The 72,089-nt window shown below is 36.5% G+C and overlaps 2 protein-coding genes across 4 annotated transcripts; both read right to left on the reverse strand.

Moving 5' to 3' along the window:
* Window positions 1-23,027: 23,027 nt before the first annotated feature.
* LOC113761337 (LRR receptor-like serine/threonine-protein kinase ERECTA) lies at window positions 23,028-29,616 on the reverse strand. 3 transcript variants are annotated; one of them, XR_003467126.1, is made up of 17 exons: window positions 29,471-29,603; window positions 28,866-29,179; window positions 28,712-28,786; window positions 28,496-28,543; window positions 28,328-28,399; window positions 28,072-28,142; window positions 27,689-27,760; window positions 27,497-27,568; window positions 27,331-27,402; window positions 27,175-27,243; window positions 26,805-26,999; window positions 26,248-26,490; window positions 25,748-25,848; window positions 25,577-25,648; window positions 25,312-25,408; window positions 23,547-23,637; window positions 23,028-23,443 (listed from the first exon to the last, which is right to left on the reverse strand). XR_003467126.1 is itself a non-coding variant. In XM_027304286.1 (12 exons), exons 6-12 carry the CDS (start codon window positions 28,117-28,119, stop codon window positions 26,463-26,465), a joined length of 468 nt encoding a protein of 155 aa, XP_027160087.1. In that variant the 5' UTR covers window positions 28,120-28,142; window positions 28,328-28,399; window positions 28,496-28,543; window positions 28,712-28,786; window positions 28,866-29,179; window positions 29,471-29,616; the 3' UTR covers window positions 26,397-26,462. The 3 variants fall into 3 exon arrangements, 1 of the variants encoding a protein (XP_027160087.1); XM_027304286.1 differs by lacking the exons at window positions 23,028-23,443; window positions 23,547-23,637; window positions 25,312-25,408; window positions 25,577-25,648; window positions 25,748-25,848 and having other exon boundaries at window positions 26,397-26,490; window positions 26,828-26,905; window positions 27,331-27,414; window positions 27,689-27,777; window positions 29,471-29,616; XR_003467127.1 differs by lacking the exons at window positions 23,028-23,443; window positions 23,547-23,637; window positions 25,312-25,408; window positions 25,577-25,648; window positions 25,748-25,848 and having other exon boundaries at window positions 26,473-26,490; window positions 26,828-26,999; window positions 29,471-29,612.
* A 5,266-nt stretch (window positions 29,617-34,882) lies between these two features.
* On the reverse strand, window positions 34,883-47,408 carry LOC113761903. Its single transcript, XM_027305079.1, has 7 exons — window positions 47,398-47,408; window positions 47,136-47,198; window positions 46,994-47,045; window positions 41,137-41,157; window positions 35,976-36,613; window positions 35,535-35,660; window positions 34,883-35,442 (listed from the first exon to the last, which is right to left on the reverse strand). The coding sequence occupies exons 5-7, from the start codon at window positions 36,600-36,602 to the stop codon at window positions 35,254-35,256; spliced, it is 942 nt and encodes a 313-aa protein (XP_027160880.1). The 5' UTR covers window positions 36,603-36,613; window positions 41,137-41,157; window positions 46,994-47,045; window positions 47,136-47,198; window positions 47,398-47,408; the 3' UTR covers window positions 34,883-35,253.
* Window positions 47,409-72,089: the final 24,681 nt, after the last annotated feature.

Below are 72,089 nucleotides of genomic sequence, written 5' to 3' on the forward strand. Positions count from 1 at the left end.
CCTCTCAGAGATGTTCCAGCGCCACACTCAGCTAGTCGAGAACCCGCAGCCCTCAGTTGAAGCCCAAAATAAAATCTCCTTGCTAGAGAAGAAATTAAAGCTAGCCGAAAAGGATCGTGACAAAGCCAGAGCCGAGTTGGAGCAATCCGAAACTACTGCCAACTCTTTAAGGACGGCTCTGGATGAGGAGAAAAATCGGCTATCCCAAGAAGAGCAATCATCTCGGGAGGCCATTGAAAGGGCGGGTACTTCAGCCCTAGAAGCCTTCCGCAAGTCCGAGGCCTTCATTCGCGACCTCGGCGAGCTGACTTTGCTGAGCTTTATGTCGGATATACCACGGTCGTCAACGAAGTTGCGTCTTTCCTGTTGCCCGAAGAGTTGGATTCCTTTAAGGACAAGGCCAATTATAACGAGGACGTCAAGGAGTTCTGCGACCGCATGGCCGAGGGCATCCAGGCCGGTAAGGACCTAGCCAAGATCCGAGAGGAATTCAACCGTTGGCTGTCGGAGTTCGAGCTCATAACTGATGGAGAAGAGTACGAGGGAACCGAAGTGGAGGGGAACGAGGCAGAAGGTGCCAGCGGTGTGGGAGATGGGAATACGGGAGGAGCCGAGGCGGGGAACGTTTAGAAGCGCCCCTGACTTCAGCTTTTTGTACTTGTAATTTTCATGATTTCCATCTTAATACAAATCAACTTATTCTTCTCTTGTTCTTCTTTTTTCTGTTATCCCGTACTTGTCCCCTTATTTTTTTCGAACAACAAGTATGAAGGAAAGAATAACTAATCAACTAGAACGGAAATCTGGGATAAAATACTTTTCATGGATGGTACAATCATTCTCAGCATGCCAAGTCCGTGGCACCAAGGTGCCATCTCGGTAAGCTAATTTACAATAACCGCTCTGACTAGACTCGATGACACGGTAAGATCCCTCCCATCTGGGAGTTAGTTTGCCTTAGGACTCAGTTCGACTAATCGAGTTTTTTCAGAGAACAAGGTCCCCCGGGCTGGACTGAAGATGTTTAACTCGTGCGTTATAGTAGCTAGTCAGGATATTTTTGTACAATGCAACACGAGCTGCGGCGGCGTCTCTCTTTTCCTCGGTGAGGTCGAGGTCTATTCTTCTTTCTTCTTCATTAACTTCGACTGCAAAGGCTACTATGCGCAGGTTCGATGTGATGAATTCGACTGGAACTACCGTCTCAGATCCATATGTTAAAGAAAATGGGATTTCCTATGTAGCGAATCTCGGTGTAGTTCGGTAAGACCACAATACGCTGGGGAGCTCGTCCACCCAAGACGACTCCGCTTGATGCAACCTGGTTTTCAGGCCATGGAGAAACGCACAGTTGAAATTTTTAACTTGTCCATTAGCTTGACAATGTCCCACCAAGGTGAAATGTTGTTTAATTCCAAGATTCTCGTACCATCCCTTGAAGAGGTTGTCCGCAAACTGCTTCCCATTATCCGAGATGACGACTCGGGGTAATCCGAAACAGCAAATCACATTTTTTCAGAAGAACTTCTGGACAGCCAAATCGGTTATGCTCCTTAGGGGTTCGGTTTCGACCTATTTTGTGAAATAATTTACTGCCACCATCAAATAGACATGACTGCCAGTGGCTCTAGGGAATGGGCCAATTATATCCGTTCTCCATTGTTCGAATGGCCATGGCGATGTGATGGGGACCATTAGGTTGGTCGGCTGATGGTGTTCAGGGGTGTGATGCTGACAGGAAGGACAACTAAGAACTAGGAATTGGGCATTTCGCCGAATGGTAGGCCAGAAGTACCCAAATAGCAGGGCCTTTTTGACCAGCATCCGATAGTCAACGTGGGCACCATAGAGCCCCTCGTGTATGTTTTGAAGAATTCTTTCCCCGTCTTCTGCTGTGATACACCGTAGCCAGTGGCCAAGATAAGACCTCTTGTACAAGAGGTTGTCTCGGAGAGCGTACCGTGCTGCCTTACGCTGAAGCTTCTGGCCTCGGCTCGGTCTTCAAGAAACTTCCCCTGGCCTAAGAACCGAACCAGCGGGCCTATCCAGGTGTCCCTAGAATGGACGGGACACGCAATCTCTTCTAGGTAGCCTGGCTCGGTTAAGATTTCGACGAGAACGATCTTGTTCAAGGCTGAGAAGGAAGTGAAAGCGAGTCGGGACAATGTGTCGACTCGCTTGTTTTGTGACTGAGGTATCCTTTGGATTTCGAAGGACTCGAAGTGTGCAGTTAGTTGGTGGACTTTGGAGATGTAACGTTGCATGACTTTCTTTCGAGTTTCGTATTCACCAAGTATTTGACACACGACGAGTTGGGAGTCACTGTTGACCAAAATATGCCGGGCTCCAAGCTTGCGAGCTAGTTGTAGGCCGGCGATGACTGGTTCATACTCGATTTCGTTATTAAATGCGGTGAAATCAAACCGAAAGGCGTATGAACACAGCTCTCTTTGCTGATTTTCGAGGAGCAAACCTGCTCCACTACCCTCACTATTAGACGAGCCGTCTACATGTAAGATCCATCGCTGAGGCTCGACGGTGTCCGAGGTGGGCTTTTTGCACTCACTAAAAGTGAGTTAGGCTAGGAAGTCAGCGAGAGCCTGAGTTTTGATGGCTGTCCGAGGCTCGTAGGACAAGTTGTATTCCCTCAATTCAATGGCCCATTTAGTGAGACGTCCGGAAAGCTCAGGGCGCGATAAAATCTGCCTGAGAGGCTGATCTGTTTTTAAGCAGACGTGGTGAGCTAAAAAATAAGGTTTCAACCTACGAGCCACATGAATTAGAGCGAGTACAAGTTTCTCCGTTTGGGTGTATCTGGTCTCGGGTCCTCGGAGGACTCGGCTAACATAATAAATGGGCATCTGGACATCGTTCTCCCGTGTTAATACGGTACTCACCACTTCATTAGCGGCGGACAAATATAGATATAACTTGTCCCCAAGCCGAGGTGAAGTGAGAGTGGAGAGATGGTGTAAAAACTCCTTCATTTGCTCAAAGGCTTGCTGGCATTTTTCTGTCTAGGAGAACTTGTCAGTTTTCTTCAACACTTTGAAAAATAGCAGTGCCTTAGAAACAGACTGTGATAATAATCGGTTTAGAGTCGCCAATCGTCCTATTAGTCTTTGCACATTTCGGGTACACCGTGGCAAAGATATTTCTTGAATTGCTTTTACCTTATCAGGATTTCCTTCTATACCCCGACACGACACGAGATATCCTAAGAATTTTTTTCGAAGTAACCCCAAATACGCATTTCTTGGGGTTCAACATCATCCGAGTGTCACGGAGGATTCCGAGAACCTCTCTCACATCGGATAAAAAGGCCGAGATCTTCTTGTTTTTCAGGAGAATGTCGTCCACGTATGCTTCGACGTTTCGACCTATCTGAGATTGGAAGACTCTGTTGACCAACGCTAGTATGTAGTCTCGGCGTTCTTCAATTCAAAGGGCATAGTGATATAACAATATACACCCTGATCTATGAAGAAGGTCGTCTTCTCCTGATCCTATTCGTTCATCCCGATCTGGTGATATCCTTTAAAGGCATCAAGAAAACGGAGGACTTCATAACCCATTGCCGAGTCCACTAAGGTGTCGACTCTTGGCAAAGGGTAGCAGTCTTTGGGACAGACCTTGTTCAAGTCAGTGAAATCCACACACATCCTTCACACCCCCATATCTTTCTTGACCATGAGAGGGTTGGACAACCAAATTGGATATTGCACCTCCCTGATCATTTTCGTCGGTAAGAGTTTATTCACCTCTTCGTCAACAGCTTTGCTACGCTCTGGACCGAAATGTTTTCTCTTTTGCTTAACTGGACGTGCCTGAGGGTCAACGTTCAGCTCGTGCAACATGAGATGGTGCGGCACTCCCTTAACCTCCTCAGCAGTCCAGGCGAAAACATTCCGGTACTCTCTGAGGAGATTGACCATCTGGCTTTTGAGGGGTTCGGGCAGGTAGATGTCGACACGGATAGTCTGATCAGGCTTAGCGGGGTCCAAAGAAATATCTTCCACCTCATCTCTGGTTCTAGCCTCTTCGATTTCCCGGTTTGCTGAGGATTGATACAGTCGATTGAAAGAATGTTTGACTTCCTCTCCTTGGCCCTTGGCTCAAATATCGAAGTGGATGCAGCCTGCAGAGTGGCGAGGTAACATTCTCATGCTGCACAGACATCACTGCTCGCTTCAGCGACACCCGTCGGGGTTAAAAATTTGAAACTCAAATGGTACGTAGAATATACCGCATGTAAAGCGTTGAGCGTAGATCGGCCGATGAGCAGATTGTAAGCAGAGTCAGGTTTAACCACGCCAAAGTTGACGGGGATGGTACGACAGCGGGGGTGACGTCCCACAGTCACCGTCAGCGTGACCATCCCTTCAGGGTGCACCACGTGTCCCCCGAACCCTACAAGGGGGGTTCTAACGGGGATCAGTTGCTCCTTGGTCAATTTCAGGCTCTCGAAAGTTCGAAAATACATGACGTTAACCGAACTCCCTAAGTCGACATATACCTTCTTGATAATATAGTTATTGGTAAGCACCTCTATTACTAGGGTCTCATAACGGCTAGAAGCGGCAGGGACGAGGTCACTGGGACCGTAAGTGATTATTTCGGATAAGCGAGAGCTCGGCCCGGCTTGATCCGGATTAGCCTGGCTGTAGGTCCTCTTTTAAAAATTTTGACTGTCTTCTCCCGTCAGACCTCCAGTTATGGTATTAATGATCTCGACAATGTTTGACCCGTAACCTGACCCATGATCAGGGGACCCGTCTCGAGGAAGCCTTCTCGTATTCCTAGAATCCTCAGGGAGTTGACAACTATTTCTTTGTCCCCATCGATCATCTCGTCATTAGTCACCCCAATTTTCGAGATGGGATTCACTCCTGTTATAACTCCCGTCTCCGCAGATAAACTGCTTTAGGTGCCCTACTTGATGAGGTGCTCTATATCCCTTTTAAGGTTATTGCCGATATCTCGATGGTAGAAGCAGTAAAGGTTAGAGTTCCTCTTTCCATATATCTTTGGAGAGGCACGTCCGAGGTTGTTCTTCTCCATCACGGAGAGTACCCGAAATCAGCTAGCATTCAAGGGGGTTAGCTCAGAATTCGGGATAGATGACTTTCCCTTGACTATCCTGTCGAAAATGTTTCGACGATCTCGGTTGAGACTCTGGAGACCGCCACTGGTGCCAGTCTCATTTCGGCCTGATTCCTTCTTCCTTCGGGAATCAGATCCTGAGCGACGCACTTGGGATTCTCTCTTCATGCGGTTCAGGTCTTCGGTCTGTATGCCTTTTTTGACCTCCTGCCAGAGCTCCCGAAGCGTGCGGGAATATTTTTTGTGTACTCCGGTGTTAAACACTCCGACAATAAGTTAATTGGTAAAGACGGTTATGGTTACCTGCTCGTTAGGGTCAAGTATCTGCACGCTCTCATCTTGAAATCTTTGTACATAAGAGCGGAGGGACTCCCCCGGATTCTGCTGTATATTTAGCAGATAAACTGAGGTCTTAATCGTTGGCCTGGAAGACACAAATCGGTGGATAAATTTGTCCACTAGCTCTCCCAAGGAGGATATGCTCCTAGGTTTGAGACCCCAAAACCATTTTCAAGCAGTCCCGTATAGGAATATCGAAAAGACCCGACAAATAACCGGGTCGGGAACACAGTACAATCGAAAAGTCGAGATAAAGACGTGAAGGTGATCCTCAGGGTCATCTCGGCCATCATAAGATGGTATGATGGGTAGTTTAAAGTTTGGGGGGAGCCTTTCCTCATTGATGTCATCCGTGAAAGGCAAAACTCTCATATAATCCACCTCTAACCTTCCGGGATACCGAGGTTCTTCGTCCGCTCGTTTTCCAAGTAAACCTCTTGAGAATGCCTTGAAGATGGAGGCGATCCTAGAGGTGGTCTTGGATGAGACTCGTTTCGGGGTGCTCCTGATAGAATGTCTCCCATCAGATTCTTCATCGAACGGGATCTCGGGAGATTCATCTGATTTTCTCTTAGAGGATTCGGCCTTTTGCTTGCCTTGCCCCTTAAAATACCTCCTTAACTCTTTGAAAATATTAGGGTTCTCAGCCACAAACTCGACCATTCGGATCATGACTTCTTCATTTGCGGGTTGAGTCCCTTGGGACCCTTGTCCTTCGAGGACATTCCCTTGTTGAGCTGCACCACTTGGTTCAGCTCCAATAGTGAGAACCTTCCTGCTCCCAAAACGTGTAGGCTTCATTCTTTGATATTTTCGAGTTCCCACAAATGGTGCCAATTGAAGAGGTGATTTCTGATCAGACCAGTTGCCTCGGATAGCTAAAGCGTACTCCTGAGTGGAGAGGTAGCTATTGGAAGATCACCTGCTTAGTTTATCAAAGTCGGGGCTAGGTCCCCCGGTCTTTCTCCGAAGATTAAGTCAGTTCAGAATAATATACTAGTATAAGGATAGTTTGAGGGTTTTAGACTTTAACCAGAGAAAAACGTCCCCTTCTCAGTAGGAGAATCCGATATTTATAGAGGATAATTTGGAGGGAAGGACTATGGGGTCCAGGTCCCTAGAAATTTGACTAAGACAGCATATCACCCTGACTTGACCACTCTGGGCAGTGAGCAATGTGTTAGAACAGTGAACAGTGTGTCAGAGATCACATCCACTACTTTTTAGTTGTCAGATCCTTAGGCACGACCTCGATTGTGATGTGCATCATAACTCCATTTCGAGGTGACAGCAGATGCCAAGTTCACTTCGGTCATCAAGGGACACGAGGTAGCCGAGGTGAACATTGCGGTTGGACCTAGTATTATGGATCGGAATACTGTCTCGGCTCAAACCGAGCCGGGATGACCATCCTCAGAGGGGGAATAGGAATATACTCTGAATCAAAAGATGAAATAGAGGAAGAAAGAATTTCTACGGAAATTAGTAGTCGAACTGTTCTACGTCTTGGTGCCGAATTGATTATGTCAGAATGCTCAGAAAAAGACATAAAAGTTGAGATAGATGAACTTACTAATGGTGGAAAAAGAGTGACTCAAACAAAAGGACTCTATCATTGCGGAAGGCAAGTGACAAAGTATTCCCTATTAATAGGGGAATATGAGTGAGAAGTCGAAAAACTTTTTGAATTTGAACTAAAATGCAATTTGATGAGAACATGAAGATCGGGCTCAAGAATCATTGAAGATCTGAACTTGTGTCATGATTATTTCTTGTTATTTATTTAATTAAGTTTTTAGCAATAATTGTTAGTTAATTAGAGTTAATCTTGAGTTATTTTTGAGTCCTTAATAAGGGGAATACAGGCTAAGGTCATGTTAACCATAGTTAAGCCAATTTGAGTTAGTTAATTTGCTATTCTAGTTGAGTTAGAGTTTTAAGAAGTAGTTAATTGTTTCCAAATTTGTTTAGGATATTGTGTCAAGTTTAGAAGTCAAGTCAAATATGGAAACTTGTATTGTTTCCAACTTAGATTAGGTTTTTGAGTCTTATAAGGTTATAAATAGCCAAACTTATGATATTTTCAGTAGAAAGACAATTATGAATAAAATTTGAGAGTTTTTCTCTTTCTTGTTCCTTTGGGAACGTCTCTTGATACAAAGTGAGTTGAATCTCCTTTGTTCAAGTTTTGGCTTATCAATTCAAGACCATGTTGAATTGTGGCGCCATTCTACCCTTCTATTCAATCTCGAGTGGTCCTTGATTGTTTAGAATCCATCCAATTTTATCCATAATCTGATCAAGATAGATCCTTCCCCTGCCTGGTCGATTCGATTTCTTCTCGAGTGGTCCTTAGAGAATCGATTCGCATCATCTGATATCAGAGTTTCGGCTCTTGATTCAGGTTAATATCCTTTTCTTTTTTTGTTTTTCTACCAAAACCCTAGCCATCTTTTTATTTAAAAAAAGAAACAAAAAAATTTTATTCTTGTTTTCTTGATTTTATCGCTTGAATCTAACCTAACCCCTTGATTGATCGAGGTTAAAATTTTTTGGTGTGATTACATTTTTTAAAATAAGTTTTTCAAAAGTTTAACTCTCATTAAATTTCTTTCAAGTGAAATCGTAACATTGTGTCGAGTCGTCAAAAGCAAAAAAAAAAAAAAAAGAAAAAAAAATTCGAGACTGTTCACGGCGGTGCTGTTCACCGACACTGTTCATACTGTAGCAATTACTGTTCATCCGCCGTACTATAGCAGTACTGTTCATCAGAAAAAAAAAATTTCCCATACCTTGTGTTTGTTTCTTGTTGTTCTTGTTTCTTGTAGTTGAATTGGTAATTTCTTAAAGTTCTTGGATTGCATAGTGGGTTCTTGAAAAAAATTCTTGATATTTTGAAAACCCTAAAAGTCATTCTCTTGAATCTTGAAATGCGGCTACCTTGTTTTCTTGAATTGGCAAGTTAAAAATAAATGGAAGAAAGAAGGAAAAAAAAAAAGGCAACCTTGCGTTGGATTTGAAAACTGAGAGGAATTTGGAATCTTATTTCCACATTCTTGATTTCTAATTCTTGTTAGATTTGGTTCATATTATCAGCTGCCAAAATTCAAAAATACACTTAGGTAACCTTCTCAAAATAGTAATTTGCTTTCCAAAAGTGAATCCAAGAATCAACCAAACTGAACTTCCAAATTCTAGCTATATACAATTGGGTGAAGATATTTTTTGACAAATGAAGCATGTTCAATGGTTCGTGTTCATAATCAAGTTGAGTTGGCGACATGTTTCTTCGATTACATATATCAAAACATTCTCCGAATTACTCTTTTGTACGCAATCACTCGATTTGAGGACAAATCATCTTTCAAGAGGAGGAGAATGATGAAAATATGAAGATCGGGCTCAAGAATCATTAAAGATCTGAACTTGTGTCATGATTATTTCTTGTTATTTATTTAATTAAGTTTTTAGCAATAATTGTTAGTTAATTAGAGTTAGTCTTGAGTTATTTTTGAATCCTTAATAAGGGGAATAAAGGCTAAGATCATATTGACCATAGTTAAGCAAATTTGAATTAGTTAATTTGCTATTCTAGTTGAGTAAGAGTTTTAGGAAGTAGTTAATTGCTTTCAAATTTGTTTAGGAAATTGTGTCAAGTTTAGAAGTCAAGTCAAATATGGAAACTTGTATTGTTTCCAACTTAGATTAGGTTTTTGAGTCTTGTAAGGCTATAAATAGCCAAACTTATGATATTTTCAGTAGAAAGGCAATTATAAATAAAATTTGAGAATTTTTCTCTTTCTTGTTCCTTTGGCAACGTCTCTTGATACAAAGTGAGTTGAATCTCTTTTGTTCAAGTTTTAGCTTATCAATTCAAGACCATGTTGAATTATGGCGCCATTCTACCCTACTATTCAATCTCAAGTGGTCCTTAATTGTCTAGAATCTATCCAATTTTATCCATAACCTGATTAAGATAGATCTTTCTGCTGCCTGGTCGATTCGATTTCTTCTCGAGTGGTCCTTGGAGAATCAATTCGCATCACAATTATTGTCAGTAAAGGATGTGACCGTTGATATGAGGACTGTTACATGCACCTTCGATTGAATTGACACGTGTTTCCAGAAACCAAGACTATATTCATTAAGGACAGCCGCAAATCTAGTCTTCGAGGGAAGGGGCGCTATGGTAGAGACATAGAGTTTACAATGGACAAGTGTCATTGCCAAACAAGTCTATTCAACTATCTCCCGAACAAAGATAGAAAGGATTAAGTTTAGTTCCGAACTCTTAGGGATGAGTTTGAAGTATGAGTTCAATATTTCTAGAACTCTACCCAAAACTACTCAATAAACCTTTGATTATCTAAAGGAAGGATTATCACGAAACAAAGAGATAGACCTAATCTCCCTATTGCTTATCTGGTAAGACAATAAATAATGGAGAGTGAACTCATAAAAGGTAGGGGTAAAAATCCTGGAGAGCCCTTAAACTATTATCATTGTCTACTTTTGGCCCCTTATCTAAATTTTGTTTCCGATTGGTCCTCAAATAATTAAAATTGCATACTTTAAGGATTTTCGGTGACTTTAGTCATAAATTTGGTTGGATTTAAAAGGTATTTTTGTCCATTCATAACTGAACCATCGAGATCAGCATCAAAAACCCTAAAAAAAGGTAACCCTTCAATTTCTTAAACACATCATTAGATTTTTCTTCACAAATCCTCTGAAAATCAAGTTTTGGCCACAAGAAAAAAGCTTTGTACCATGCCTCGCATGTGGTGTTTTTCCAATCATTTAAAAGATTCACTGCCAAAATCTTTTGGGTAAAGCTAGATTTTCAGAGGATTTGTAAAGAAAAATCTAATGGTGTGCTTAAAAAATTGAAGGGTTACCGCTTTTTAGGATTTTGATACTGGTTCAGAAACTTCAATTACAAATGGACAAACATGGCCTTTAAATCCAGCCAAATTTATGTCTAACGTCACCAGAAGTCCTTAAAGTTTACAATTTTAATTGTTTAAAGACTAATCGGAAACAAAATTTAGATTAGAAGCCAAATGTAAACAACAACAATAGTTTAAAGGCTCCCTAGGTTTTTTACTTTAAAAGGTAGTCATCAATAAAATTCTTATTTTACCTATCAAGCTCCCAACAAACTTACACAAGGCCTTGTTTGGTTTATAATTTTTTAGAAAAAAATTACATTTTTTATGAACATATTTTTCAATTATTTTCATATCACATAAATTAAAAAGTTATAGTATATTTTTATACAAAAACTCCAAAAAAAAGGCAATTCAAACAAGACCTCGTTGTTTAGTTGAAAATATTCCAACAATACTAATACGCCACAAATGCTTGGGTAGATTCAGTTTACGATCCTACCTATATACCGAGTGGACCAAAGCTTGCCACATAGCTTGTACTCTAATCCAAAAAAAAAAAAAGAAAATTTGGAGTTTTTCACAGTGACAATTTGAAGAGATTATATAACCTACAAAATGGGAGAGTGAATATGATCCTCTAGTCTAATTTGAATCGCCATTTTCTAGATTTTTTATAGAATAATATATTAATTATTGAAATAATTTGAAGCATGCGAGATAAAAATGTGATCATAAAAAATATGAAAAAGGGAAAACTTCAATCCAAACAAAACCTATCTGTCGTGCCCCATTTTTGAAATGAAAAATTAATTTGTTAAGATATTAGAAAAATGAGTTTTGATTTATTTGATTGAAAAATAAATTTTTAATTTTTGGAAAAGAAAAAAATAAAGAAAATGAAAAGGGCCTAAATGGAGTTTTAAAATGCGACGATTTTAACCCAAATTATAGTTTAAAAAGAATTTTTGAATGAAAAATCGAAGTCGTCACTTGGTATTGAGTTAAGGTGTACCAAATCATCTAAAATGATTTTTAAAGAAAAATAGAAAAAACCCTTTTTTAAATGATTCCAAGTCTTCGAAAATCAAAGAAAAGTGTTCGAGAGTCACATTTGAAGAAAGGGAAGGCAAGGATAAAATCCAAGACATCCTTCCAATCTATTCAAAGTTAGTTGCGTGATTTAGTCAAAAAATTTTCTTATTTTTAATCTAAAAATTTATCACATTTGGATGTCATTATATGGATGCAAAACTTAAACCTATCAGGGTATCGGAGGGTCAGAATGTCCATTCAAAACTTAATTAGTGCAAATCACATTAATTATGATGCCCAAAAGTGCCTTTTTGAAGAGGTCACGAATATACAAAAATATGAAACTCTAGGAAAAGAAAACAATAATATACAAGTATACATGACCTAACGGAATGCATCATAACGGGTGCGGGGAACTATGATTCGTGATTTCAATTTTCCCTTTTATAGAGGGAATGTGAGAGTGCTAAAATTAGACAGTCAAACTCGTCCACATCTCATATTCGAGGAGTTAATTCCCTAATTTGATCAAGCAAAATGCACTAATCTATCCCTAATTTCCTAAATGAGATGCGCATCTAAATATTATATATACATAAGGGTAATGGATATTTTATTAGGGGAATATTACATGAAAGTGATAAGAATCCTAAAAAAATGGAAAAATATGCATGACATATAATGATTTGGTCACACAAATATGAACTAAGGCGTTAACGGTCCCTGGGGGTCTAACGTTGAACTAGCCCTATATCTACAAGTTCTCACTAGTGTTGGACCAATGGAGAATCGAGGGAAAAGGCTACAACTAGCGTTGGACTAGTGTGGAATTGAAAACCAAGGCCACAACTAGCGTTGGACTAATATGGAATCGTAAAAAGGGACCACAACTAGCATTGGACTAATGTGGTGACGTCATGCATCATATAAAGCTAATAAAACATAATGAAAGCAAGTAAACACACAAAACACATAACACATAAGCATGATATCTAGATGTAAGGCTCTAGGAAAGCAAGTAGCACATAACACACAAGCATGCTAAACACATAAAGCAAATAAAACCCTAGCTATTACATTTGGGGGCCCTAACTACAATTTAAAAGGGGAAATAAAATAAATAAATAAATACCTAACTCTTACAATTTTGGCATTTGAATGCCTTTCAAATAATTACATTAGACTAAATACACCAAATTAAAGTAAATGAAATAACTAAAGAAATAAACCAACGAAAAACAAAATAAAATATTCAAAATCATGCAATGACACACATAAGAAACAACACATAAGATCAAATAAAATCAAAAAATAAAGGATAGAATATACCTCCCTTGAATTGATGATCTAAGGAAATGGAATTACTCTCTTGTTTACCCTCCAAAAAATAAAATGGTCAGGGTACCAATTTAATTGAGAAAATTAAAGAAAATATGCAAACACAAGCTCACTTGGTCATAAAGCCCTTAAAGTTATGAATTAAGTGCAATTTAAACAAAGCATGGTAGTTAATTGAAGCAAACAAGCAATGAAGTTGTGAAATCGAAGCTGCCAAGGACCAAATTGTAAATATCAGAAAGTTTTTAGACCCTAATCACGATTTCCAAAACTTGGGCAAAAATTGAAGGAAAGATAAAGTTCAAGGTTCAATTTGCAATTGTGGCCGGGACCCAATTGAAAGCAAAACTAAATTATGTGAACCGTAGCACAATTAGCCAAGGATCAAAGGTCAAAATGTACAAAACATGAAGAGAACTAAGTTCAGGGATCAATTTGAAATTAATTCAGGGCCTAATTGAAAGAAAAATCAAATCATTCGGGCCATGATGAAATTACTCATGGTTCAGGGGCCAAAATTAAAGAAAAGTAGCATCCAGGGGTCAATTTATGTTTAAATCATGACTTAATTGAACAAGATCTAAAAGATATGTAGGCTTTAATGTGATTTCACCAAAGGGCAGGGGTTCAAATTGCAAATTTTCAGATTTTTGCAAACAAATGGTTCGCAGAAGCTTTCTTCTTCGGCGCAACTGAGAGGAAAGCTTCTGTAACCTCTGATGCTTCGACATTCAGCAATTTTACACGGCAAAAACGCACTAAAATCATCGCAAGATGCAACAACAAAATGGAAGAAATCAACTTCAAGAATCATGGCTTTTCTTTCCCCCCCCCCACCCCCCCAACTGGTGGAACGCACAGGTTCTGGCTAGCCTTGGACTGGCCGGATCTCCTCTTGAGTGCGTACAGAAAATACACAAGACTTATTCATACAAATCTCCACTTTTGGTTCAAAATTTCGTTTGGGCATTTTATCAAACAGTCAATGGGCATGAAGAAAATCACCAATTCTTTGCTCCATTGAAACTGTGATCGGCCCCAAAATTTGTCAGAGACATAGAAATTCCAGTTCAGTCACCATACAAAGCACGTGTATTCAAAAAGCCATGAACAATCAACATGAAAATTGAAACAACATGCTCACGGCAGACGTGCTCTGAAAGCTTTCATAGCTTGTGTTTGAATGAAGACTGAAATATAAAGGAAACGATTAACTTACAGTGGCCTCTCACGGTGTCAATTCACGGGCGGCAATGGCGGACTCCGGCGAGAGGGTGGCTGCTCTTTTTTTTTTTTTTTCAATTTTTCCTTTATCTTTGCCGAAGCTTTCTTCCTCTGGTTCTTTTGCCCTTGCCCGAAACTCTCCCTTGCCTCCTTCTTGGTTCCCTTCTTTTCTTTTTCCTCTAGTTTCCTTCTTTGCTGCCCCCGAAACTCTCAGCTCCCTCTCTCTCTCGTTTTGCCTCACCTGAAAACTCCCCCAATTTTTCAAGATCTCCCCTTTTCTTTTTGCTCTGTTTTCTTGCCCTCTGGCTCCCTCTTCAATCCGCCTCCCTTTTCTTTTGTTTTCTCCGCCGAAGACCTCCTCCCTTTTTTCTTTTTGGTCCGTAGCTTTTCTTCCCTTGGTTTCCTTAGTTTCTTTTCTTTGCCCGTAGCCTCACGAAGCTCTCTCTTTTGCTTTTTCTCCCAACCCTCAAGACCTCTGCTTTCCTTTTGTCCGCTGCCCCTTTTTCCTGGGTTTTTTTCGTTCCCCTTGCCGAAGACCTCTCTTGCCTTTTTTCCACTTGCCCTTTTTTTCAAATCCCCCGTAGCTAGTTTTCTTTTTTTCTTTTATTTTTGTTTCCCCCAAAATTTCCTAAGCCTTTAAGTGTTTTGACACCTACCCCCCTCTCTATACATTTGTCCTATGACTCCTTAACCACTTGTCTAATGCCTATTTAGTACACTTGTTCAACATGCAATTTAGCACACTTGTTCAACATGCAAGTGTGCCACTTATCTTCTTATTTTCATTACTAGGGTCTGCTTCCCACGCAAGGCGTGGGAACTTTAGACCTGTTAGTAAGGTTCCCTGCCATGCAGAAGCAGTATATATTAGTTGATAAGAGGAGCTCAGTATTGATAAAAAAGATGCTTGATTTTTTTATTCCTAAACTGGATAATGTTTTTGATGATTGTAGTTTTTAGAGTTGGTTTTTCTCCATCTTTATCATCAGATTTAGCCTTCCCATAAGTTTGATTTGTAGATACTAATTGTGTTCTGTCTCTTGTTACTTTCCGTGCTTTTTGCTTTGGTATGTGTGGACAAAAATGGCTATAGGAATTACTCATAGTATCAAGAGGATTGGTTGTAATAAGTAAGATCAGGTGCAAGTACCTGAATACACTAAAAGTAATTTGCATTAACTTGGTTCCTCAATAAAGTAATTTTACAAAAAAATCCCTTATAAAGAAGCAAAAGAAAGAAGGGGAAGAAATAAAAGTTGAAGTTAGGAGGGAGTTGAACTGCAACAAACCACAAGAAATTGGAATCTGCAAGATTTGGAGGCTATGAATCATATCAAAAGCAACTTGTATAAGATTACATGCGACAGCATGGTTCCAAAATATTTATAGTTAATTAATAAGGAGCTTCAAGGTAGACTTACATGTATCAATTACAATGGAAACAGTGATAGATTGCAGGAGAAGAGACACAATAGAGTAATGCAATTGACAAGTTCAACACATAAATCAGAAATATCAGAAACATGTCATTTAACTTCTATTCAGCAGCTAGACCTTAGCCAAAGAGAAGCAAAGACACATTTTTTATTGAGAACACGGAAGGAAAAAAAAAGTTGTCATGCGTATGCATGTAAAAGGTAATAAAGAAAAGTACGTGTCTTTAATACAACAAATCACACCATCCTTTACTCTGCATCTTTTGGTGGAGGCCAAAACAATGAGGAGAACTGAAGCCCATCTATCCACCTCTCGCATGAAGCAGCCATATAAGTATCTAGACAGTACCTTCTATACTTAGAAGATGTCATGAAGAAGAACAGCCATAAGCCCCATTACAAGAACTACTAATCAAGTATCAAAAGACAGTAATTCAGGAGTTTGAATATTATACTCTTCATATAATTGTGCGGCACCTCTGTGAGAAGCAAATGTGACAGATTAGCTTGCATTGCAGAGCAAAACACTATGACGAAAATTTGTGTATGCATAGCATGTAAAGATACATTAGAAGAGCTAATTAGAAGTGCAAATGTATAAGACATTTGCTGCAGAATTTTACTTAGAAAGATAGAAATAAACATTTTGAGTTAGACGTTATTAAGCATGCATAGGTCATGGCTATAAGCTACTTCTACTTCTGAATTATGCCATTGATGAATTTATTCCTGTTAAGCTATGAGACTGAATAAAAGTAAACTGCCTCTTTGCATGAATCAAAGAACTGTACACTTAGTAAGTTTTAGAAACAGGACAGAGATGAATTGCAGAATGTGAATTGATAGGAATATCTTTGTAACCTTTCTTTGAGACAAAACATAGAACTTTGGATTATACTAAAGAGAAATGATAACAAGTGTGTAATTTTAATACTTATTTGTAGACAGTTATTTTAACACTCATTATGTTCTAAACAGAAGAACAGATCAATGATGGTAGAATGTGCTACAATATGTGAATGATGGCAAAGCTGAAGGCTATCTATTGATATATGAATTGATCAAATTGAGAGAGATAGATCCAGAAGTTATCAGTAAAAAAAAAGGCTTAGCAGTATTAGTTTGAACCTTTAGCAGCATACCAAACAAACATGTGGATTGTATGATTTAGAGATAACCAACTGCAAGAGCTACACCATAACGAACATGTGGATTGTATGATTCAGAGATAAAGAAGATGATTTGAAGAGTCTGCATTTTAAGGTTAGCAACTCAATCAAATAGATTGTTCAATATTTGGATTTTTGTTGATTTTGATATGTGAAAATATAAAGCATAAGCATCATAACAATAAGAAGAGAAGGGTGTGCTGATTTAAAAGGATAAAGTTATTGGAGCATTGAACAGAGATTGTTTGGTAATGATTCAAAAGGAAAAGCAAAGCAGACAATGCAGAAATAGAGGGGGTCACAAAGCTGGTGCTGGAGAGGCTAAATTTAGCAGTTTTGATAACTGCTAAATTTAGTTTTGTTTGATAAAAAGAAGTGGAGGATACTTGGCTGGTATCCTTTCCAAGTCAGAAATGTATATTGTATAAATATGCTTCTCCCTTCCCAAGTGACGTTTGAAAGTGTAAATGGATAATACAAGATTGACATTAGTTTTTATTAGTTCATTGTTTCAAAGCTTAAAACAGGATAAAAAGTTTAAGCTGTTGCTTTAGTAATAAATACTGAATTTGTAGCAATGAGGCCCAAAAAGAAGATACAAAGGAACAAATATTGGAAGTAGTATGCACGTGAAAGACAATATACGAATCATGCAAGTAAAATTTATCATAATCAAATTTTGGTAAAGAAACTGTTTGGAAGTTTTCAATTCTCCAAATGTTTGTCTCTGTATAGTGAAAGTTAAGTTCAATGAAAAAATGGTATGGGCAACATAAAAGATATTTATGAAAAAAGGAACCAACAAATAGAAACATGGAAAATTGAAGAGCCTGTCTGGGTTGAAGATTATCTCGAAAGGTTTTTCATGTTAGTATAGTAGCAATTTTCACAATGTGATAGAACATGTAAGTCGTTCCATATTTCATGAAATAAATGGAATAACAGATATTGAAAGATCAGTATAATTATCCGCTGCAGTTTTTCAATAAGGATACATTTTCTGACCAACTTGCTGAAATGCAGGTTCTAAAGTTTTCACAGAGCTAGATACCTTATCAAATGCTTTTTGCTGCTAACTCTTTGAAGAAAATAGCGAACAAGACTTTTAAAGCTTAAAGGTCCGGTAGTCTTCAAATTCTGAACGGCGCCTACACAAAAGAAAGAGCAGCAGACAGGCTTAGCAAGAATAGAAAACAATATCAAGTCAAAAGTCAAGTTCTATATCACCAGTATTTGCTACAAAGTAAATTGCAAAGTAAATGCACATATATATTGTTAACGAAGAAAACTTTGGTAGTGCAAAAGCTTAGTAATACCTGTTGGCTGATGATTGACATGACCTAAAGAGTGTTTCGCAATATGATTGTGACAAAACAAAGTAGGCAGTCCTGATAAAAAGCAAATGCTTGGTTACATTTGAATATCTGCATCAGCACACGATAAAGTGGAAACATCACTGAAGGCATTATAAAGCATGACAAAATTACCTGATACATGCTGTGAAGATTCATAAAGATACTTATAACACTCGCTGCAGATTGGAAGCTCACTTGTTTATCTACTCTTCCATATCCTATTTCTCTGCTTCCTGCAGATCCAACATACCAATAAGGAAAAATTTAAACCTTTTTTTTTCGAAAATCAAGAACATGATCACAAAATCAAGCCTTTTTTGCAAGAAAGAAAAATAAAAAAATTTAAATTCCTTTTTCTGCAAGAGGAGAACCCATTGAAAAAATGGAGCATTTTCGTCCAAAAAAGAAACAAATAACAAAATCAAAATTTTTTGAAAAACGGAGACCCAATACATTAGGTTTCAGAATTCACAAAGAAATGAGGAACAAAAATTACATGTTGCAATTAGAGGGGTAGACAAAATTTGCCTTCAGTTTGAGAATTTTTACATATGTATACCTCTAGGAGGATTTTTCACATCATGTGAAACACTGGCTTTCATTGTATACCGAGGTATTATTATAGATATACCTTCTTCAAATGTTGACAATACAGAAACATGTTTCTTTAGCTTGCCTTCTGACTGAGTAATGACTTTAAACAAAAAGTTATCTTCGGAATTTTGTTGTACAACTGGTTCAATAGCAATACATTGTTGCCTATCAGCCCTTTTTTTTCCATTCTGTTGTAGAAGTGGCTCAATAACAATAGGCTGCTGGTTATTGTAGTCACTGTTTTGCAGCAGCTCATATGAAACTGGAACTTCTTCTACACCTATAACAGTGCAACGTTCAGTATAGCAGTGCAACGTCAGACAAAGACCACGTTCAAGTAAAGTCTGGATATGAGTTAAAAGCTTTTGATAATTTACACTGTGTTCATCATAATGAAAATTACAGTTTTGAGTAAAATAGTGGTGTGGTTTGAAAATTACACTGGAATGATTTCTTCATTCACATTTATTTCTTACAGAATTTGGTCTGAATTTACACAAAGATTTTTAATCAACTATTTAAGCTAGTCAAGCAGGAGACTGAATAGATTAATATAAAGGCAAAACATGAAACATATATACAACAGCTTTTACTTTCTTATTGGTTTATAGAAGACCTTGATGTAGCTGCTTTTCTTGCTTTCTCTTTTGATAAGCTTCGCTCTGTGTGACTCGACGAGCTTCTTTTTGTTCCACTGATAAGCAAGCATATCTTTCTCTTAATTTTCAATTGCGAAGAATCTTCTTATTCGTCAAATTTGCAAACGCATCACTTGTAGACATTGTACACTAAATATCCAAAGTTAACAGTAAGCATGACAATAGCAGGCCGATTAAATTCGAAAAGGCAGCAAAATGCAAAATCTAGTTTAAAGGTGATAGCATAAATAAGGCCAAAAAACAAGGATTTTTGGAAAGGAATAACAAAGCCACCAGGATAAAGCAGGAATATGCAAGCACTTACAAGGTATCCACTTGCAAGAAACCGATATTGAAGGGAATCTCACCAGTCAATTGATTATACGACAAATCCCTAGGAATGATGCAAAAGCCAGTTCAAATTTCAAAACACTAAAACCAATTCAAAATTTGGTTCAAGCGTTTTTGTCGAGGTACATACAAAACCTGGAAGGCTGTACAATTTCCAATATTCTCTGGAATAGAACCAGTCAAGCTGTTGTTTCGGACATCACTGAACAGACAACTGAAACACATGAGCAATGAACCTGATCTGATGTAGCAGGCTGGTGATATATCAAGTTTGATATAAAGCACAGGTGACTTACAAGTACCACAGGCCCATGAGCTGACACATATTTGGCGAGAGAGTTCCGCCCAACTTGTTCCCACGCAAACCCCTGTAAGAGCACATAGCCGCACACGTTTTTAAACTAAACTTGGATGCAGAACTTAAAAAAATAGTTCATTAAAACATAGTAGTACTTGAATACACTTAAAATCCAAATTACTGTACTCACAAATATTGCAGTACTTCATTCCAATATATGAGTCTTGGTATTTCTCCGCTCAAACTATTTTGTGCCAAGTCACTGGAATGGTACAGTTTCTGACGTTAAGTACCAAAAGCTTAAGTAGAAGAAAAAAAAAACTCTCATTTCCTCTAGAGATTAAATTACTCTAAGACCAGTAATATCTTGAACATACAGAACTTTCAAGTTAGGAATCTGAGATAGTGTAGAAGGAATTGGACCAATCAACTGATTATTTTTCAAGATCCTGGCACCCACACAAATAATAACTGGTTTCAGATACCAAGCCAGATTATAGCAAAGAAAAGTTGCGCAAGAAAGTATGTTGACACAATTTTCGTAAATAGTCTACAACTGTGAAACAAACTTACAAGAATTCTAGTTGTTTCAGCTTGGAGATTGAAAGGGAATATCCCCATACAGCTCGTTGAAGGAAAAATCCCTGGTCACAAGTATCCAGTAAAGGTTTAACCCAAAAACAAAAACAAAAAAAAAAAACTGAGCACAATTTGAAGGACATCTAAAAAGACTTAATCAAGTAGAAATGGCTGCATAGGTTCTACATGCCCTAGCAAATGTACTAATGTAGCTACATTAAATAAATGTTAAGTCTAATCAGGAGCTTACAAGCTTGTCAAAGCAGAACAATCACCAATCTCGTCTGGGATTTGTCCAGAAAGACGATTTCCCCTTAGATCACTGTCACATTGTTATGTGAAATCAATTTCCATAATAGTAACTTGTAAAAATGAAATCCAAAGATAAAGAGTAAAGCTACAAGCTTGAAGACAGTACATTGAAAGCAGTAAAGCACCAGGCTTGTTTATTCAGGGTCCAATCTCCCTGCACAATTCAAACATAAGAGTCATATAATATTTGATCATACAAGCATCCAAGTCAAATAATAATTGGGTTTTTGAACATTCTCATTCCAAATGATTTGAGAGATGTTAATATCTTTATGACTACGGAATAAGAAGGGTATATTAATGCAATTAAGGATAAATGTACCTGAGATTGAGGATCATTTGCAATTCGCCTTTCAGCATGCAAATATATTTCATATTGCTTGAGGATAGTTCCATGCTGTTGGATTAGCAAATCCAAGGAGTAAATTTCAGCATTATATGGATTTTATATAATCTTTGGGAAAATTATTTTATACCAGATTCTAATCCTCAAATGTCAGAAAATCTGTAAATTCCTTCATATTATGATGCAATAGCTCCGCCACGGTCTCATGTTTCCTCAATAAGAAATCGAAAATCGTTAAAATAAAAAGAGAACATACAAGTACATCAACTCAAGAAACATGGTAAAAATTAATAGTTTTAGACGGACACATAGGCATCAATGTTGTTGCAGACAGTACCTTCTTTGAAGCAGATGAAGAAGCCTAAAGCTTACAATTTTTTGTCCTCCCAATCTCTCATAATATGTTTATTCATTTTTCCTTTTTCTTTGCTTTCGTCCTTGCTCCTTGCACATCCAAACATAAATAAAATTCGGAACTTATTTTCAAAATCCACAATACTTTAGCAAACATCAAGAATTCAATCACACTAAGATATCCGTTTTGCAAAAACAAATTTCAGCAAAAGAATCAAACCTTTTTTTTCCTAAGAACAAAAACCCATTAAGAAAATCAGTAGTTCTTTCCAAAAAAAAAAAGAAGCAAAATCAATAACCTAGTAGAGAAAGAGCAGGCGGTTGAGTTTTTGTAAATTTTGTTCTCGCAATAATTGGATAAAACACTCATTGAAGATTTACCTCTTGAGAACCCAACAAAAGGGAAACGGAAGCACATGAGGCAATGGTTTGATAAGGCGCAGATCGTCTGATAAGGCCACCAGTTGAATTTTGTACATGTGAGTAGTAAATTGGCTTGAATTAGTAATGGCCGACAGAATTCAGAAAAACGGTCTCCAAGACAATTTTTCAATTTCCCACACCAAAAGTAAAAAGCTATTGCAAAATGACATTGTTAGACATGAGTTGAAAATATATAGTCCATTCAATGAATATTTTGAGGGATGAAAATGTAATTAAACAAGAGAAAATTATTTGGCTGATATCACATCTCATTAATGCTTCTTGTAAATGCTGCAAAACAGCAAATGTTCCACTGGCATCGGCTAAGCTAAGGCTTTGTTTGGATTGCCAGTTTTCGTCGAAAAATTACGTCGTTTTCCGTGATCACATTTCCCTATTACCTTTTTTCCTCACATACATCAAATCGCTACAGTATTTTTTCCATGAAAAATCACGGAAAATGCAATCCAAACACAACCTAAGCCTTGCAATAACCAACAAGTAGTTTCAATAGCTCTTGAACAGAACAAACGAGCAGATGAACAACCAAACGTCTTGGCTAATGGAAAAAAGAACAACCAAAAGGCTTTAAGGACAAAAATGCCCCTGAAGTGAGCAGATGAAATTTTATGGACAAAAATGCCCAATGAACAGGACCAAAACGTCTTCTTATAAGATATACTAGGGTCTGCTTCCCACGCAAGGCGTGGGAACTTTAGACCTGTTAGTAAGGTTCCCTGCCATGCAGAAGCAGTATATTTATTAGTTGATAAGAGGAGCTCAGTATTGATAAAAAAGATGCTTGATTTTTTTATTCCTAAACTGGATAATGTTTTTGATGATTGTAGTTTTTAGAGTTGGTTTTTCTCCATCTTTATCATCAGATTTAGCCTTCCCATAAGTTTGATTTGTAGATACTAATTGTGTTCTGTCTCTTTGTTACTTTCCGTGCATTTTGCTTTGGTATGTGTGGACAAAAATGGCTATAGGAATTACTCATAGTATCAAGAGGATTGGTTGTAATAAGTAAGATCAGGTGCAAGTGCATTAACTTGGTTCCTCAATAAAGTAATTTTACAAAAAAATCCCTTATAAAGAAGCAAAAGAAAGAAGGGGAAGAAATAAAAGTTGAAGTTAGGAGGGAGTTGAACTGCAACAAACCACAACAAATTGGAATCTGCAAGATTTGGAGGCTATGAATCATATCAAAAGCAACTTGTATAAGATTACATGCGACAGCATGGTTCCAAAATATTTATAGTTAATTAATAAGGAGCTTCAAGGTAGACTTACATGTATCAATTACAATGGAAACAGTGATAGATTGCAGGAGAAGAGACACAATAGAGTAATGCAATTGACAAGTTCAACACATAAATCAGAAATATCAGAAACATGTCATTTAACTTCTATTCAGCAGCTAGACCTTAGCCAAAGAGAAGCAAAGACACATTTTTTATTGAGAACACGGAAGGAAAAAAAAAGTTGTCATGCGTATGCATGTAAAAGGTAATAAAGAAAAGTACGTGTCTTTAATACAACAAATCACACCTTCCTTTACTCTGCATCTTTTGGTGGAGGCCAAAACAATGAGGAGAACTGAAGCCCATCTATCCACCTCTCGCATGAAGCAGCCATATAAGTATCTAGACAGTACCTTCTATACTTAGAAGATGTCATGAAGAAGAACAGCCATAAGCCCCATTACAAGAACTACTAATCAAGTATCAAAAGACAGTAATTCAGGAGTTTGAATATTATACTCTTCATATAATTGTGTGGCACCTCTGTGAGAAGCAAATGTGACAGATTAGCTTGCATTGCAGAGCAAAACACTATGACGAAAATTTGTGTCTGCATAGCATGTAAAGATACATTAGAAGAGCTAATTAGAAGTGCAAATGTATAAGACATTTGCTGCAGAATTTTACTTAGAAAGATAGAAATAAACATTTTGAGTTAGACGTTATTAAGCATGCATAGGTCATGGCTATAAGCTACTTCTACTTCTGAATTATGCCATTGATGAATTTATTCCTGTTAAGCTATGAGACTGAATAAAAGTAAACTGCCTCTTTGCATGAATCAAAGAACTGTACACTTAGTAAGTTTTAGAAACAGGACAGAGATGAATTGCAGAATGTGAATTGATAGGAATATCTTTGTAACCTTTCTTTGAGACAAAACATAGAACTTTGGATTATACTAAAGAGAAATGATAACAAGTGTGTAATTTTAATACTTATTTGTAGACAGTTATTTTAACACTCATTATGTTCTAAACAGAAGAACAGATCAATGATGGTAGAATGTGCTACAATATGTGAATGATGGCAAAGCTGAAGGCTATCTATTGATATATGAATTGATCAAATTGAGAGAGATAGATCCAGAAGTTATCAGTAAAAAAAAAGGCTTAGCAGTATTAGTTTGAACCTTTAGCAGCATACCAAACAAACATGTGGATTGTATGATTTAGAGATAACCAACTGCAAGAGCTACACCATAACGAACATGTGGATTGTATGATTCAGAGATAAAGAAGATGATTTGAAGAGTCTGCATTTTAAGGTTAGCAACTCAATCAAATAGATTGTTCAATATTTGGATTTTTGTTGATTTTGATATGTGAAAATATAAAGCATAAGCATCATAACAATAAGAAGAGAAGGGTGTGCTGATTTAAAAGGATAAAGTTATTGGAGCATTGAACAGAGATTGTTTGGTAATGATTCAAAAGGAAAAGCAAAGCAGACAATGCAGAAATAGAGGGGGTCACAAAGCTGGTGCTGGAGAGGCTAAATTTAGCAGTTTTGATAACTGCTAAATTTAGTTTTGTTTGATAAAAAGAAGTGGAGGATACTTGGCTGGTATCCTTTCCAAGTCAGAAATGTATATTGTATAAATATGCTTCTCCCTTCCCAAGTGACGTTTGAAAGTGTAAATGGATAATACAAGATTGACATTAGTTTTTATTAGTTCATTGTTTCAAAGCTTAAAACAGGATAAAAAGTTTAAGCTGTTGCTTTAGTAATAAATACTGAATTTGTAGCAATGAGGCCCAAAAAGAAGATACAAAGGAACAAATATTGGAAGTAGTATGCACGTGAAAGACAATATACGAATCATGCAAGTAAAATTTATCATAATCAAATTTTGGTAAAGAAACTGTTTGGAAGTTTTCAATTCTCCAAATGTTTGTCTCTGTATAGTGAAAGTTAAGTTCAATGAAAAAATGGTATGGGCAACATAAAAGATATTTATGAAAAAAGGAACCAACAAATAGAAACATGGAAAATTGAAGAGCCTGTCTGGGTTGAAGATTATCTCGAAAGGTTTTTCATGTTAGTATAGTAGCAATTTTCACAATGTGATAGAACATGTAAGTCGTTCCATATTTCATGAAATAAATGGAATAACAGATATTGAAAGATCAGTATAATTATCCGCTGCAGTTTTTCAATAAGGATACATTTTCTGACCAACTTGCTGAAATGCAGGTTCTAAAGTTTTCACAGAGCTAGATACCTTATCAAATGCTTTTTGCTGCTAACTCTTTGAAGAAAATAGCGAACAAGACTTTTAAAGCTTAAAGGTCCGGTAGTCTTCAAATTCTGAACGGCGCCTACACAAAAGAAAGAGCAGCAGACAGGCTTAGCAAGAATAGAAAACAATATCAAGTCAAAAGTCAAGTTCTATATCACCAGTATTTGCTACAAAGTAAATTGCAAAGTAAATGCACATATATATTGTTAACGAAGAAAACTTTGGTAGTGCAAAAGCTTAGTAATACCTGTTGGCTGATGATTGACATGACCTAAAGAGTGTTTCGCAATATGATTGTGACAAAACAAAGTAGGCAGTCCTGATAAAAAGCAAATGCTTGGTTACATTTGAATATCTGCATCAGCACACGATAAAGTGGAAACATCACTGAAGGCATTATAAAGCATGACAAAATTACCTGATACATGCTGTGAAGATTCATAAAGATACTTATAACACTCGCTGCAGATTGGAAGCTCACTTGTTTATCTACTCTTCCATATCCTATTTCTCTGCTTCCTGCAGATCCAACATACCAATAAGGAAAAATTTAAACCTTTTTTTTTTCGAAAATCAAGAACATGATCACAAAATCAAGCCTTTTTTGCAAGAAAGAAAAATAAAAAAATTTAAATTCCTTTTTCTGCAAGAGGAGAACCCATTGAAAAAATGGAGCATTTTCGTCCAAAAAAGAAACAAATAACAAAATCAAAATTTTTTGAAAAACGGAGACCCAATACATTAGGTTTCAGAATTCACAAAGAAATGAGGAACAAAAATTACATGTTGCAATTAGAGGGGTAGACAAAATTTGCCTTCAGTTTGAGAATTTTTACATATGTATACCTCTAGGAGGATTTTTCACATCATGTGAAACACTGGCTTTCATTGTATACCGAGGTATTATTATAGATATACCTTCTTCAAATGTTGACAATACAGAAACATGTTTCTTTAGCTTGCCTTCTGACTGAGTAATGACTTTAAACAAAAAGTTATCTTCGGAATTTTGTTGTACAACTGGTTCAATAGCAATACATTGTTGCCTATCAGCCCTTTTTTTTCCATTCTGTTGTAGAAGTGGCTCAATAACAATAGGCTGCTGGTTATTGTAGTCACTGTTTTGCAGCAGCTCATATGAAACTGGAACTTCTTCTACACCTATAACAGTGTAACGTTCAGTATAGCAGTGCAACGTCAGATAAAAGATCACGTTCAAGTAAAGTCTGGATATGAGTTAAAAGCTTTTGATAATTTACACTGTGTTCATCATAATGAAAATTACAGTTTTGAGTAAAATACTGGTGTGGTTTGAAAATTACACTGGAATGATTTCTTCATTCACATTTATTTCTTACAGAATTTGGTCTGAATTTACACAAAGATTTTTAATCAACTATTTAAGCTAGTCAAGCAGGAGACTGAATAGATTAATATAAAGGCAGAACATGAAACATATATACAACAGCTTTTACTTTCTTATTGGTTTATAGAAGACCTTGATGTAGCTGCTTTTCTTGCTTTCTCTTTTGGTAAGCTTCGCTCTGTGTGACTCGACGAGCTTCTTTTTGTTCCACTGATAAGCAAGCATATCTTTCTCTTAATTTTCAATTGCGAAGAATCTTCTTATTCGTCAAATTTGCAAACGCATCACTTGTAGACATTGTACACTAAATATCCAAAGTTAACAGTAAGCATGACAATAGCAGGCCGATTAAATTCGAAAAGGCAGCAAAATGCAAAATCTAGTTTAAAGGTGATAGCATAAATAAGGCCAAAAAACAAGGATTTTTGGAAAGGAATAACAAAGCCACCAGGATAAAGCAGGAATATGCAAGCACTTACAAGGTATCCACTTGCAAGAAACCGATATTGAAGGGAATCTCACCAGTCAATTGATTATACGACAAATCCCTAGGAATGATGCAAAAGCCAGTTCAAATTTCAAAACACTAAAACCAATTCAAAATTTGGTTCAAGCGTTTTTGTCGAGGTACATACAAAACCTGGAAGGCTGTACAATTTCCAATATTCTCTGGAATAGAACCAGTCAAGCTGTTGTTTCGGACATCACTGAACAGACAACTGAAACACATGAGCAATGAACCTGATCTGATGTAGCAGGCTGGTGATATATCAAGTTTGATATAAAGCACAGGTGACTTACAAGTACCACAGGCCCATGAGCTGACACATATTTGGCGAGAGAGTTCCGCCCAACTTGTTCCCACGCAAACCCCTGTAAGAGCACATAGCCGCACACGTTTTTAAACTAAACTTGGATGCAGAACTTAAAAAAATAGTTCATTAAAACATAGTAGTACTTGAATACACTTAAAATCCAAATTACTGTACTCACAAATATTGCAGTACTTCATTCCAATATATGAGTCTTGGTATTTCTCCGCTCAAACTATTTTGTGCCAAGTCACTGGAATGGTACAGTTTCTGACGTTAAGTACCAAAAGCTTAAGTAGAAGAAAAAAAAAACTCTCATTTCCTCTAGAGATTAAATTACTCTAAGACCAGTAATATCTTGAACATACAGAACTTTCAAGTTAGGAATCTGAGATAGTGTAGAAGGAATTGGACCAATCAACTGATTATTTTTCAAGATCCTGGCACCCACACAAATAATAACTGGTTTCAGATACCAAGCCAGATTATAGCAAAGAAAAGTTGCGCAAGAAAGTATGTTGACACAATTTTCGTAAATAGTCTACAACTGTGAAACAAACTTACAAGAATTCTAGTTGTTTCAGCTTGGAGATTGAAAGGGAATATCCCCATACAGCTCGTTGAAGGAAAAATCCCTGGTCACAAGTATCCAGTAAAGGTTTAACCCAAAAACAAAAACAAAAAAAAAAAACTGAGCACAATTTGAAGGACATCTAAAAAGACTTAATCAAGTAGAAATGGCTGCATAGGTTCTACATGCCCTAGCAAATGTACTAATGTAGCTACATTAAATAAATGTTAAGTCTAATCAGGAGCTTACAAGCTTGTCAAAGCAGAACAATCACCAATCTCGTCTGGGATTTGTCCAGAAAGACGATTTCCCCTTAGATCACTGTCACATTGTTATGTGAAATCAATTTCCATAATAGTAACTTGTAAAAATGAAATCCAAAGATAAAGAGTAAAGCTACAAGCTTGAAGACAGTACATTGAAAGCAGTAAAGCACCAGGCTTGTTTATTCAGGGTCCAATCTCCCTGCACAATTCAAACATAAGAGTCATATAATATTTGATCATACAAGCATCCAAGTCAAATAATAATTGGGTTTTTGAACATTCTCATTCCAAATGATTTGAGAGATGTTAATATCTTTATGACTACGGAATAAGAAGGGTATATTAATGCAATTAAGGATAAATGTACCTGAGATTGAGGATCATTTGCAATTCGCCTTTCAGCATGCAAATATATTTCATATTGCTTGAGGATAGTTCCATGCTGTTGGATTAGCAAATCCAAGGAGTAAATTTCAGCATTATATGGATTTTATATAATCTTTGGGAAAATTATTTTATACCAGATTCTAATCCTCAAATGTCAGAAAATCTGTAAATTCCTTCATATTATGATGCAATAGCTCCGCCACGGTCTCATGTTTCCTCAATAAGAAATCGAAAATCGTTAAAATAAAAAGAGAACATACAAGTACATCAACTCAAGAAACATGGTAAAAATTAATAGTTTTAGACGGACACATAGGCATCAATGTTGTTGCAGACAGTACCTTCTTTGAAGCAGATGAAGAAGCCTAAAGCTTACAATTTTTTGTCCTCCCAATCTCTCATAATATGTTTATTCATTTTTCCTTTTTCTTTGCTTTCGTCCTTGCTCCTTGCACATCCAAACATAAATAAAATTCGGAACTTATTTTCAAAATCCACAATACTTTAGCAAACATCAAGAATTCAATCACACTAAGATATCCGTTTTGCAAAAACAAATTTCAGCAAAAGAATCAAACCTTTTTTTTCCTAAGAACAAAAACCCATTAAGAAAATCAGTAGTTCTTTCCAAAAAAAAAAAGAAGCAAAATCAATAACCTAGTAGAGAAAGAGCAGGCGGTTGAGTTTTTGTAAATTTTGTTCTCGCAATAATTGGATAAAACACTCATTGAAGATTTACCTCTTGAGAACCCAACAAAAGGGAAACGGAAGCACATGAGGCAATGGTTTGATAAGGCGCAGATCGTCTGATAAGGCCACCAGTTGAATTTTGTACATGTGAGTAGTAAATTGGCTTGAATTAGTAATGGCCGACAGAATTCAGAAAAACGGTCTCCAAGACAATTTTTCAATTTCCCACACCAAAAGTAAAAAGCTATTGCAAAATGACATTGTTAGACATGAGTTGAAAATATATAGTCCATTCAATGAATATTTTGAGGGATGAAAATGTAATTAAACAAGAGAAAATTATTTGGCTGATATCACATCTCATTAATGCTTCTTGTAAATGCTGCAAAACAGCAAATGTTCCACTGGCATCGGCTAAGCTAAGCCTTGCAATAACCAACAAGTAGTTTCAATAGCTCTTGAACAGAACAAACGAGCAGATGAACAACCAAACGTCTTGGCTAATGGAAAAAAGAACAACCAAAAGGCTTTAAGGACAAAAATGCCCCTGAAGTGAGCAGATGAAATTTTATGGACAAAAATGCCCAATGAACAGGACCAAAACGTCTTCTTATAAGATATAAAGATATTTTGTTTTTGTGTTTTTTTCTTTTTTTTCTCTCTCTCCTTTTTCCTTTTTTTTTCAAAAATCAATTTAGGATAAATAAATTACCTTGCAAAATGCCTTTTCACTTAGAAAAATTGAATTTGAAAAAGATAAAATGAATCTTTATTAAGGATTTTCTTTTTTCTAAAATTTGGTGTAAAAAATGCTTTAAAAAAGAAAAGAAAATGATGAATCTTAATATACCAAAAATAAACATGAATTACTATTTGCAACCTTGAATCAATTAAAATAAAATAAGAGACATGAAAACAAGAATAATAATGAAAATAAAAGAAAAAAGCTAAAATTGAATTAAATAAACAAATAAAGCTAAAATTAAATTAATTAAATAAATAAAGTTTAAAATTAAAATTTTGGTGTCTACACTATCTCTGTCTCAATTTGTTTGTTACTCTTTGGCAATCCAATTTTTTAAAAATAGTACTTTGTTTCTAATGTTGATATGTTTCTTTTTAATCTTACAATCAAATCATTCAAATTTCGAATTTGAAAGCAACGTCCATTAAAATAAGATATTAGACTGCTTTGCCTTTATTAACATGACAAACATTTTGAAATAACACTTTTAATAGGACAGAAAAAAAACAAATAACAGAAATATATCCTTAAAAGCAAATAAATTTTACAATTGGTCGTACAAACAACAGAATGGAAACATTTCCTCAACTATGAATGTACGCGTCGTTTACCTTCTTCCACATCCATGCTCCATTCTTCTCCTGCATTTTTTTAAAGCAAAATATCCCAATGGCCGTCCAACTATTACGAAATTTAATTTTTGACTCTATAACTATAATTGATAAGTTTTAGTTCTCCAACTAATTAAAATATATAATTCTAACCCTTCCGTCAATTTGAGTCATTTTATATAATAGAAATAGCACGATGTATGCAACAGTGGCCCTCAAACTGTTATAAAGTTCAACTTTTGGCCCTCTAATTATTAACTGATAAATTTTGCCCCTCCAACTAATTAAAACATATAATTCTGATCCTTCCACCAACTTGACTCGTTATATTGAACAGAAATATCACCACGTGCACGATAAGGGGTATAATGGAGGGGCATTTTCATCTTCATAGGATATGTTTTACGTTAAAATTGTTTTAACCCCATTTCATTCATAAACTAATTTACCAAATCTCCAATTGCTAAACTTGTGCAAAATCAATTGAAAACTCAAAATCCAAAATGCTGAACAGAGAAATTCCAACAAGGATAGGCACCTTGAAGAAATTGAATTACCTTCATTTGGAATTTAACTCATTTTTTAGTTTTGTTTCAAATTCATTAGGTCCATATGCATCTCTTAATGATATAAATCTGGTATACAATTCATTTTTTAGGAATATGCCAACAAGCCTTTGTTCCTTTTCAATCTTGAACTTTCTAAATCTCTCAAATAATCAATTCTCAACTTTATATTACTACATCTAAACCTTCTTGATTTGTCAAACAATAGGTTGGTTAGGCATATCCCAAAATTTTTTATCAATACATATTTCTGTTCGACATAATAATTCACGTTGACAAACGGGTTAGAATTATACATTTTAATTAGTTGAAGGGTTAAAACATATTAGTTAATAGTTGAAAAGCCAACAATTAAACTTTGTAATAGTTTGAGGGTCATTAGGGCATTTTGCCTATCTCATGAATCCTGTAGCTCTATTAGACATAATGACTCAAGTTAATGAAAGGGTTAGAATTATATGTTTTAATTAATTAAAAGATCAAAACTTATCAGTAAATAGTTAGAGAGGCAAAAGTTGAATTTTATAATAGTTTAAAGAGCCACCGGAGCATTTTACCCTTTTTTTTTCCTTTTAAGATGCAGATCTGGGGCCATGGCAGTAACGTATTCTTCTGTCGTGTTGATAGCGTGGATGAACTGAATAAGGAACCACCGGGCAAGTGTTTTGTACACCCGTAAAAAGGAAGCACGAGGAGCACAATTTGCCTTTTATTGCCAAGTGCACGCGATCATCTCAAATGCTGAAGTTCTTTGAATTAAGTTCCAAATCAAGGACGATAATTTTTTTTGTTTGGGTCATAAATGATTGCATCAATAAAAATAATTAAGTCAATACATCACATATTTGTCTGGGGAATGAAACACCCCTTGAATCATCACACAAAATAGTTCCTAGCGGAGAACATTGACGGTGGAGCGAAAATTTTGACAAAAAACTTCCACCCTTCTTTGCAAAAAAAAAAATCAGCTCCTAGATTTGCTTCTTAGTAGATGTGCCTAACTTTAATTTGGTGAAATGAAGCTATCAATGTCCTGCAGTCATGCAAAATAGGGTCCAGATCATGAAACAATGAGTTAGTATCAGAGAGCATAGTTAAAATCATTTCACAATCAAATTCTACAACCAACTTATTAATGCCAAGGGATTTAGCACGTTCAAGTCCATCACGTAATCCCCAACATTCAGCAACTCAATTTGTTAGTCAGGCCTAGTTTGCTGGAGAAGCCTTTGATCTAACAGCCATTCTGATCCCGTATGAGTCCTCCGCAACCTCCGAAGCCTGGATTTCCTGAGACGGATCCATCATTCATTTTGAACCATTCAAAAGGCGGTGATTCCACCCAATGTGGGGTCAGCTTCCTAGGCGGGCGAGAAAGTGTTTGGTAGGGGCAAGGGAAGAGAATTCTACGGCCATACTAACAGCAAAGGTGAAGGGATTTGGCAGGGACTTTGTCTCTTTGATGGTTAAAAAACTCTTATTTCTATTTGTCCAAAGAATCCAGCGAGAGAGAGAAGATAGCTCCCCATAAACATTAGCGAAAGGGGAAAGGGTGCGATCAGTGCATATCCTTGATAGAGCCAAGAATCAAAGGCAGGGTGGGAGGGGGGTGTTTGTGGAATAAGGGCGATTGACTTGGGTCCAAAAAATTCTGGCTTGAAAGCAGTTTCTAAGGACATGATCGGGGTCTTCGGTTTCTAGAGTACAACAGGGACACTAATCATCGGATGTGATTTTACTTTTGAACAAGAGGTGCTTGGTGTATACACGACCGTGAAAGACCAGCCATAAGAAGTGCGTGATTCTGTTAGGGGCTTTAAGATGCTAAATCCAATCAACGTTCTTGGTATTCTCCAAAAGGTGAGAATTTGACTGTGCAAAGACGAGGAAATAGGCTGATTTGAAAGAGAAATTGCCATCAACTGAGGGGCCCCACTTGGTGATATCAGAGATAGAATTATAGGCTTGTCTGGGGATAGCTAAAATTTGATTACTGATGCAGCAGTCGTCAGTTCTTTCGTTTCTCACGATTGGACTAGGATTTTCTTACAAATTCGCAGAGGTATCTAACCTATGATCTGAATAAGCAGCTCCCGCACTATATTTTCCTTTTTTGATGCCACTACAGTAGACAATCTTTGTAGCTGGTGTTGGCTCTCCAGCAATTTGAAAGTCACAAGAATAGAACCTCATAGTCATAGCTACACAATATACTGCCCCTTTTACCATCTCCCATGACCTTCTGGAGCACACCACCTAATAATTGTCTGATCAAACTTTAGCAACTTTAGACCATTATTGTTATACTCCCATCAATAAAATACCTCACACGATGGTGTACACCAATGTCCTTAAGTACTGCAGCAGTCTGGGGAAAAGTCTGCACGACCCACATTGAGAGTTAAGACAGCAAAATCTCCATGTTGAACTCCAACAGAAAAAGATTAATGACGCTTGGAAATGATTATCCGCCATGGTTTTTCACAACTTCGATGCAAGTTGCTCATACCATCTAAATAGGAAACAATCTACTGGTTTCCCAATACTCTATCACATTCATTTGGTCTGCAACCTGTTAGTTTAGATACTTAAACAGTCCAACATTACAAAAATATTTTGCAATGACACTACTACCAGATATCGACCCGAATAGGTGAGTAATTTAATTGACAATTAATCAGTAACCTCCTCATTTGTTCATATTTCATACCACCAATATTTCACAAAGTAAAACTTCAGCATAGAAGACAATATATCAAAATGCAACCACCAAATACCAAGAAAACAGAACTCATTTGACTAACTTAGGCTTGCCTTCAAAAAAATTTACCCAGAAAAATTGTTTTCCCTGAAGCAAACTTATAATTTAGGATCCAGTTAAATCAAATAGTAGAATTCTTATTTACATCTTAATAAAAGGGGGTGTTTAGCACGCAGTTAAGCACTGACCAATTTTTATAAAAATGAAAAAAGAAAAACAAAACAAAACAAACTGTAAGATACTGCATTTAGCACTAGTTCTCATCTTTACATCCAAGGGCTTAGTATTTCCTAATCTACCAAAGACATTTCCAGGCAGCACAAACATTACACACTCGGAGTTCGAAACAATGCATGCATAGCTCAAGGTCAAACTGGGGAGGTTTAAATGAAGGTAACAATGAAGAAGACAAAAAGAATAAAATAACTTTTCAAAACTGAGAATACAAAGACAAAATTACCGCAAAGGGAAAAACTAAATGCTTTTTCCCACTCCCAGCAAACTTTTCATACCTAGAACTGGGTAGAGCAGATTACCAGTTAATAGCACATAAATCACCTTCTATTGCCGTCATTGGCCCCTCCTAGACACAAACACACAAATCAAACAAACAAGGGGGCATACAAAGATGGTAGAAAGAGGTATGTCAAAACAAGTGAGGATGCGATAGTCGCGATCCTAATTCATTTTTAAGATTAAACCCAAGGTTCATCAACAAAAAGTGCAACAGATCATCAGCAAATTTCTAAAATCAAATCTCAAAAGATTCACAATTACATATCCAGAAATCAAATTTATTCATTAAGCAAAGCCAATCATATAAAATCTACACCCTGTGACCCAACGTTGCCAAAACCAATAATTATTACCAAGTACAATGCTCCTGGAAGAATGAGTCATGAACGATGCCACTCCACTCCTCACTACTAATTAAGAGCTCCAACAGAATGAAAGTTACTCAAGTGAAAATAAAGCTGCATAGCTCCTGACAATGTATTATATTGGAGATTGTAGCAATCATAAAAAGCAATATCGGATGATACAAGTCAAACGTCAAGAACGCTGAGAGCTAACTTAAAGAATTAGCACGTCTAATACCTAAAACATGTAACCATGTTAAAATTTATTCATGTTCAAACCAGTCAAAAACTAAGTTTTAACTTTTGGACGGCAGAAAATAACCTCCACCTTATTTATTCCAGCGTAAACCTTGGCTTGGAAGCTTTTTCCATCAGGATCATCAGCACTCTGAGCTCGAAAAGTTATATTGTACATGTAACCAGAACACGCATATCCAGTTACCCGCTCAATATGCAAAAACTGGCATCCTGGTTGCTTCTGCAAGAGTGATTCATAGAATTCAGAAACTCAACAATAAGAAGGTGAAAAAAATTAGACAAACAAACACAAAAAATGCAAATGCAACGCACCTCCTCCAGGGCCCTAGTAGCAAACTCGATGAGCTCTTGATGCAGTTCAGGGTAATCCACATAAGAGGTGATTGGCCTAACGAGAAGGTACGGAGAAGGACCCGGATATGTAACCACATCAAATCCCTGTTCATCCATCATGCATCCAAGTCAACAAGGCAAGTAAAGCACAAATGGAATAATACCTTTACCATTACTTATATACAAAAAACAAAATTATAAAGCGAAGACTCATGAGTCCTATTGAGAGTCTCTCTTTGGTAAATGAAGTACAAAAAATTTTGCAAACTGCACGGTGCATCTAATGGAACTGATTTCAGAGGGCATAACATACTAAAATACAAAGACAAAGAAATAAAACAGATAACCCTAAATAAAAAAAAAGGTACAAAGGAATTTTAAAAAAAAAAGACAAAGAAGGAGGACTGGAATTGTACTAACCTCACTTTCTCGACACTCTGCCACGTATTTTTCCCATAACTTGGGATCTACATCGTGGACGAAGAAAGACTTGACAACATCGTCAAGTCCACCAATTGCACCAAGGTTAGATGGAAAAGACGGCACTGACTTGCAATACTCCTGAAGTTCCCCCCGAATTTGCTCCCTTGATTTATGGCTGAGGTCCCCATTCCTCTCCTTCCAGTCCTCCAAGTCAAACTCCTTCGCTTCCTTCTTTGTACGATCCCACCATTCCTTCCACACTTTTGCCTTCCGATACTCCTCTTCCTCCTCCACTGCCTCCTCAGCAATTTCAGGCAGCTTCTCTAACTTTCGCTTCTTCCGGACATTCTCCAACTTGCTGTCGCTGCCCTCGCCCTCCTTATCGCTGCCGCTTCCCTCTTGACTGCTGCCGCCGCTGCCCTCCTTGTCGGAGCTGCCGATGCTCTCCAAGGCGAGGCTCTCTTTGTCGCTGCTGCTCCTCTCTTGGGAGCAGATCTCTTGGCTTCTGACATGCGAGAGAAACTCCGACTCGATTCCAGGATGCTCAGGGATCATGCCTTTCATTTCAGGATGGTCGAGTAGATGCTCAGGGGTCATGCATTCATCGTCGCTGCTGGAAGCCATGGCAAGGAAACCTAATTTCTTTTTGAAGGACAAGGAAACCCAATTTCAATATGAACAGTGCCTTGAAATAATTCAAGTTCGATGTGTAGTACTATATAGGACAACTAGGAGGGGATCACCGCGCAAGTGCGCGGTGAACAATTTTAAAATTTACATGCCCAGTTATGCCCTGTTTATATAATGCCTGAAACGTAACTAAGGATCGAGAAATGGAAAGAGACATCATTGAAAAGCACAACAATATGCATAATAGATATAGATTGTAGAAATACACAGTGAATTGTTCATAAAACATATAGGACAAAACAGATCAAAGTCTAACCATCATCTAATAGCAAAGTAGAATGATTATAATCTCAGTTGTGAATGTTGAGAATGTTTAAGTTCACATTGTTGATAATAACAGTGATGAAAGGTCCAAAGGGTTCAAGGCTGATCAAGTTGTACAAGTTTCAAGTGGTCCGATTACAAGAGCTCGTGCAAGAACACTTAGAGATTCACTACAATCACTTGTTTGCGCAATTCAAGATCGAATTGGTTATGACACAAGGACCATTGAAGGCTTTCAACTTGAAGAGCTTCCATGTGTCACTTTGCTGGTCGCACACGAAGAGTTAGAAGCAAACTACTTAAATAGTTGTTTTGTTAGTTAGTTAATGTCATTTGATTAGTAGTATTAGTTAGGATTTTAATTGTCAATCTAATTGCTGTTTTAATGGTTTAATTATTTAGTAATATTCGGCCAAATTAGTCTTCAAAGAAGGCCGAATCTTAGTTGATTTCTTAGCCACATAAGTGATCACAAATCACATTGAGTTTTCAAGTCATATAAGGCTATAAATGACCTAATTTTTCCATCGTTAATAATCAGATTTTTCCAACAATAAACGTGAGTTTTATCATCTTTCTCTTGTCCAAAAGAGCCTTTCTTGAATACTTAAAGAGTTTCTTGAGAAGATTCAAATCAAACTTATTAATCAAGTATACACCATGGTTGTGGCGTTCGTTTACAAACAGTTTTGGTTCGCTAAATTATTAAGTTGTGGGTTAAGAAATATTGTTAGTTCATAACTTCGTGATTTAGAGGGGTCAAGAGTTCCGCAAATCAACTTGATTCTTCGTCTAGATCCAAGGATTGGAGGGATATGAGTTCATAACTTCGAGTGGGTTAGTATCAAAAAGTCTCATCCATAGAGTATGAAGTTATTATCTCATAGGCTGCATATCAGATGGATCCAAATCTAGAAGGTCTAATATAGAACATATGCATCTTTCCATGCAAAGTACGTGTGAGATATCGAGTAATATCAATCATATGTTTCAAAAAAAAATGAAGAAATATTATAAACTAACAAACAAAAGGGAAAAAATATTGTTGCAATTGTAAAAGATTTTAAACCATAAAAAGTTGCATTTACAATTTGTCTAACAGTGCAAATTTTGACATTTGTTCATAGTCAAGAAATTCATAATAAATAGAAAAATTAGTCTTATAGAATCTCGAAACATGAGCTTGAACTTCCATGATTCCAATAAATAGATTTTTTAACTCAACCAAAAACAAAAACTTTCTGCCATTCGCACTCATCCAAGAACTGTAATGAGCAGCTTTCGAAAGAAACTGGTGAAAAACCTACCAAGTATTATAACAAAAAAGAAAGAAAGATATAATCCATTGAAATTAGTTTACTACTGTAACACCAAGTTAAAAACAAATCAAGGGACTTGAATGATGCCAACAAGGACATGACAGATTCAACAAACATCTGCACTTTTGGTTACTAACAGTCTAATGCAAATTTTGTTACCCCTTGTATTTTTCAACACATTACACAAACAAGGAACTTTTCATTTTTCTTTTTTTTTTTTGGATACAGTTGTTGCCAAAGTCGAGAGATGAAAAGATTGTTACAGGTAACCTAGTATCTTGATTGGTAACTCGTGTTCCCACCAAAGTTAAAGTATTAAATGTGCCAGATCCTTGCAGACGGTATGCAAGTAAACTTTTCCACAATTTGAACATGCATCTATGCAATTTACACAAAATGCCAATGGAAGATATCAAAATCAATTTAAACAACTTGATCATACAGCTACGCAATTTCCACAACTTGGAGATGGTTCTCATAAAAACTCAATATTTTCACATGCAAAACCAAAAAAGTACATTATTCACATAACTAAATTAAAAAAGGAAAAAGTGCAGAAAATTTCATATAGTGGAAGCTAAAAGCTGAGAAATATGTGGATATCATCATTGAATTTGAGGAGAAACACGTAGATTCAGCACTCGAACCATCAAACAAGTCATTGAAATTTCATTATTCACATGGCAAGGAACTCAGCTATTACTCCAAATATCTTAATTAAACTGATAGCCTTTGCCGGACCAAAAGTCACTGTTAAACCTATAATATAAAATTTAATTGATGCACCATAATTTGTATCAGGTTTCACCTTTGTACTTTCCAATGAGGTTTTTTTGGGGAAGAAAAAAGAAGATTAAAAACGTGTTAAATCATAGCAAAACAATTACATACTCAAATCAGAAAATCTAGATAAAGGTGAACTACATAACAAAGATTTTTTCACTTTCAACTATTTAGCAAAAAATGCGAAGACAAAAAAAAGTGTGCTTTCACTGTGGGTTTTGACAATATTATCTATCGCAGATGTAAATAGTCAAGTCCATAAATTGTTAATTAGGCATGCAACAAAATAAATTGTTGATAACTTTTAATTTGAGCATGTTACCTTATGCTGTTCACTTTGAACCCATCTCAAGTAAAAGTTCATTAACCTCACTGCTTCTAGAGAATTGCCATCCCTGACTCTTTAAGCTTCACAGTATGGATGCAGAGGTATAAGAGATTTTGACTACTAACCAAAAAGAAAAAGGGAAAACTATAGTGATGTGATCCATTTCCTAGTTGGAGGTACACAATTTAAAGTTGTTCAGGAACCTTTGGAGGGTGATCAGAGGAGGTGTGAAACTGATCCAATCAATTTAAACCAGTTATGATAAAAGAGACGGGGAGAACTGTTCATTCTAATTTAAAGTTGTTCAGGAACCTTATGGAGGGTGATCGGAACATCCCAGAGCCTGAATCTACACCAAAATTTAAAGACAAGACCTTCTATAGAGCATTCTTGATCCTAGTGTTGCACAGACTTCATTTGAACACCTTCACCAGAATTAAGGTTACAAGTACGCTTGCTCAAGAAAAAATAGACATGGTGTCAACACAAAGACAGTAACGCAATGGTATTAACGACATTCTGTTTACCAGAAAGGAGGATAACTAACAAAAGAACTTCTTTTTTTGGTTACATCTTAATAAACTAGCATAGAAGTAAAAAAGTGCTAGTAAAGCACTTGCAACACAAATAGGATTGATCCCTATTCCATACTGCAGAAAGCCATCAAAAGCATAAGAAATTTTTTATGTAGCCAATCTAGCATTAATGGCACGAGCAGGATGAGATACTATAGTTGCACAATCTGTAGCACTGATCATTTCCCAAGATGCCTCACGAGTATACGGTGTAGCACATAGTGTGACCCTGAATTTTGTTTTGAAATCTCTTACATTATAGTGTTTAAATGCTTACTGTAATTGCATACGCACAAAAGTCAAATAGATCCAAAGTCAATTTTACTTCTTCCATTTGTAGATGTTCAAATCTCTTTGACAGCAGTGCCAACTGTACGGCACTATTCACTACTCGAGATTTACAAGGCTCTATCTTCAAAAATAAATTATCAAATGCAGTCCTTTGAAAGTGACATAACCCCAGCAACGCGCATCCCCATTTCTCCAAAAAACAAAGATTACAAAAGAAAGAAACAGAAAAATGCTTCATTTTTCTAATTCTTCATAACCCAGGGGACAAAAAAAAAGAAGAAACCAAATATAGATACTTAAAAAAAATGGTCAGTTAATTTCTCGTGACGACTAAACACCTACAAAACATGTAATTTAACATTACCAAAAGCCATCATTATGAACATGTTATCTTCTAATTACCATAAAGAGAGAAAAAAAGGAGGAGAATGAATTTCTACCCAAATAACACTAAGTGAGCAATGCAGGATTTTTTCTTTCATGCTTTTGGGTTGTGAAGTAGTAAAAAAAAAAGGCGCCCAATAGATTTTCCTGACCAACCAGACTTTTTTATACTGAAGAAAAAAAGTACTACTATTTTTTTTATAAAAAAAAAAACCATCAAATATCATAATTACTTCTCTATTAAGACATAGAGGCTTGCAAGACCTCCCAAATACTTAGATATTTAGTTAGACATTTCATTCTAAACTTCATATAGTTTCTACACTTGACCACAAAATTTCTCAAAAATTTAAAGCACACTGACAAAAGCTCATCAGGGTCCCTATGTGAATTGTACCAAAGCATCAAGCAATTTCTCTAGCATGATCCAGATAGTATAAAGCAAAAGGGAAAAAGCTAAAGCTTTGTCATAAGTACAACATCATATGATGAATGAGTTATAACTATAAACCAAAGTAGCACACCTGAGAATTTTTGGTATAGCTCTGTAGAGAGTGCTTCAAAGGTGAAAACAACCAATAAGAACATCAGAAATTGTCATTATCTGAAAATTATTATACATACGGAAAAAAAGGAATCAGTGATCAAATCTTTTTAATTAAATTAAGCAGTAATTATGGTAGTTTAAAGCAAGGCTCAGGTTTGTCAGCAAAAGTCAGGCAGAGATGAGAGTACCGCCATGGCTGCAGACCCATTGCATTTGAAGGGAAGAATGAACCTCAAATGCAATCAGGGTTGCCTCGGCAAGATACGGCAGTCAATTTAAAGCCTGAAATACATCTAATGAAACCAAAACCATATCATCATAGCCTAACCCAGAACAAAATAAATTAGCCTATTTACAACTTTCATCTGCCGTAATACTCTAGCCAGAAAGCTGCACCCTTTTCCAAAAAAAATCACCATACATCTTTGTAAAAACCTAACCAGAAACAAAAGGAAACATGAAGAAATATTCAAATCCAAGGAAAAATTAAGAGAAAATTGCTCATGAATAGACACATTTATTCAGAAACATGTATAAAGTACTTCTAAAAGCAGTTTACAAGTTCTACAATCATCAATCCAACTAAAACAGAGCTCAAGGAATTAAAAAGATAAGAATACATACATAAAAGAATTAGCAAACTTACTCAGTGAAGGAGAACGTAGCACAACAAAAGCACCAAAAAGTCTCCTAAAAAGAAAAACATACGTATTAAAAACAAGCAAATTTAACAATAAGCATAATATCAATCTAAATATTCCACAAGAAGAGAAAATTCATGCCATTCAAAAACTGTAAAAATTGCTCACTGTAAGAATTAACAACAATATGGAGAATAGCATAGATAAAGCAGAAATAGATGATTTTAGTTATATCAGGTCTAATAAAAAGAAAGAAAAAAAAAAGTTGACGATAGAAAGTGCTGGAAAAACAATAAAATTTTGAACAGATCTGCAATGTATCTGGAAAAAAAAAGATGATTGCTTGAAACCAGCACCAACAGAACTCGATAATGTTATTTTCTTGACAGTCATAGTCCATCCAAACAGAAAGCATATGAAAAAAGAAAATTTTTGGAATAGATCGGCAAGTACTTGGAAAAAAAGAGAGGAATAAAAGGCTGAGTGTCCGGATAATTTTTTACCGAAAAATAGAGAATAACGGAGAGGAGAATATCATGGACGAGGAGTACAGCAGCCGTAGTGGTCCGAAAAGAAAAGTTTTGGAACAGATTGGTAAGTACCCAGAAAAAAAGAGAGAAACAAAATGCTGTGTCCGGATAATTTTTTTACCAAGAAACAAAGAATAACGGAGAGGCAATGTTTTAAAACTCGGACCGTCAATTGAACCGACGAAGTGAAAGGGTCGAGGTTCAACCGGTCGGACCGGTTCAACCCCGGTTCAATAAATATATATATATATATACACACACACACCTATGCACATAATTAATACATAGCTAATTATGAATATTCAACAAATAAATTAATACATAGCCAAGGAGGACGGGAAATTTTGTATCAAATTTCTCAAGTAACAAGAAGACATCCAATGGCACCTTAACAAAAGATAATCCTAGTTTTGTAATAATTGCCAAAACTAAAATATACACCTAGTGATGCATGGCTATGAAACATTAGTGCTACTAGTGATTCGGGACACATTATAGTGGATCAATTGTAAATTTAAAATGATTTGATGCATTGCAGTAATTTTAGTAGAATCAATGATGCTTAAGACTATTCGTCCTTCTTTAATTCCATGATGATTTGAAGTCAACATCCGTGAACTTTTTCCACTTGTGACCATGAAACTTTCTATCTAAAATGGTACAAATCCTTACTCGATCCATCACTGTAATAAAGAAACAAGTATGCAAAATTTATGAAGACTTGCAGCTTTATCATTGTGGAATTTCAGGAAACATACGTCTACTGGAGTTCATGTGCATATGAGGTTTTTTTTTTACTTTCACTCACAAAAGCCTATTCAAAAACATTTTGTGCAGAAACTCGCACTTTCTCTTGGCTAGCAGTCTCCACAGTAAGATAATAGATTAACCTATTGATTCACCTTTGCTACAATCTTCGAGCCAGGCAACAAAGGCAACTAACGAGTAAAAAAACAAAACAAAACAAAAATTACAGGACAAACAGACTGATGAGCTTATCTAATTTGAGGACAAACCAAAAAAAATACCTTATCTAATTTGAGAACAAACCAGATCTTTTGTTTTTCAACTTTTTTTTACTTTACCAAGTTAGTCTATGAAATGGAGGAATAGAAAAAATATAATCTAATCATTTAGGCTGCTGCTGCAATGACAAGTCAATAAAGATCATATGCCCAACAAACAAATTGTATAATTAGAGGCTCCCCCAAGACATTGAACGTACGCATGCAAATTTCATTACCGAATATCAGGAAGTATCGTAAACCAATTCATAGTGAAAAAAGAAGATAGATCCTTTCAGTTTCTTCATAGTCCTGCTAAGTTCGAACCAAAATGAAGCAACAAAAAATTTACCAATCAGCTGTGCAACTCTGGAGCAGGAAAATTACAAACATATACAAAAATTTATTCACACTATCTTATCTTTCAAGCAACAACTTACAAAAATGAAATAGGATTTTACGGCATCATCATTCTTCTTCAAATACGACACTACTACAATTCCCTTCCAACAAAAGTTCCACCTGAACTAGTAACCAAAAGAAGATAACAGTATAGTTCAATCAGCTATTACAGAATCAGATCTACCACCTGCAACTGGACCAATCTACAACTACAAAACTCATAACTGCAGTGCAAGAATTATAACTAATAATCAAAACCCACAAAAATTCACAGAATATCAATCCAGAAATTCACATATTGCCTCCGATCTTCCTATCGCAAGGCAAAACATGAAACTACAAGCATCAAAATTCAATCTTTTTCCCAAAAGCAGCAACCACTGAGGGCTGAGGGGACGGTTCCTAAAACCCAGCAATCAACAAAGAAAGATTAAAAAAAAAGGGAAAAAGATAAACGAACCCGATAATAGCTTGAATTCCAGAGTTTTTTGGCTAAGAATCGATGCGGTGAGTAGAAAAACTTCATGCTTCCTTTTTACTGATTGCTATGGATCAAGATTGGACTTTGGACTTTGGACTTTGGAGAAGGATTAGGATTAAGCCATTAAGGGGAGAAGGAATTAGAGACGGCAATTTTAGGAAGCAGGAAGACCGAAGAGTGAAGATTGAAGGCTAGGCTTAGATAATTTCGGTCAAAATTCTGTCAATTTTATCAAAAAATTGAAAAACTACGGTTTACGGTTCGATTCGAGTTTAACGGTTTATACGATTTTTTACGAGTTTGACTGGTTTTTGGACAAGTCAACGCAGATTATGAACCGGACCGGACACATGACCGGTTCCGATCAAGCCGGTCCGGGTTTCAAAGCATTGCGGAGAGAAGAAGATCATCGACAAGAGGTACAGTAGCCGTAGTGGTCCGGTGGTTTGGGTATGAGAGGAGAAAGCAGCGATGAGAGAGAAACACTTGATGGGAGACGGGAGACACTGGACAAGGGGCAGGGACGGTCTGAACGGTTAATGGCCATGATTTGGTCAAAAAATTTTGTGCTATCCAAATCACAAGTTGTGTATTGATTTTCACATCGTGTGTGGGACCCGCAAAATTTTGTACTAAAATTACACGTTGTGCAAACAAAATTACGCTGTGTGTAACCAAAGTTACGCGCTGTTGAAAATGACCAAAATCGCTAGAGACGGTTGCACCTGCAACCGTCCGTGCCCCGTGTCCGGAGACACTTGATGGGAATAGGTATCTCGAGCCCACCCCATCTGTCGTTCCAACCAAGAAACAGATAAGGGAATATTTTAAATTAAAAAAACCTTTTTTTTTTTTACTGAAATGGCAATTTCACCTCACCTTCATGTCACCAGCAGCCAATACTTTCTTGCCACATGGGCGGACGACCATCCTAGGCGGCAGCGGGCTTTCCCTCTTTATCTATATGGTTAATGAAAGCGGTTTTCTAATCTATTGCCAAAGCTAGGGTTTGCAAACTCCGTAATTGCCGAATTACCACTCAATTCAAAAATTTCAAAATGTATTTTGAAAAATTGAAATCAGAGTAATTCGGCAATTAGGACCAATGTGAAAAATTTCTAATTCATATAATTTGAATTAGATATGGAAATGTATTGATTTCTTGAATTCAGAAGTTATTGATTTCAAATTTAATAAATATTTAAAAAATTGATTCATATATATAATTCATATTTGCATTTTTTATATCTAAATATCATGATGACATATCAAAAATATATATTAGAACCTTATATAAATTTACTAGAAATTTTTCGGCTGTTCCAATGCCTAATTTGTTGTGTAAAAAATATTAAAAAATTCCCTATACCTCTTATTTTTAAAATTAATAGAACATGAAAGATCTTAATTGTCGTCATGTTGAAAAACCACGTCCATGTGCGAACTATTATAGCAGTAGGGTAATTAAAGCAATGTCCATGTCCATGTGTAAAACCAGATAAACTAATATAACAAGGAAGCTGCAAAATAATTGAAGACTGAGGTATGTTAAAAGTCTTTGTCCCCCCAAGTTAGGATCTGTCCATTGAACAATCCCCTTTCAATGAACCAAGGTATGGAACTCAGAAGTGCTTATCTGTGCCAGGAAATAATCAGTGCGTGATCAGTTCCTAAAACCAAAATTTAAGCAGAAACCAAATTATATCAAACAAATCATGATTTGGGTGCAGATTCTACTTGTTCAGCCCCAAAACATGTGGAAAATTAGAACTAAGACAGTAGAAGCTACGAAAATACTCTTTAACTGGTCTTTAGTCGTAACTATGATAGTCACTAACTTGACAATGTAGTAAAAGTCAAAAACAATTGATGAAATTAGTGTTTCTAGGTCTATCAAAGTATTGTTTCCAATGGAATTTAAAGATAGTTCGAGCCATTGCAAGACATTAAAGGATCATTTAGCACAGAAACACAAAGGCAAAAGTAAAATCATTTTTGTTTAGGACCAAACAGTAAGCTAAAGAACATCTCTTAAATCATCTAATGCTCCATAACAATGGGACATGTAAATTTTCAGAAAACTAAACCAGTGTAGTGGTAAAGCTACCTTTAGAAGCAAATCATCGAACACAAAGCATGCTACTATTGTAAGAGATAATCACACACCTTAAACACTGGATGTTTACTTTGCTGTGCTTCTTCTTGATTCTTTCACACTTACAAAACAATCAATAATAACAAAAGCAAACATTTCTGCTAGGAGGTCAATTTTGGGGGGAAAAACGGCTAGAAAAACTCAACAATAAATTCATCAAATGGCTGAAAATTGATGCGAAAGTGTGAGTTTTTCTTCGTGTTTTTGGCTAGGAAGGCAAATAGGGGTGGGGAGGGGAGATGTATAGTGCTTTCCCCTCTTTGATTCTCTCTTTTTTCTGGGGAAAAAAAAAAGAATTCCATGGTTGGGAGATGAGTTAGTGTCCATAGAAGGTAAATCGGAAGGGCAAGCATAAATTGAGGGGGAAAATCACTAATTTTTTGGCCAATAAGAATGTTTTTTAAATATACTTTATTAATATTTTGATGCCTTAAAATACCACATAAAACCAATAAAGCGCAGCTATATCTTCTTAAGAAGCATAGGCAAAAACTTACCATAAGAGTAAATAGCCAAACATATAGGCACATAACACTAATATTAAAATATTTAAAATATTAGCACATATAATATTAACAAAAGTTTCAGCAAATTAATGATACAAATCAAAATTAAACTAACCTGGAATGAACAGAAATTTTACTGCAAAACCTTTTCTATTTTCGGACCAAAGCTGAAAATTACAAAAAAAAAAATACTGATCAATATTTATGTTCGTGGTGCAAAAAATAAAGAAAAAAAGAATGGCAAGAAATGTATTTACCAGGATGCGAGGGAACAAAAGGCACCAAACCACTTGCGAGGATTTTCCACTTTCCAAACAAAGCTGAAAATACCAAAAAAAAAAAAAAACAAACACTAATTGTGTAGCATTCGTGTGTCTGCTATGTGAAGAGGAAAAAACCAAGCAAGTTTTAAATTTTTCTTTACCATAGAGGAATACACCAAAAGGCAAGAAACCTCTCTATTTTTCTTTTCACCTATGAGAAACTAAAATAAGATGTATATCCTATAAAACCTCTAACCTCAAGCGCCCTTTTCTATTCCTCCGGTTTTTAATATTGATTCTACTTGCCTCTTACTAAGTAGCCATCAAATCGAAGCCGAGAGAGTAAAATTTAGAGTCAGAAAATGTTGACAAAGATCTGAAGGTTGAGAAATAAGGGTTCGTACGGGCTTAGTGAATCAGACGAGAAACCATTTTTTGGGCAAAAAATCCCTGAATTTTAGGGTAAAAGTGTACACCTAATCTATGGAAAAATTTGTGGGTTTCATGTCTGCAAGTACAAATACCTGATAAAAGAAATAAATCTACAGTGAAAATAAGAAAGAAATTGCGGTGATTGTCAGGCACAAAAAAAGGAAGAGAAAGGGGGAGAAGAAACAGAGAAGCCAGAGAGAGAAGAGATGGGAGACTTACCCAAAAAGGAAAAGAGACAGGAGAGGAAGATAACAATCATCAGTTCGTGCAAACTCTCCAGGTAAGGAATGTCGCGCCCCATTTTTTCGCGATGGAAAAATAAAATGGTGTTTACAAAAGATGTGATTTTATTTAAAAATAGTGAAAAATAACCTAGAATGGGACTTTAAAGAATGTGACAGTTTGGGTCCAAAATTTAGTCTAAAAGGATTTTTAAGAAAAAAAGGAGTCGTCACTTGGTATTGAGTTTTGGTGTACCAAATCACCCAAAAAACATTTTATTTATTATTATTTTTAAAAAATAAAGTAAAATAAAATGAAACCCTTTTTGATAACTCCAGATTTTTGAAAAATAAGAGAAAATGAGTTCGGAAGTCACGGTTGAAGAAAGGGAAGGTAAAGGCTTGATTAACTCAAATCTAAGCCACCCTTTCAACCTGGTCTAAGCTAGTTGCGGGGTTTAGTCAAAATTTTCCTAATTTAACCCTTAATTTTATTACGTTTGGATGTTTCCTACATGGATGCAAATTTAAATTTATAAAAAAATCGAAAGGGACAAAATGTTTATTCAAGGGTTTAATTGAACCAATCGCATTAATTACGAAGGCCAAAATGATTCCTTGAAAGCGTCACGAATATGCAAATGATAAAATTAAAAGAAAAGAAAAGAAATTAAATTATATACATAGATATAAGTGATCAAAGAAAAAGGGAATGCAACATAAAGGGTACGAGAGGCAAAAACTCGTTACATAATTTTCTTATATAGGCATTAATGGGATATTTAAACTAAAAAATTATAATCACCCATTTTCCATGTTTGAAAAAATAATTCTCCTAACATAGACAAGCAAATGAATTAATTTAAATGAGATGCAATTCTAAATGACATGATTAGCACATATAAAGGATAGGGAATAATATAATAGGGAATATCATGCAAATGAGAAAAAATCCTAAAAATGAAAATATGCATGAAAATGTAATGAATATCACGCAAAGATAAATCTAACGCAAGACGGCTTAAAGGGTCTAGCATTGGACTAACCCATTTCTAAAAATCCTTACTAGCGTTGGACTAGCAAGTAAATAGAGGGAGAAGCCACAACTAGCGTTGGACTAGTGTAGTGACGTCATGCATTAATAGTATATAGTAAAACAAATAAAGCATAAATTAAAACAAATAAATACATAAGAGCACGTAGCACATAATACGTTAACATAATATCTAGAGGCAAAAATCCTAAGGAAAGCGGGTAAAACATATAACACGTAAGCCACATAAACACACAACCTATCTATTACATCGGGGAGGCTAACTATAATCTAAAATAGGAAAATAAAGAAAACAAAACCTATCTATTCTATCTATTACAATAGGGGACCTAATTACAATCTAAAATGAGAAAGATATGATAAAATAAAATTAGTTATCCTATCTATTACATTTTTGAGATATTTAAATGCCTCTCGAATAATTATAAAAATTAACTAAACAAATATAATATAAGAAAATTTAAATGAACATTTAAATCAAATAAATAAAGCATATAAAAATATATAAACATATAGGAACACATAGGAGCACATAAGAGCACGTAATTGACATTGAAATAATAAAAATAGGGGTACCTCCCTTTTGAAGTGGTGACTAAATGGAGGTCAAATTGCCCTATTTATACTCAAAATGAACAAAAGAATCATGTCACCAATTTAATCGAAAAAATAATAATAAAAGTACTAAACTCACACTAATATGTCAAACATGAAGGAATTTAAGAACATATAAAAAAATCACAAGTTAAATATATTCAAAAGTAACATAATTAGCTATTAAAGAAAAGAAACAATTATAATAAAGAAAGTCAAAATTCATTAAGGACTAAATTGCAAAAATTGAAAAAAACTTTGGGGACAAAATATAATTTTTCAAAAGTTTAGGGGTCAAAATTAAATAAATGATAAAATTTAGGGACCAAAGTGAAATTAATTTAAAGACCTAAGTGAAACAAATTTAAAATGTTCTGGGTTGTAGTAATACTACTCCAAAGATTAGGGGCTAACGTGCAAATTTTGACTTTTGATTTGGGCAAGGAAAAGCCATCGGGCCATTATTTTATTTTTTTTGGGCTGAACACTACCTGAGCCCAGCCGAAAGTCCAAGCCAAAACACACAGGCCAGCCTGTATTATATCTCTCAAGCCCAACAAAAAAAATGCACGGACTCTGACCATCTAGCCTAAACCGAAACCCAACTAAAAAAAAATAACAAGCCCACCCGAAAATAAAAACATTAGCCCAAACCATTTTTTTTTTTCTTTTCTTTCCTTCCTTTCTTTCTTCTTTCTCTCGTTTCTTCTTTCTTCTTCGGCCAGCTGAAGAAGGCCAGCTGAAGAAGCTTCAGCTGGCTAGCCATGGCGGTCGTCGGCGGCGCCACCGCCGGATTGCCGGTCGCCAAAATTTTTCAAAATACACCCCCACTCAAATTTTCGCGTAGATTCCATTTTCGGAGTTAGTTTTTACAAAAGATGACCCGAAGATGGCCAAAAAAGCGAAAGACAGACCAGTTTTTATTTTTTTCAAATCACCATATCTTTCACTAAAAATTATAAAAACAATTCTACAACACTCATTGTGATTTTTACCACATAACTATCAACTAAAATCAATAAAAATAACAACAGATATGACAAAATTAAACCAAAACAATCCAAAAAATAACAAAAATCCTTCAAAACTTTTAACACTCAAAACTCCAAATTTTTTTGAATAACCACACATTTTCAGACCTACATTAGCAAACGGTCACCTATTTTGACAAGAAAAACATGTACAATGTTTAGCTTTTTAATTCGTTTTCTATTTTGGCATTTTTTTCAAACGGTTAATATGCATGCATAAACATTTCCTTTTCCTCAATCTAGTTTATGCCATTTCCCAAATTTCAGCAATGCAACAACAACAATAAAAACCAGCAAACAAGAGAAATTAATATACAACAACCACAATAATAATAAAAAAAACAGCAAAAGCAAGAGAAATTAGACATTGAAACATGGATGTAATATGGGGCCTGTTTGGAACCTAAGTTTTTTGGGAGTTTGTCTAAAATTTTACTGTAGTGCACTGTAGAAGTTTTTGAAAAAATTTTGTAGAAATTTTTGTAAGGTGAAAAACTTTTTTTTCATTCTTTTCTTTTTCTTTTTCTTTTTCTCTTTCTCTTTCTTTTTCTTTTTCTTTCTTTCCTTTTTCTTTTCTTCTTCCTCTTCCCCCTCCCCCTTCCCCGTTACCTCTGCCAGCCCCAGCAGCAACTCCACCAATGCCACCTCCCGCCATCCCTCTCCTCCCCTCCCTGCCATCCCCTCTGCCCCGTCTTCCCCCTCCCCCCGCCCCACCTCTGCCCTGCCACCCCCCCGCCTCCCTGTTCCCTTCCCGCTTCTCACCATATTTCTTTCTTTCTTTTTTTTACACAGAGAGGGGGAGGAAATGGGGAGACGCAGAGAGAAAAAAAAAAGACAAGAGGAAGGATGGCAGGAGGAAGAGGGGGAGAGGGGAAAAAAAAAAAGAAGACCAGCACCGGCACTGGAAATCGGCGCCGGAGGCGGCGACGGAGGTGTTAGTGGGGGAGGAAGAAGAAGAAAATGGGAAGGGAATTTTTTTTGTGTGTTTTGGATATTTTAAGTGTGTAGGTTAAAATTTTTGATAAGTTTTTGGGGTTCCTGTAGCACAAGTTGTTAAAAAACTAGTATAATAAAAACTTGGTAAAAAACAGGCCTTCCAAACAGGCCCATGATAGAAAAAAAAACTGGAAAATACCTCAATGTAGGTGGTAATCCCTTGACCAAAATGTTTGATACAATTTCCACACCTTGAGCGTATCTCCCTAGCTCCCAAAGTTTCTTTCGTCTGGCATTTTCTGTCCGTTGAGAGCTTAAGGAAAGCCAAAATGGGGAGCTTTGTTCTTGTGTGTTTTCTGGTGGGAGCCAAAGAAAGGGCCGAGAGATGTATATTGGGAGGGAGGAAGAGTGAAGTGTTTTGTGTGTTGTCTATTGAGAGAGAGCAGAGAGCCGAAAGTGTGAGAGTTCAGCCCAAAAAGGTGGAGTGTTTTTCTTCTTCTTGTTCTGTCTTGTGCCCAAGTTCGAGAGAGGGAGAGAGTCGAGAGATGTATTTTTGAGCCAAAAAAAGTAGAGTTTGTGTGTTGGATTTTACAAAATGATGGTTTCTTAACTAATGAAAAGACCAGTCCATGGCCATTGAGTGTGGAATGGGTTAAATGTATTTGGTAGGGAAAATGATGAAAATGTGTAAGTTTAGTAATAATTTGATTTTGATTTGATTTTTGATTTTTTTGATTTGATTTTTGATTTTTTTTATTTTTTTGATTTTTTTTTCTAAAATAAACCTGCAAAAATTAGAAAAATACACATTAAAATGAAAAAAATAAATAACTTATCACATAGATAAAACTTCAGGAAAACATTGAAAATTGACAAAAATTTGGTGTTTACAAGGAAAACAATCAATCCTTTAATCATCATTAGGAATGATCCAACGATTCTCAGGCATCAATCTTAGATTTAGCCTTTTAGACACGATCCAATGGCAAAAAGTTGCCAGAAAATCTTTATTATCCTAACAAATGCAACTAAGAAACACAATAAAAAAGAGGATATGGTTCGAAATTACAATAGTACCCCCGAACAGTTAGAAACAATTCTGGCCTCCTTTTATCCCTAAAGGGTTTAGTGGACATTTAACACTTGGCAAACAAAAATGCCCGTGAATAATAAAGCACTATTTGCCAAAACAATCAAAACTCAAGGGCTTAATTGACATTCGCCACAATTTCAAGACAAATTTTTTAAAGTCCCCCAGTCTCCTTCGAATATGTGGCACAATGTAGTGCCAAAGTCTTGTGTGTTTATATATGTGTAAGATATGTCATTATATTAATATATTGATACGTTCCTCGATCAACACGTTTCGAGACACGTAGCACGTTTGCCCAAGGATCTAGCGAGATTGTCCAACGCTTGGATTGCGAAACCAAAAAAATCAAACGGACGACACGATTTGATTGAAGGTGGTAGAACGACGACTCCAATTGAGGTGGATACTCAAGTGGATAGATCGGTAGAACAATCAAGGACGATCACGAGATTGCTCAAGAACCCTTGCCAATGCAAGTAATGGAATTGTACTCTCCATGTAAGAGAAATTCAAACAAAGTTTATTATCATAAAACGGCTACCTTTATGCTTACAAAACAAGCCTTTATATAGGCAAAACTAATGAAACCCTAATATCGCAAGGCTAGATGGTCGGCCACTCCTTGGACCAGGTGGGCCGACCCATGGACTCAATAAAAAGGGCCTAGTGGTTCGGCCATCCTTAGACAAAGGTGGGCCGAATCCATGACTAACAAAAGGACTAATCTAAACTTAAGACTCCTAACACTAAGGCCTAAGGCCCTATTCAACCAACTCACTTGGAAGCCCACTTGACTCTTCATGGCTTGGATCATGGTATAGATAACTTGACTCTTCATGGGATTGGATCATGGTGTAGATAACTTGATTGTCTCCTTCCAAGCCTTCAATATCTCTATGAAAGTCTTGAGTCAGGGCCGCCATCCATCTTGTTATCCGTGCACACATCAGTGTCCCCTGCTCTTGAGAAGGATTTGTCCTCAAATCTAGATGGAGATACTAATGAGAGAGGGTAGTGTGACACCTCAAGTCTCCACATATTGGCTCTCTTAGATTGAATGATACTTGCATATGTTATGATTAAGATAATTCGGTGCACATGTCTCTTGGTCAGCTTCAAGGGGTTCTCAAACAAGGACATTAGCCATGGTAGGAAGGAACATGTATAAGGCTTGTGAACGTTCCAGGTTGCAACCCAAAGCTCGCTAATTAGCCTTCGAACACGGACATTCACATGCACTTCATAACGATGTTCATTGAAACTAGAAAAGCCTCGGACCTGGTTGTGCAAGGTGGTGTAATTCATTCCTAGGCACTGAGTCAGCATAACTTGCCACTTTGGAGGTGGGACACTGAGCCACCCGTGTTGCACATCCATAGAAACACGAACCAGTGAGGTAAGAACAGCACTCAAATCTTGATTGACACCCTTGCGGGCATCACCCAACATAAGCGGCAGGAATGAAGTGAAGTTCATCCCATCTGAATCACATGCATTCACGCAACATGCAGACTTCTCATCAAAATAATGAGCTCGAATGACTCCTCCAATGGCACGGACAGGTTTGAATAGAGATTGTTCCATGGATTGATACCAAAGAGATTTAGCTCCTACTGATACGTTGCTCGATCAACTTGTTTCGAGACACGTAGCACGTTTGCCCAAGGATCTAGCGAGATTGTCCAACGCTTGGATTGCGGAACCAAAAATCAAACGGACGACATGATTTGATTGAAGGTGGTAGAACGACAACTCCAATCGAGGTGGATACTCAAGTGGATAGGTCGGTAGAACAATCAAGGACGATCACGAGATTGCTCAAGAACCCTTGCCAATGCAAGTAATGGAATTGTACTCTCCATGTAAGAGAAACACAAACAAAGTTTATTATCATAAAATGGCTACCTTTATGCTTACAAAGCAAGCCTTTATATATGCAAAACTAATGAAACCCTAATATCGCAAGGCTAGATGGTCGGCCACTCCTTGGACAAGGTGGGCCGACCCATGGACTCAATAAAAAGGGCCTAGTGGTTCGGCCATCCTTAGACAAAGGTGGGCCGAATCCATGGCTAACAAAAGGACTAATCTAAATTTAAGACTCCTAACACTAAGGCCTAATCGGCCATGGCCCACTTGGCTCTTCATGGGCTCTCTTCACGGGTTTGGATCATCATGTAGACAACTGGGTTATCACCTTCCAAGCCTTCAATGTCTCGATGAACTCTTTGTTGGTCTTAAACATTCTGCACAAGGGTTTGGAGTGATTCCTTGAATTGCTTAGCCCGTGTACGTGTGACTGGGCCCAATGGTACTCGAACTGGGTCATTGCGTGGGCCAAGGTCCGTGCACACATCATATATCTTTTCCTATATATAAAGCATGAGGAGGGAGTTTAGTGTTAAAATTTTATGTCATTTTTTCTTTTTCAATTTTATCCCCATAAAAATAAAGATTTACTAAGGATAACTATTTAATTTAGTAACTTCTAATAGATTTCATATCCAATAACTTCTATTTGTTTTTTATTTGTTTGTTCCAAAAAGTCATAACTTAATTTTTTTTTTTTGTAAAAAGAAAACTTGCATTGATTTTAATAAAAACAAATTTTTCTTAATTTGCACACCCATCTAGTATGCTTTGGCCACTAGTTATTATAATATGTTATAACACATGTTGGAGTATGTAATCACATGCGCACGCATATACACAAATATATATATATATATATGTGTGTGTGTGTGTGTGTGTGTTAGTCTTTCTGAGTCAAATTCATTAACGCTTTTTGATATCAAATTCAATCAAAATTGAAACAGTATATTTTTATTCTGAAATCAAATTAGGTCAAAATTTTACGTGAAGAAATTTGTACCAAATTCAATAAAGTTAAGACGACTGAGAGATGACCTATGGTTGCTCGAGCTAACCTGTTAGGATAAGATGAACTGAGTTCAATGAACTGACATAGATGAGATTGAGTGAATTGATATTTTGTTTAGCTTTTGAATATGACTACTCTTTTAAAGGATACATAAATATCATGAGAGAATAGCCTAACTGGAACTAATTTCAAGGTATCCCTGGTTTTGGGTCTAGACCTAAGAGTCCTAGTTATGGGTGACAGTCCTAAATTCCAGTTCTCGATGTCCCAGTCCAGGATAAAATCCTCGTGGTTCTTTTGATGATGAAGTCAAATTTCCCGAGGTCCCTCCAACTATTAAGTCAGATTCTCTAGAGTCTGTCAAGTCCCTCGGGTCAAGTCCCTCGGGTCAAGTCCTTGGGTTGACAATCAAGTTAGATTCCCTAGGAGTCTAGTCCTTGGGGTTAATTCGACGATCAAGTTAAATTTCCCAAGGTTTGTCCTTAGGGTTCCTTCGATGATCAAGTCAAATTCCCTCCGAGATATAGTTCACCTCAATGATCAAGTCAAATTCCCCTGGGCTCTAGTTTATCCCGATCAAGTCAAATTTCCCCCGAGTCTAGTTCTTCGGGTCAATTCAACAATTAAGTTAGATTCCTTACAAGTGAGAGATTCCATTCAAGTTAGATTCCCTACAAGTGAGATTTGGTAGTATGAATAGTCTCAAAATTAATATTGTAATGAGAAAAGTATGTATCAAAAGGTCAATCCCTTTTGTGGTGTGTAGCTTGGGAATTTATAGGAATAAATAGATCATAAAAAATATCTCTTGAGGATTATCTTATGATTTCATGAGAGTCTTGATAGAGATGACAATGTGGTTACTATCCCATGAGTTCATGATAAAGATAATTATTAGTGATTGTAGTACCCAGGATCATCTTTCTAAGATGATTCATTCTAGATACTTTCCAATGTGTGAAATTACCTTATGACTTAGAGATCCTATGAGTCGAATATACTCACGACAAGATATGATTGACATGATATCATACAGGAGTTTGCAGGCCTACACTCCTATACCTGCAAACCTATAGCCGACCTACCGTTGCATCCTATCCCATTAATGTGACTTAAACTCCAACAATACTCCCATTCTCTATAAATACTCACTTCTTGAACCCCAGAAGGTAACAGTTTCTTAGCTCTCCTATTGGTAATTCATTCTCAAACTATCAACTCTTGCTAACTTAGTCATTGGTAGACCTGTCAACGAGTTGGGTTCGAATCGGAATTGAAAATTTTAGATTTGGCCCATTTTAATGTACTAGACCCAGATTCGACCTATATACCTGACAGGCCTTGTGCTTAAGATTTCGAAACTAGTCCGACGTGTTTCGGATCAGTCTAGATCTACTCAAAAAGAAAAGGCCTAACATGTATCCGTTATTTTCTTTTATTTATGTTAGCAAAAAGATCCAACATGATCTCAGAATATTTAACAAAAAACACTTATATGTAACTTGTGATGAATACATTTATGGTCAAATAAGTTTACTTATATGCACTTATATGTTTCATTAGAAATATGGATAATTTGGTTAATTTGATAAAAAAAATACTTTTATTAATTTAGTAAAAGAATCTATTTAGAAATATTTATATTTTATAATTATTAATTTATTGTTCGGGTCCAGGTCAGATTCTATATTTCGCATTCGATCCACTTTTTTGTTAGAGTAAATAGGTTCGGATTTGGGTCCAAGTACCGAAATTATTTCTCAATCCATGTTTGAAAAAAATTATCAGATCTGGACTGGATTTGGGTCTAAACCCGACCCGTTGATAGCCCCAGACATCAGAGTCAAATCGAGGAAATATAACCGCTTTTACTTCTAATTTCATACTAGAAACCAGAGTTGAAGTTTGCCGATCTCTAGGTATCTCGAAAACTCCGATCGTGACTTTGCAATTGGCATCGTCTATGGAAATGAAGTGAATACAACTGCGCTATTCTCTAATGGCAAAGACTCACTCTAATAGTGGAAACTAGAACCCCCGAACTTTCGGGGGTCGTACAGCCGATCTATGGGATCAGAAAATTTCTAAGAACTCTCAACCTCACAGACAGGCCATAGTTCAAGTGGCCAAGTTTGTGGCCTTCAATCTAGAGTTTTTTGAAGAGATTTTAGGCACATGAAAGGTAAGGATAGGGTCGAGTCTTCTCGAAAACTCCTCTTTCAAGGGTGACTCGGACATCATCCCAAGAGAAAGAAGGAAAAGAACCTCATAAAATTGAAGGGTAAAGTACACTCTAAAGTGTCTTTAGTTTCGCGAGCATTGTTCAGGAATCAATTCAAGAGGAGAGACGTAGGTGAAGCGTCTAGATATTACCTTTACTGTAATAACATGAGAGCCTTCCCTTTCACTCCTAATATTAATGAAGTTTTTCCAACAACTTCAAGCTGCCTAATGTTCCATTTTATGGTGAAAGAGGAGATCTTGAAGACCATGTCCATACCTTCTTATCGGCATTCATCTATGGGATCTCAAACGCGATAATGTGTCAAGTGTTTCCTCAGTTCCTGCAAGGTAATGCTCGAAAATTGGTTCTGAAAGTTGTAACTAAAGAGCACATCCTTGCTATAATAGCTGGTAGATCAATTCTTCCACTGCTTCATCTCTTCTCGGCCAATCACCAAGATGTCTACACATCTAATGAACAACAAGTAACAACCAGACGAGTTCCTCCGATCTTACCTGGCCGGCTTCAGTAAAGAGAGCCTTCAGATTCCCGATCCAGTTGATCAAGTCACCATGGCTGCATTCATCCATGGACTGAAGTCAAAAACCTTTAAGCTGGAATTACACAAAGATTATTCGACAATTCTGAATGACTTTTGGCTAAGAACTGACAAGTTCATCCAAGGAGAAGACTCCAATCGGATGAAGAGGAAAACTCAGCCTTCCCCGTCAACTCGTGAGAGAAGGGAGCAACCGGCTCAAAATAAGAACGCAATGAACACCTCGACTGGACCAAATCGAGATACTCGCAGAGTGTTCGATAGGATCTCAAAAGAAAAGTTTCCTATTACTAATCAAGATCTTACCTCTCTTAATACATCCCATATCCATATTCTTGCTGTCATGAAACAACAGAATTTGGTTTGTCCTCCTTCAAGGATGTTGGGAAAGAAGGAGAAAAGAAATCTGAATCTTTACTATGCATTCAACGAAGATATCGATCATGAGATTAAGATTTGTAACGATCTTAAGAAAATGATTAAAAATCTGCTTAAATAAGAATACTTGAGATAATTTATCAATAAAAGAGGGAGGAGCGATACCCGAGATGATAGAAGAAATGATTGGTGTGGAGAGCGTCGGAAAGAGCGATATAACGGTCGCCAAGACGATCGACAGGAATGTCGATCATACGACTGCCCCAATGATCTGTGGGGAGACAGGTCCTCCCGGGACCAATCCCCTAGTGATAAATACCATCAATGGCCGGTCCATGGGAGGAGATAGCCAATGCTCATGAAAGTGAACGTATCAATAAATTAGATTCAACTCCATAGAGCCTAACTCTCGACTCACCGATGTTATCTCATATGGACCACAGGACCCCATCTCTATGGCGTCCAAAAATCACAAGGCAATTGTCACCGAGGTGATGTTGAATAATTTCAGTATTAAAAAGGTGTGCATTGATCTCAAGAGTTCTGTTGATATTCTATACTATGAAACTTTTGAACAAGTGAAAATAGGAGACGAGGTGTTGGCACTGGTCAGAAGACCTTTGATCGAATTCGAAGGGTAGGTGCTTTACCCCTCGGGAATGATTATCCTCACTATAATCATACAAGATGTTCCTAGATGCTACATTCTACACATCAATCATGTAGTAGTAAAGGAGGTCTCATCGTATAACATGATAATCGGCAATCCTATCTTAAATGCACTACAGACAATTTGTTCAATTTATCATTTGAGTTTGAAGTTTTTGACCAATCATAACGTCGTCAAGATCTGCAGTGATATGAGAGTTGAACGTGAATGTTACATAACTACGTTACATTATGCTAGTTCGGATAAACCAGCAACCTTCTTGGCTTGAGAAGGTCTATTGGTCTTGACCACACTGAAATCTCAAGAGACCTAGAAGCCTCCTAAATTAGAGACTGGAGATGAGATCCAAATAGTCACTATATTTGAAAACTTGCGGAAGCAAACAGTACTTATTGGATCCCATTTTCTTGAACCCATTAAGTCCAAGTTAACTTGGCTGCTCTGTGATTATCGGGATATTTTTACATGATCTACCAAAAATATGTTCAAAATACCCAAGGATTTGATGAAGCATAAGTCAAATATGAATCTTGAAACTTGACCCGTTTGACAGAAGAAAAGGAATTTTGGACCGGAATGGTCAACGGCCATCTCTTCTAAGGTTGACAAGCTCTTGTATTCAGTTATAATCAACGGAATTCAATATTATACTTGGTTGTCTAACCTTGTCATGGTTAAAAAAAAACTGGAGAATAGAGAATATGCATGGACATTACAAATTTAAATTGGCCATGCCCCAATGACTGCTATCCACTGCTGAGCATTGATGCTCTTGTGGATTTCATGGTGAACCATGAGATTTTTTATTTTTTGGATTCTTTTAAATGTTACCATCAGATCATGATGGAGAAGGAAAATTAGGAGAAAACGATATTCATTGTCGATAGAGACATCTACTACTATACAACCATGTCTTTTAGTCTCAAAAATGCTGGAACCATCAACCAAAGACTACTTAATAAGATTTTTCATTGGCAGATTGGTAGGAATGTAGAGGCTTATATTGACGATTTCCTTATAAAAAACATCAAGTCGAAGACATATTAGGAGATTTTCAGGAAGTTTTCGATATACTGAAAGATAGCCGTATGAGATTTAACCGAAGAAATGCATTTCGAGGTCTTCTCAAGAAAATTTCTCAAATATAGTGTATTCAAGAACAGTATTGAACCTAACCCGGACAAAATTCAAGCCATCAGAGACATGGAGCCGCCAAAATTAACTTGAGACATTCAGTGTCTCACAAGATGAGTAGCGGGCCTCAATAGATTTTTTTTTCCGATCAGCAGTTCGTGGATCTCTTTTCTTCAGCTCCTTAAGAGGGATGAGAATTTCGAGTGGATTCAAGAATCCCATAAGGCATTTGAGAACCTCAAAGCACATCTGTAGTCTTTACCTACACTAGTGTCTCCAGTGTCTGAGAAATCTTTGTAGCTTGTCGGCCACAATTGAGGCAGTCAGTGCCGTGCTAGTAAAGAGCGATAGAAAATTTCAACAATCCGTCTACTATGTCAGCTGTGCTTTGCAAGGCCCTCAGTAACGTTACCCTATTATCAAGAAACTCGTGCTTTGCCTTATACATACGGTTAGGAGATTCGAACCATATTTTCAAGTACATCCTATTTGTGTCATGATTGACCAACCTATTTGTCAAATTCTGGCTAAATTAGAAGCATAGGAAAGATTGACAAAATAGGTCATTAAACTTAGTGAGTTTAACATCACTTATCGACCACAAACTATCATCAAAACTTAGGCATTGACCAATTTTATTACAGAGTTGACCCCAGGAGTCCAAGATCCAAACTCATCTCATTCTCCCTCTCTTAGGACTATGTATATGGATGGATCTTCTAATAAGAAGGCTGGTAGTGCCGGACACCTACTCGTCAGTCCAGATGGAGAAGAGAGTCCATATGCCATTCGGTTTGGGTTCCCTACTTCTAACAATAAGGCTAAATATAAAGCTCTCATTACAGGATTGCACATCGTCTAGAAGTTCAATATCCAAAACTTTTGTGTGTGCAGTGACTCACAATTGGTTGTTTGACAAGTTTCAGGGGAGTATGAGACTAAAGAAGACAACTTTTTCAAATACATTGTCAAGATATATAGCATGATCCAGGGCTTTTCATTCTTTGATATTTGCCGAATTCCATGATTATAAAATAAAAAGGCAAATGTTCTCTCCAAATTCATGTCATCCTCTTTCACATCCTTCACAAAATTCGTCTTTGTGGAGGTCGTTAAACATTCGGGTTACAATCGTTGATGGATCCCATCTCAATTTTCTTGACTAAAGAGCTCCTACACGAAGATCAATGGATAGCTCTGCAAATACAACAATATGCTGTTAGATTTACTTTTCTAAATGGTAAACTATACAAAAGATCATACCTAGGCCCATCGAATAAGTGTGTCACTCCTGAAGAGGGAAACATAATCCTCAAAGAGATCCATGAAGGGTTATGCAGCAATCATTATGACTCTAGAGCATTGGCGCGCAAGGTGTTGCTTCTTGAGTATTTTTGGCCAACAATAATATGAGATTCTCAAGATCTTGTTCGGACTTGCCTTGCTTGCTAACATCACATAGTTGGACATCACATCTGCATGATAGAGATGATCTTGATTACCTCCCCATGGCCATTTGAATAGTGAAGAACGAATATTTTGGGACCATTTTTTCGAGCAATTGAGGGTTATAAATTTCTTTTGGTAACAATCGATTATCTCATTAAGTGGGTGGAAGTGGAGCCCCATATCGCCATCACTGGCAGGTCCATCAAGAATTTCTTTTAGAAACATATCATATGCTAGTGTCAAGAGTTGCGAATTCATTAGCATTTTACCTTGGTAAATCACCTTAAACCAATGGCCCAGTCGAAAACTTGAATCGAACCATTTTTTATGGCCTCAAAATCTTTTTGGACCAAGGGCAATCATTCTAGGTTACTAAGCTACTCAGTGTTGTAAAGGCTTACCATACTACTTCTCGTACGACGACCTTGTACGGTGACCCAAGAAATACTTTTATTCTTAATGTATGGGGCCGAAGCAGTGGTTCCTACTGAGGTTGTAGTACTGAGTTCCCGCCTCCTCGCATATGTCACCAAAGCCAATATGCAAGAAAGACAAGTAAACCTCAATCTTCTGGAGAAAAAACACGAGTTATCCTACATTCAGATAGCCAATTACAAGGACACTTTGACTCGATATTATACAACCGTGTCAAGAAAAGAGCTTTTTTCGAGGAAGATTTGGTTCTGCAAAAATTCAGTTAACCGAGCACGCCCCTTGGGTAAACTTGTTTTTAAAGTGAAAAGGACAATACAATATTGCATCGGTTAGTCCTTCCGATTACTACAAATTGGCATTTAGATATGGCACTTTGGTCCCAAGAATGTGGCATGCAACCAACTTTAGAAAATTTCACCAATAAAATTTTTATGTATCGTTCGATTTTGGTTGAAAGTTGCATTATGTTTTTTGTATTTACCTTTTTTGGAATTGTATGTGAATTCTTTTTTAATTTTTATCTCACTACTATTAAGAAGGAAAGGGCAAAAGACGTCTCAAGTGCAAGTGTCCCAAATACTGGCTTGAAAAATAGAATAGAAAGGAAAGAGGGAATTCTCGAATAAAATAAATGATTTCATTAATGACAAATTTCAAGTACATTGTTAATTTCGGGAACTTTACCCAAACATTACAAAAGAGAAAATTTTTATTGGTCGGCTACATTCTCGTCTTGATATTTTCCAGCGTCCTTACCTCTTCTCTCGCCACCCTTATTCAACTCAGTTTCGCCTTTCAACAATTCGGTCTTGATTTGTTCATTATATTGCTGGATTGTATGGGATGGATGGTGGTCAGCTCACATTCCTTGAAGGATTCGATTGGCCAACTCCTTTGCATCGGCATTATAACGTTGACTGTTTGTCAAGGCTTCTAAGTTCATGTCAAAATAAAGGCATTGAATTTCATCCACTACTGAAGTCCACCCGAAGGAGAAGACCGCCTTGCTCATGCCCACCAAGTTCTCCAAAAATTTGTTGGACTTGATGTATTAGCTGACAATTTCTAGCACGGCCAAATGAAACTCGGCCTTATGCACTTCGGCCTATTTTGGAATCAGGTTAGCTCTTCCAGGGCCATCTTCAAAGAAAGGAGCTACATAGTCAGGTCTAGGCATGGCCACGGTTCCAGAACCGCCGGTTCTGGTTCTTCAAAGAGGTAGAACCAGAACCGCACCATATAAGATGGTTCTGGTTCTGGTTCCAGAACCGGCGGTTCTGGTTCTTCAAAAAGATAGAACCAGAACCGCATAGTTTTGATTTCGATTCCTTATGGTTCTGGTTTTGGTTCCGGTTCCGGTTCCGGTTTCGTATGGATACAATTTTATTTAATTTCTTATCCTTACCAATTTTAATACGAATATAACAATATATTTAAAATTTTAAATAAAATGTAAAAAAATAAATACAAAATAAATATCATATTTTAATTTTATTATTATTCTACAAAGTACGAAATAATAAATAGATAATACAAATTTTATGAAAAGTACATTACATTGTCAAATTACATTACACTATCAAATGGTAATCATTTTAAATGGAAAAGAAAATATTTGATTTTTTCATTGAAATTGAGATGAAATATCAAAACAAACATTAATTATTTAATCATCTTCATTGCTTGCGACGGCACTAGAATCAGTTGTATAATTGAATTCTTCTTCTTCATTTTTTTCCATTTCTTGTTGTCTATATTCTGCTCTAGTCCAATCATCCACGCATGCTTGAATTTCTAGTGATTCTGGGCTTAATCTCGATCTTGTCTCATCCAAAATGCTTCCACCGGCACTAAAAGCTTGTTCCACTGCTACTGTTGATGCTGGAGTTGCTAAAATTTGCTTAGCAATAAGGGAGAGGATAGGATAATTCTCTGATTTTCGCTTCCACCAGTCAAGGACTTTAAACTGTTTAGTTAAGCTACTATCATCATGCTCAAACTTGGTAGTTAGATATGATTCGAGTTCCGTATTAGTATTAAGTGAACCCTTTTGTCGTTTTGACCTTTCAAGAAGTATTCTATCACCAATCTTGACAGCCCTTTTAAGACTATTATCAGTGTTACTAGAGGGTTCCAAAATACTAGTAGGAAATCGATCACCATAAGTAATAAAAAATTCATTATATAAAGAACAAATAAGCTCTTTAACTTCAAACACTTTTTTACTAACATCGTGGGCATAATTTTCACTACTATATATTTGTTCATAATATGATGACAAATACTCATGCAAACCATCTAATCTAACACGAGGATAAAAAACAGAAGCAACTAAATATATATGTGGAATATGTTCATAATAGTTAGTCCATTTCCTAAACATTTTCCTAATAGGTTGCTTCAGAAAATCATCATTTTTAGCTTCATTTAGACAACCAACAATATTACACGCCTCGGTAAGGAATAAATGAGTAGTAGGGTAATATACACCGGACAAAGTATAAGTAGCATCATTAAAAACTAATAAAATTTCTAAAATTTTATTACAAACAATCCAATTATTTTCATGCAACAATATTTCGGTCATCTTAGTTGCAAAGAATGCACATAATAATTCACTATAATTGTATGATTCTTTGAGTAATTCAAATGTTGAATTCCAACGAGTAGGAATATCTCTTGAAAATTTTTTTGGATTTTTTCCATTGACTTTACAAAAAGTGCTCCACTTTTTCATTAATTTAGGGTGTGCCCATAAATAAGAAATTGCTTTTCTAATAGGTTTTATATGATTTTCAAGTGCTCGTAAACCATCTTGTATGGCTAAATTTAAAATATAGCATGCACATCTAATATGAAAAAATTTACCACCTAATCCAGGTTGGCAAAGATCTCGCAACTCTCCAATAGAAGCGGTATTTGCGGATGCATTATCAAAACCAATTGGAAAAACTTTTTTACATAGACCATATTCTCCCAAAATAATACTAATCATTTTAAAAATATTTAGAGCATTGTGAGATTCATAAAAAATATGAAAAGCTAGCACTCTTTTTTGTATATTCCACTCATTATCAGTCCAATGACAAGTTATGGCCATATAAGAATGTACTTGCCAATGGTCACTCCAAATATCAGAACATATAGATACACGACTATCTAAATTTGAGAATAATTGAATTAACTCTTTTTTTCCTTGATTATAAATATTTTTAAGTGTTCGTCTAACAGTGGTTCTAGGAACATTTTTAAATTGAGGATTTAAAGAATTTTGACAATATTTCTTAAAACCCAACTTTTCACCAAAACTAAAAGATAAATGTTCAATAGCTATCATTTTTGCTAATTCATTCCTGTGTCTTTCTTCACCAAATCGAAATAGAGAAAGGTTAGAAATAGCAAACCCGGTAATTTGTGTTTGTTTGTTGTCGATGCCCAATTCTTGAGGATGAAACTTTTTCAAATGCTTGTGATACTTTCCATAGCCATCTCCCACTTTGTATTGATAACTTTTTTGACAATAATTGCACTTTGCTTGACTTTTGCCATTGATGTCAATTTCTTTGGTGAAGTGCTTTGTGAAGATTTTGGATTTAGGAGTTTTGCTTCCACTTCTTTCCTCGGCTTCAATTGTTTGATCTTCAAGGATGGTTGTCATATGTTGACTTTCTTGAGTTGGACAATCATCAAAGTTGAAGATTTCATTTGAAGGAATATTGCAAAAAATATTTTTTTGCTTACTTGATTTTGAAGATGAGCTACTACCATCAAAACTTGCCATTTGATAGCAAATAAGGAAAAAAAATTTGTAAGTAATAATTTAATACTTACAAATTATAATGATAGATATTAGATGAATAGAAAGAATTAAGTAATTAGTAAAATATATAAAAAAGTGAACAGGAGCAAAATAGAATAAAAGTGAAAAAATTAGGGAATAGATGAAGAAATTGAGAGTAGTTTAGAGATGGAAGAGAGAAGATTGATTTTGGTGTAGTAGAAAATAAAATTTCAAGTCCTATTTATAGGACAAAATGAAATTAAAAATTTGGAACATTGTATTGTAACTTTCCAAATTTGTAACGTTGTATTGAAAATTTGGACAAAATTACAACGTTGAATTGTAACGTTGTAATTCACCCTAACCCCCAATTTGTCAAATTTAGCGGGCAGCCACCTTTCTTGTTTTTTTTTCTATTCTTTGCTTTGTTTCTTTCTTCCGTTGAGAGCCCGAGGACCTCTGTGCAAGTTAGGACCCCTCAAGAGCAAAAATTGAGAGCAAAAATTGTGGTGGCATCATGATGACCAAGGTCATCATGATGTCTCTACTTTTATTATTTTTTATATTAATTATTTTTAAATTTTTTAACGGTTCTGGAACCGGCAGAACCGCCGGTTCTGGTTCTGGTTCTATTTTTTAGAGAACCAGAACCGGAACCTTTATCCAAGGTTCTACTACGGTTCTGGTTCCGGTTCTGGTCCGGTTCCAAACGGTTCGGTTCCGGTCCGGTTCCCGGTTCCAAGTGGAACCATGGCCATGCCTAGTCAGGTCCTTGTTAGCTACCTCAAAGTCTAAGGCCTTCCTAACCTTGGATTCGGTAGTCTGAAACCTGTCCAATAGTTTAAACTTCTCCTCTGTCAACTTGCTATACTGAGATGCAATCTCAGCCACAAAAGCATCGTGTTGCAACAAGAAGCAAGTTAGTAACAGAGTAATGTGCCAAAGGAAGACATTAGCAAAAGAACTTACCCCTGTTTGGTGACAAAGTAGTCCTTAAAAAACTCAGCCGAATTTCTAACCTTAGTATAGGCCCGATTTCTGGGCAAGGTCGGCGCCAGACACAGCTCTTGAGCCACCTAGGGATAGAAGGTTCAGTCATTGATGTTCACCTTCTATTTGGGGCAAAAATGCTCGGGAGGGTGAACGGTATTCTTAGCGGGAGTGGTCATGGACGAGATCAATTCCTAGACCACAAAGAGGGGACCCAAGTATCACCATTAGCCTTTTTCTTTTTCGGGTCCGAAAAAGTCTCAAGTGAAAATACAGGTGGTCGAGATGTCACAATCACCTCCACATCATTAAGGATAGTGATTGGTTGGGATCTTGAGGGGGCAGTTTGAGTTGCCAAACTCTTGGCCCGAGGCATTTTCACATGGGGCTTCCTTGAAGCCCTCTCGGTCCCCTTCCTTTCCTTTTTCACAATCTTGGTTCCTAAGGTAGTAATTATGTTGATAATATTCTCCACTGTAAAAATGAAAAGCATATCAATTAGTGCCTACATTGCTCAAGGAAACGAATAGAGGAATGGAAATTACAATTTTTCGTAAGCCTTTTGTAATAGTAAGGCTTGTGACTTGGTTGAATATCCGCACAACTAATCCCGTCATTCGCCAACACGGTCGTAGAAAAGAAATAGCTAAAGTTCACTAGATTCGATGTATTCAACTTTTGAAAAGTTTTCTCCTTCACGTTACTTGGATCGAGATCTAACTCATTTATGGCAGGTCTCCATGGGAACCCTTGAGGAAAGAATAGAGCCGTGACAAAGAAGAACCCATTTTTCTAATGCTTAATAGAAGACGGGGTGTCCACTACCAAGGGCCTCATCGGCGGGCGGATACCAAAATAAAACCACCCACTATCTTGACCCTTGCGTTTGATCGTGTAGAACCTTCTGAATAGGTTTACCGACGCATTAATATCGAGATGCTTGCATAGCATCTCAAATCCCATTAGAATTCGAATTGCATTTGATACCAATTGGGTAATCCAAACTCCCCAATAGTAGAGACTTCCTCGTAGAAATCTCGTCAAGAGTAATCTCAGTCCTATCTTAACTTGTTCATGGTAGATGGCAATGTAATCTTTAGAAGGCGAGTAGGCTCGGTGCCCTTCTCGGGGCACATTGGCTTTCATTATAGGAGGCCAAGAGTACTAATCAAGAATGTTTTGAATATTTTGTTGGATACAGTAACTCTTGAAATCAGAGACAAATCTGAAGTCAAATTCGGCTATATTCGTGGAAGCTGTAGGGATCCTTGGAACTGTGGAAAATTCATAAATAATTGCTTCCATGGGCATTCCCGATGTACCTTCTTGAGACACCTCCCGTTTTCCGGAAGCCCCTGAAACGTGCTTTGATTCCCCCCGATCACCGAATTCTTCCCTTACCAAACTCTCTTCTTCTCCCGAGGCTTAGGAACGACGTTGGATTCAACATACCATGACGAGTCACCTAGTTACTTACTCGTATTGACATCGAATGAGTGAAAGATCCATGCATAACTTCTAGAAATATTATCAAAATGAATAAGAAAACCGCACGATAAACTGAGGACTATGGAAATCAAAAATCGAATTGGCATGCAAAGAAAAAGAAAGGGATCACAGTTGAAGCCAAGTCATTTATTTATAGGGGAGGCCAGAAGTCGAAATGTCGATCCATGTAACCTGTCCGCTCGTAATTCATGCCCCACATTAATTACTCCTCTTTTTACGAACTATTGAGTGTCCTATCAATCAACCACTATACTTGTCCAGTATACTCGTTTCGGCCACTACTCTAAATTAGGGGGCATGATGTAGTACCTAAGATCATTCTCTCGAAATGGTCCATTAATAAGTACTCCCTCCATCCCATTCATTTGGTTATACTTTCCATTTTGGGATGTCCCAAAACAATTGTCATGTTAGAAAAGTCAAAACAATTTTTAAATTCTCTTTCCAATATAACCCTTCTTTTTAATCATACATTCAAATTTAAAATTTGAATTTGAGGGGGTAAAATTGGAAAGAGAAGCCCAAATATCATAATCAAACCACTATTCTTAAAAAGTTGGATTTCCTAAACATAACCAAATGAATGGAACGGAGGGAGTATGTATTTTGAGTAATTTAAGTGTTTTATTATTTAGTTTTAATATGTTTTATTCAATTTTATAGATAATTAACTAGATTTCTAGTGAAGTGTGCATTTTTTGGTTCGAAGTGTGAAAAATTTCATTTCCATGTGTTCCAATGGCAAAAATTTTATATTTTTGTAGGTTTTAATAATTCAATCATCAAATGAATTGAATTGAGAAGATATTTGGATGATTGTTGATGATTTAAAGTGATTTAAAGAGAATGTGAAGTACAAAATATTCAAAAGGTGATATGCAATCAAGTATAAAAAAAGAAATATTTGATAGTTTTGACACCTTTTGGTATTTTAGTTATATCTTGATCTACAAGTATGAGATTGAAATGATTCTTAAACTATTTTGAAACTAGCACATAGCTCTACATTTCTTATGAAGATATTGAAATTTAGTTTATGAGTTTTCCTAGTTAAAAAGTTGAAATACAGTCTTCCATTTCTATTGTCAAAAGCTGAAATAGGATTTTGACTAGTCAATAGTCTTTTAGTCATTTCTCAGTCTATAGAGTTCCAAATTAGATGATTCTTAAAGTGTTGAAAAACTAACTTAAAGGGTTATAATTTTCATATTTTTTCAATAAGAGTTAGTTCATCCTTCACCATAAAAAAAATCAGTTGAAATTGATACAAAAACAAAGAAATGTTGAGGACTGATTAGAAAAATGCAAACCTGTAAGAGAGGACAATACGCAACCTTAACTCACGTTTTGAGGGTGTGTATTCACATTTTGGTTGCTTTACAGCTAGAACCAGTTTTACTTCAACTTGCAATTATTTTCTATTACTTTTGGACCAATTTTTTGAACGAACTTTAGCTGAAAAGTGCATGAAGCATCTTGAAAACTTGGATAAACAACTTTTGGGAATCTCAAGACACAATTTACAAAACTTGAAATATGATTGCTTGGAACTTTAATTCTCTATAAATAGGGTTTTTGTTGAACTTATTTGAATAAGTTGTTGAGCTTATTTGACAACTTTGCTGGACCTGATGTAGTACTTGGGATCATCTTCATGAGAAGATCCATCCCGAATGCTTTCCGATGTGCGAAATTACCTTGTAGTTTAGAGATCCTGTGAGCCGAATATACTCACGACAAGATGTAATTGAAATGACATTATACATGTTTTTGCAGGCCTACACTTCTGTACTTGCAAACCTACAGCTAACCTACTGTCGCATCCTACCCCATTAATATGGCCTGAACTCCAACGACACCCACAGGTTCCTCTATAAATACCCCATTTCTTGAACCCCAGAAGGTAACAATTTCTTAGCCCTCCTACTCAGTAATTCATTCCTGAGCTATCAACTCTTGCTAACTTAGGCATCGGAGTCAAATAGGGGGAACAACCCCGCCTTTGCTTCTAATTTCTTACAGGAAACCAGAGTTGGAGTATACCGATCTCCAGTTTTCTCAGAAACTCTGGTCGTGACTTTTCAGTAATCATCTCATATTAAGTTAGTGAGGATAAGTATGGTAGTTTATTACTTATTAATAGCAATTCCCATGACATAAGCCTTATTTAAGCCTTGGATAAAACCATAGTTTGGCCATGTCTATAGTTCAGCTTTCGACTAACGTAGTGCGACCAATGTAGTTCCGTCATGACATGTGTTATGCATTAATTTTTCGAGCATCTACAACAAGCATCCCTTTTAGTTACTTGGGAAATTGTACACCTAAGTGTGTTGGAAAATTAAATCAAAGCTCAGTTTTTTTTTCCAAAAGGGGAAAACTCCCCAACTTTTATTAATTGCAAACGCTAAAAATATGAAGGAGGGAAAAGTCCCAACCTTCAATACATGCCAGAGAACTAGGAGTACTATTCCTAAACATTAAAGTTGCGAATATATGGATAACCTATTGCATCCAAATTAATCAACGACCGAGCTCTACTTGGAAGTTGCTGATGAGATTGGAAAGTAACATATGGACAATGGACTCTCCAGAGATAAAGCAACTAAGTTGTCTGCCACGGCATTCGCCTCACGATAAATATGTGTAATGGTCCCCTTCACCTTGCATAGTAACAATCGAATTTGACTTAAGACGTTACACAACGGCCACTTACCAACAGATTGACTAGTAACCAACCGTACCAACGCTAGTGAATCCACTTCCACCAAAATATCTGACAATCCTGTTCCAACACACCACTGTAGACCAGTTAACAATGCTAAACCCTCCGCATGTACCACCTCATATTCCCTGAATTCCTTATAAAAAGCACCAAGCATCTTCCCTTCAAAATCTCATATCACTCCACCGCCTTTAGACAAACCATTTGACACACTTGCATTGGTGTTAAGTTTGATTGACCCTCGAGGAGGCTTCATCCATGATATAGCCTTCGGACATAAGGATTTAGCTGGTTTGATCCGAAAGTAACGTGCAAAATACGTATCCGTATCCCCCTCCAACTGAAATCTGTTCAGCATGCGTGCAGCCCCCGTAGCAACCAACCACCCATTGATATCAAAAATAACTTTAGAATAGACAGGGGGGATATTTCCAAACCGAGCATCGTTTCTACTACGCCACAGAAACCATAACACTACAACTGGTATAACACACCGAACATGATCCAATCGCCCATTCCCAGAAGATTGAAACCACACCACTAGCAGCGAAGAAACACATGAGAATGACCCCCACGGAATTCCGCAAGCCAGAAAGAAGTGCTGCCAAACAGCACTTGCTAACCTGCCATGCAAAAAAAAATGATTCAAAGACTCCACTGCATTACCACAGCAATCACATTTGGAAACCATGGAAATTCCTCTAGAACGAAGCTTGTCGTCCAGAGGAAGAAAATCATCCAATACCCTCCAAACTAAGTATGACATTTTTAAAGGCAGCAAAGGACACCAAATTCCACGCCAAACCAATGACAGGTTACGCCGCTGTCTAACTAAATCCCAGGCTGACGACA

The sequence above is a fragment of the Coffea eugenioides genome, chromosome 2, assembly GCF_003713205.1.
Source record: "Coffea eugenioides isolate CCC68of chromosome 2, Ceug_1.0, whole genome shotgun sequence".
Lineage (NCBI taxonomy): Eukaryota > Viridiplantae > Streptophyta > Magnoliopsida > Gentianales > Rubiaceae > Coffea > Coffea eugenioides.

What these genes read in the sequence shown, in the direction of transcription:
- LOC113761337 (XM_027304286.1), bottom strand. Translation starts at nt 28,119, where the DNA reads ATGGGGATATTCCCTTTCAATCTCCAAGCTGAAACAACTAGAATTCTT. An exon ending in AATGAAGTACTGCAATATTT is followed by an intron (nt 27,569 to 27,688) that starts GTGAGTACAGTA and finishes GTGCTCTTACAG; the next exon opens with GGGTTTGCGTGGGAACAAGT. An exon ending in CTCATGGGCCTGTGGTACTT is followed by an intron (nt 27,415 to 27,496) that starts GTAAGTCACCTG and finishes CATGTGTTTCAG; the next exon opens with TTGTCTGTTCAGTGATGTCC.
- LOC113761903 (XM_027305079.1), bottom strand. Translation starts at nt 36,602, where the DNA reads ATGGCTTCCAGCAGCGACGATGAATGCATGACCCCTGAGCATCTACTC. An exon ending in CAGAGTGTCGAGAAAGTGAG is followed by an intron (nt 35,661 to 35,975) that starts GTTAGTACAATT and finishes ATGGATGAACAG; the next exon opens with GGATTTGATGTGGTTACATA. An exon ending in CTACTAGGGCCCTGGAGGAG is followed by an intron (nt 35,443 to 35,534) that starts GTGCGTTGCATT and finishes TCACTCTTGCAG; the next exon opens with AAGCAACCAGGATGCCAGTT.